General features: G+C 50.5%; 2 protein-coding genes across 2 annotated transcripts in view; both read left to right on the forward strand.

Annotated features, from left to right (window-relative positions):
- The first annotated feature begins 13,740 nt into the window (after nucleotides 1–13,740).
- CTTNBP2NL (CTTNBP2 N-terminal like) lies at nucleotides 13,741–34,830 on the forward strand. Its single transcript, XM_082296316.1, has 5 exons — nucleotides 13,741–13,839; nucleotides 18,890–18,997; nucleotides 28,026–28,256; nucleotides 29,929–30,036; nucleotides 30,816–34,830. Exons 2-5 carry the CDS (start codon nucleotides 18,899–18,901, stop codon nucleotides 32,292–32,294), a joined length of 1,917 nt encoding a protein of 638 aa, XP_082152442.1. The 5' UTR covers nucleotides 13,741–13,839; nucleotides 18,890–18,898; the 3' UTR covers nucleotides 32,295–34,830.
- Nucleotides 34,831–63,636: 28,806 nt separating this feature from the next.
- WNT2B (Wnt family member 2B) overlaps nucleotides 63,637–70,632 on the forward strand; it is a gene marked incomplete at both ends in the record, with an annotated part of 15,359 nt that continues 8,363 nt past the window's right edge. Inside the window, one exon of the mRNA XM_082296073.1 lies at nucleotides 63,637–63,800. Within this exon, the coding sequence (XP_082152199.1) occupies nucleotides 63,637–63,800 (164 nt within the window). The remainder of the gene's footprint in view (nucleotides 63,801–70,632) is intronic.

Below are 70,632 nucleotides of genomic sequence, written 5' to 3' on the forward strand. Positions count from 1 at the left end.
GCCATTGCACAGAGGGTACAGGGGAGTCTGAGCTACCAAACTGCACAGAGGGAAATGGGGAGTGTGGGGCAGAGGCAGGAACAGGTCACAGCATTCCAGAGCCTGTGCAGCTTCCCGAGGCATTGCTGCCCTCCATCCTCCCTCGGCAGCACTCAGTGCACAGTCCCCGTGCTTATAAACCCTCTGTGCACAGCACTCAGGCTTCCTTCTCCTTCCTTAAATCCATGGGGGCGTTTCAGCTGGATTGCTGGTGATTTGACTGTCAGTTTTAATAAACAGCTTAAACAAACAGCACGTGCCAACCACTCCTGCAGCCTCTCACTTGCTCAAACAGTTGGCGGATTTGAATATTGGGCGATGGATTTAAGAGAAGCATTTGTGCTCATGTACCAGGCTGGTGGAACAGCTCGGCTGGAGCAGCGTGGAGGGGGAATCCAAAGGCTCCTGCAGCCCTGGCTTGTGCTCTCAGATGCTTTCCCCTTTCCCCAAATCCAGTGGCTTTCAGGGTAAAGTTAGTTCTGTATTTCTCGTGGCCTCAGCATGGTCTGCTTATTCCTGCAGCTTGTTGGGAGAAGCAGTGGTGGGGATGGATTGTGCTGTGAAGTCATGGGCATCGATTTCCAGCTTGAGATCAGTGTTAACTTTGAAAACACTTTCCTAATTTGGCAATTTTAGGCAGAAATGTATTGAACAGTTGGGAGAAACAAAGAAAAACAGCGAATAAAATAGACAGGGACTAGGGTGGACCATTTATCCTTCCCTCCTGCTCCAAGAGGTGGTTTGCTGTTCCCAGGTAAACCCTAGCAGGCACACCCATTCCTGGAAGCCTGCATGGGCAGAGGTCTCCACACCATTATCTGTGGTTATGAAGAAACGAGAGCTGTGGGGCTGCTGGAGGTGACCCCAAGGGCCCCGTGGATGAGACCACCCATCCCCCACGTGTAAGGGTGGTGCTGCTAGTGCTCATTAACAGGGACATCATTATTCCCCTCTCCTCAGTCACCGAATTCCTGCACAAACAATACGATATATTTAAATTGCTTTGAAACCATTTGAGATTATCAATTGTCTTGCCTGTCTGCAAAGATTTCCTGGTTTGAGGAAGTTCCCTGGTTGGCCCCAGTTTCCCAGTTGGCAGAGGATGGGCAAGGGGTGATGACAATGATCACTGCTTGGCCAAAAGGACTTCCAAAGGGGAGGAAAAAAGGATGAAAACAGGGGAGGATGGAAGCTGAAGAAGAAGCTGTTGTTCTTGGTATGTTTATGAGAGGAAAAGAGGAGAGAAGTGAATTATCCAGCAGGTAGGGATAGGAGAAAAAAAAAAATTCAAATTGATCAAAAAAATTAAATATTCATAGGACATTATTCATCAAGATTCATCTTGCCAAGTGGGTGAAATGAGGCAAGGGAAGAAATTAGCTTGCTTGAGAGTGTCAAAGTGATTATGTGATTAAATTGCAATTTATAATTTCTCCTTCAAAAGTGTTACTCCTTGATTTGTATTTCTGCCCCCTCTCTATTTTCCCAGGTCTCCCATTACGTGTGTGTGACCAGTGCACAGACAGGGCTTGTCTGAAAGCAAAGCCTCAGACACCTCCTGCCCACACCTGTGTGGGGCCAGGAGATCCCTGTCCCCAGCATTTCCCATTGTTTATTTTCCTAGACGCTCCTTGCACATCTCATGATCATCCTCCCCTCATCCCCACAGATCCCCAGTTTTATTTACCCATTCCACAGGCTCGTCTCTGCTCCTCTCAGCTTCTCAGACTGTTGTACTGTATAATCCATCCTCCCGCTGCATCTGTGAGGAGATTTGGTGCAGAAAAGCCATGTTTTGGTGATTGTTTCTGTAATCCCCTAGTGCTGGGGTGGCTGCAGCTTCCACTCACACAACCTTTGCTCCAGCACATCCCAGATGTGCTCAGTACAGGCAGCAAAAGCAGAAAATACACGTTCTAATATTTTAGTCTCATTTAAGAACTCAGCCTCTCACTGTCGTTGCAGTACCTACCCTAGAAAGGGGAGCTATTTCTGTTTTGCTGCCCAATAAATATTTACTGGCACATGCTGGCTATGTGAAAAAAAACCCCACTATTAATTCCTGGCTTGTTTATGAACAGCACAAGGCTTGCACAGGTTAATTAGTTGAAGCAGGCTTTTCTTCAAGTGAATGAGCAGGCGCAGGTTTTATGGCTCTGTCACCCAGTTTATTTGTTCACTTTGTGTTTTGTTTGGGAATACACTTACACAACCATAAATAAAATCAGCCATGACAAGGCTTATGTCTGCAGCAAACATTTAAGCCCTGCCAAGGTAGTAATCCACAGAACATCAGCCTGCAGGAGCTGGGCTTGCCTCCGAAGTGGTGGGAGAGATGTCTGGGGGCACAGGGGCAGTGCCCAGCTGCAGCCAGGGGGGTGGGGGACAGGAAAACTGGTGGGGAAGATGACAGTGTTGGGTGGGCTGAAGAGACACCAACAAAACACGTTGGCTGCTGCTTGTAGGGAGAGAAACTCCCATCCTTGAGCCTCCTCCATGGGCTCTGCTGGTACAGAATCACAGAAGAGGGTTGGAAGGGACCTCTGGATATCGTCCAGCCCAACCCCTGCCCAGGCAGGGCCACCTGGAGCAGGGGACACAGGAGTGCATCCAGGTGGGTTTGGGATGTCTCCAGAGAGGAGACTCCAGGCTCTCCCTGAGCAGCTGTCCCAGGGCTCTGCACCCTCATGGACAGACCTCTGAGGCCGAGGGTACGGCCAGTGAGCAGAGGGCTGGAGGGGAGGGGTAGCTATTGAAAGCCAACAAGTAAATCTCATAAAGTGCAAGACTGGGCTGAAAGAACATTGGAATGGCACTGAACTCAAGGAAAACTCAGCCCGATTAAACTGCTTTAAATCTGTTTACTTGGTTGTTTCTGCTTCACTTGCAAGGCATCATTATAATCACTAGGCATTGGCAAGCCATTACTCAGAGGTTCTGGGCCGGGGTAGCAGAAGACATGATTGTCTCATAAACCTGATGAGCCATATTGATTAGTGGAGGATAAGGACTGGGGTTTGAACAGCCCATACATTTTATTTGTCTCGTTAGGGGTGTGTTTGCAGCCCGGACTTGGCAGTGAGTTATGGGGATGCTGGGGGTTTTTATGTCATATAACACAGCTCAGCATTTGCATCCCCTCCCCTTGTAACCAAAATCAATAAAAGACGGAAAGTGAACTTGGACCCTGCTTTGAATCTCCCTCCCTCGAAGAAGATGCTGATGGGAAGCACAGCCCAAGGTGTCCATGAGCTGATGGCAGTGGCAGTTTGGGAGTTACAGCACAGTGTGGCCACTTTGGAATGCAAATGAGCGACCTTTGATGTTGTGTTGATTAATTATTTGTGTAATGGAAACGCTTTGCTGCCCTAGATATCAACAGGAGTCCTGGGGGTGTGCAGGGTCCCTGCCCAGAGGACCCCAGAGTCCCCAGTGGAGGTGGGAGCCTTGGAGTTACATGTGGGGCAGCCCCAGTACATTGTTCTTCATAGAATCCAGGGTTTGGTGGTGCTGAGGGGAACAGCATCAGTTTGGGATGCATCAAGATATGCAGACAAGATCCTCACCTGCTCCCCAGGGTGATGCTCAGAAATGCCACTTGCATAAAACAGTAGAAATGAGGCAGTAGGAAATTAAATATGCTTATTAGAGTTAAAAATAGCAGCTCTGTTCTTTGGTGATGAAAAAAAGCCCCTTGTACCAGAAAACTACTTTGGGTTTCTGCCAGGCGACAGATGCGAGGAACCTCTCGCAGCCTCGCTGGCGGAGCTGGTGCCGCTGCCTCCGAACCTTGGGCCCCCTGTTTTTAGCAGCGGATCAATGCAGGCATTTCTGCCCACCAAGGAAGAGGCAGGCTGGGCTGTCCAGCCAGCACGGCAGGTGTGAGGAGCCTGTGTTAAATATTAATTCCTGTCAGACAAAGGGTCATTCTCTCCATCAGTTGGGCGATGTGGATGGAGGATCCCCGCGGGCTCGGGAGGATGATGGTGACAAGGGTGGGCCCCTCACTGACCTGGCAGCAGGAAGGCACTGCCAACCTGGGGGAATTCCCTCTCCTTGAGCAAGCCATGAGCCAGATGCTTCCTTGAGTCACACTGATGATGGGTCCGTGGATGCATCTGTGAGTGGAAGGGGTGAATCCTCGAGCAGGATGTTGGATATGAATCTGTCTGAGAGCTCATTTTGCAAACTGATATTAATTAACATCAGCAATGTCCTTGTTCTTGCACTGCCAACACTGCCATCCTGGTACTCGATGTGGGGAAACTGAGGCAGGCTGGGATGACACATCTTGTCTGTGCTCTCCAAAGAGCCACTGAGCCCTTGTTATCCTAGTTCCCAATCCAATAATTTAGTGTGCATCCTACAGACTTGGATTGTTCAGACTGGCTACAAAGCTGCTCCTTTCCCAACAGCTGCTTTCCTTGGGATGCAGCTGCAAACCCATCCCCGCCCGTGCGAGAGGGAGCTGCAGCACCAGCAGCAGCAACGCAGCTCCATTCCCCGGGCAGAAGGTGCAATGCTGCACCCCTGTGGGAACTGGGAGCCGTGGACACCAAACCTGGGAACTCTGGGTGGACATAGAGGAGCTTTCTGTGATCTACATCAGCCCTATTTAAGTGGCCCGGGCACTGGAAGAGGGGTAGAAAAGGGGTCCTGGACATGCAACTTCTTTCTCAAACCCCTGGAAGTGATGCCATTCCCTGAGGGATGGAGACAGCTGAGTTTCTCCAGCTTGCAGGGATCCTGGAATTGCATTTTGGAGATAAAAAGCAGTCAGCACTGTCACTTCTTGCAGGCAGGTTAATCCTTTAAACCTGAAAGACATTTCATCTGGAAGTTGGTATATTTGATCATACAAGGGGCAGAAAAATGAAACAAGAGCCCCATGCAAATAGGAAATTATGTAAATCACCTTGTACATTAGGGTGATCAAGTTTATGGTTGCTGTTTCAACTCCCATTGCCTGAATGCAAATTCTCAATTAATCTGCTAAATGTGGGCAAGCCTGACACACATGATAACACCAGGCCAGTTCCCCTCTGTGCCGTGGGGCTGAAGTGTCACTACCCACACGTGCACTTGGGTCCTTGCAGGAGCTATTGAGGTTTATTGAGCGCCCCCACATCCCCAAGAGCCAGCCTTTCCTCTTGCTGAGCACATTGTCATTTTGGAGACCCAAAGTCAAGCCTGGGAAATAACTTCACTCGTGCCATGGTGTGGGGGTGCTGGGAACGGGGCACGGCTCCATCCTGTGCCAGCTGCGCTGTGGCACGGTGCAGCTGGGGGACAGAGGGTCTGGGGCACCCCTGTCTGAGAAAACACTTCACCAGAGGAAACATAGTTAGTAAATGTGGTTGGAGTATCATGACCGAGCAGTACAGAGCAGGAATCGTGTTTATGAGCTGCCTCCAGGACTCTGCACCACGGTTTAATCGGGTATGAAATCACAGAGATCTCAGAGCCGCCTTCCAGAAGTTATTTGTAAGTGAAGTCCTAACGCAGACGGGGCTCTTATTATTCCTCCTGACTTGCCTCATTGCCCGTGGCCTTTAAAATGTTGCTTTCACATCTTCTTCCTTCTTATCTTCCATTCCCCCTCTGCCAGCTCAGAAATAATCCAAGCAGGACCCATGCTCTGGGTGACTCCTGCTCCTCACCCAGAGCTGTGTTAGCACTGGCTGATATCTCTTGGCTTTGAAGGGGAAGCTGAAAATTCTGAGGTCTTTTGCTGCCTCACTCATCTCTGTGTCTGCAGTATCTCTGCCTCCTGTGCCCAGTTCTGAGGAATTCTCATTTTGACAGCATTTTAGAGTTGAGATAAAACCATCTCATGGCACACTCATCTTTGGTTTAAGTAGGCACTGGTGAATTAACCCAAAATTTCTGGCCATAGTAGGATTTTCCCAGTTTGGAGGAGGGTGGGGGTTCAGCAGGTCCTGAGGGAGTGGATGCTGCAGAGCCCTCTCTCTGTTTTCTTTCTGGTCCATTGATCCCCATTAGGAAAGCCCTCAGTGCCACTCTGCCTGCTGAGAGAAACCCTCCTCGGCACATTAACGGAACAGCAGAGCTGGCGCACAAATAACTGGCACAAGCCAAGGAATGCAGAGTCAGAGGGAGATGCTGGAGGATTTGCCACTGCTGGCAGACTCAGTGTGGAGAGCTCAGGAGCACAGAGGCCAGGGATGCAGCAAGGGCCAAATTTCTGTGGACACAGGACACATCATAAATGTCCAAGTTGGATAATCTGGATAATGTGAATGCAGAGTTCCCCCGTGCTCCTGCAGCGAGTTAGGCACAGGGCAAGGAGCCCAGAGCCATTGCTGCAAGGTCTGCTCCTCCTCTGGAGGGGCACTCTCCTCTCCAAAGGTGCAGAGTTCCCCCTAAAGACACTGAGTTCTAGGAGAAGTCAGTATTTCTTATTTTTAAATAGTCCCCATAGAAGTTAAAGCTGTTTTCTGCTGACTTCCTCCATACCCTGTGCATATGCAGTGTAACTTCTAATTTTTGCACCCTTGGTAAGCAGCTGCTCCCTCTGTGCTGTGACAGGATGTCACAGGGTGTTTGGTGGGTGAAGCACTTCCCCTGCGCTCCCCAGATTCAGCTCTTTGCGGTCCCAATTCCACCACTGGCAGGATTGCAGCAGGTTCCTCTTCTAGAAACTCTTCTGCTCTGTAGTTCCCCATTCAGTCCTTTGAAAGGCCCAGCTGCTGTTTAAAATGCTTTGCTCAGTACAATGGGTTTGACCAAGCCACCCCATCCTGAACCTCAGAGCTGTTCAGTGAGATTGGGAGAGCCAGCCCTGCATGGGAATGTCACAGAGGGAGGGGTTTCCTCCTGTTTTAAATGCAGCAAGGCGTGCTTCAAGGCTTCACACACTAACGTAAAATAATAAATGAGTCTCCATGAGGGAGAAATAAAACAGAACAAACCAGGTTGTGAAGAAAGACAACCTAGGAGTGATGGCAAGAACAGGTGCCATGCAGAAATATATTGCTCAAAAATGAGGACTAATTTACACCGTGAGGCCATGAAGCTGTGTGAGCCCCACACAGCTCCTGGCATTCCCCCTTTTCCACTTAGAGAGATAATTGGGAAACATTAGCCAGCAAGCTCGATGCTCAATCAGTTCAGGGAGAACTTGCCCTTCCCATTTATTGTCCTGGTTTTCACACTTCTCTCCTCTCTGCTCTCACAACTCAGAGGCACAGAAATCAACCGGGGTCCCAGGGCTTTGGCAAGCATTATCCAGCACAGACAGCAATTCCCCAACACACAGAGCATAGGGTAATTCAAAGAAAGCTGTTGCAGCAGGGATTACTGCAACACGCATATATCAAATCAGGAGTCCCATGGAAATGAAGTAGATATGGGCAGATTGGTGGTAGATGTTTCAGAGGTCTTTATTTCTCCAGCCGCATGGCCGGGGCTCTGCTCAGGAACTCCCCCAGTCACGGGACCCGAGGGTCCTTGGCCACCCCGGGGAACACAAACCAACCAAGGGGGAATGAGACTGAGCAGGGGCAGGGAAACCGCGTGTCTCCCGCCCAGGGCCCATCGCCCAGGGCTCCATGGCAGGGGGGGAGACCCCAACAGAAAGCATGGCCACGGGCTGTGCTCTTAGGTGAGGGGAATTTCCAAGTATATTTCTGTTTTCTACTTCTTTTACACCTTGGTCTGGCCAGAACAGTATTAAGTGCTGCAGAGAGAGAGCCCAGCATGGTGAATGAGGTGGCAACAAACTCTTGCTTCTTATCAGAGCATTCAGTCACTGTCGGGAAAGTCATTGCCAGCCCAGCAGCTCCCAGAGTGCTTTTTCTGGGGAAATTGCTAAACAGCTTCAGGAGAGCAAAGCAACATTTCTTCTCACTGCCTGTAATTAATATTTTAGGTATGGCAAGAAGCTTCCTGCCCAGGGAGATCAGTGCCATGTGCTGGGAAGCAAAGGCTGTGGGATTCATGGAGGGCCCCTGTGTTTCCCCTCTGCTCCCACCAAAGGGACATTATGTCCATGTGAAAGCCAGCGGATGAATTATTGGATGAATAAATGGTCATGGAGAGAAGGGGAAATCATCTGAAGAGATTAGAAAGCCTGGGATGGTTCCTGGGCTGGGTCTGTGACAGGACTGCATGAGAAATTATCTGTCAGCTTCATGTGGGACAGCACGTGCAGAGCAAAGCTGGGACAAACGAGCCCTTTCTGGAGACAATTACTGGTTTGCTCAGCTCCAGAATGGCACAAATGGGGCTGGACCAGGTGACCCCAACCTTACCCATCCCGTGCTTCTGTGAATGCAGGCAGTGGCCTGAGGGGTCCTTATATCTAAATATGACACATAAATGTATATTATATGCACCTATAAAGATAAAAAGGCAAATTTCATTTCCTCTCAGAAGGCATTTCCATTTACCAAAATATCAACAAAATTTCTTCTATTTTTTTCATAGACGAAATTAGTTATTAGATTGAAGTTGCACCAAAGCAGTCATTTGAAAACAACAAAGAATCAGCTTCCCAAATGAGAAATCTCCCTCTTGTGTCATAAAAAACACTTTTCTGTATTACTTCTGGAGAAGTGATGGCTGTTAAATCTTACATAATGTAACACCAGCCTTCCTGAAGTGCTGAGAAAGCCAATTCAGATGGTGCTAGAGTGCCAAGGAATGGAAGGGAAACACTTAGCAACTGAAATTACAAATTGCCTGATTGAAAAAAAAGGATTTTCCCAAATCCTTTGAACTGGAGCTGCTTCTTGGCTGCTCAAATACTCTCACTCCAGCACTTCACAAAGTTACTGAAAGGAGCCACAGCCTGGCTTCGAGGGCTGAGAGTCGCTTCCCTGCTGAGCCCAGTGTCTTTTCCCACAAGGTGGGAACAGAGGTTGGGAGCAGGTCCAAGAGCTCCTGGGTGGGGTACAACGACATTGTGCTGATGACAGCTCCCTCAGTCTCAGTCCTTCTGGCCTGGGCAAGGGCTGGGAATCAGCAGCCACACTCTGGCAGAGCCAGACACCACCAGGGACCGGGGCTGGATCCAGGACTCCCACAGCCCTGAGCAACCAACGCCAGTGAAAGGACTTTTTGGTGCTGGGGGAGGGCTCACACTCATTTGGGTACCACTGTGTTCCCAAGAGAGGGCATTTACTCCAGGAATAATGCTGAAAGAGTTCTACCTCTTTTTGCACACTCACTTTGGAAGACTGAGGCATTTTTTGGCTTATATACCATGTATTTTTATTAAATGTTTTATTCTCATTTCCCTTTGGTATAATTGGATTTTTCTCAGTAAGCAACAAAATAAAAAAGGAATTTAGAGCATCTTTTCAGCATTTGCTAGTTTAAAAGCAAACAATATCCCAACACTTAAAAACAAGGGTACATTTTGAAAAGCAAGGCAAGGCAGTAACTTCTACTTTAAAAAAGCCCTACAAGTTTTATGAAGCTATTTTGCACAGCTCTGGAGTTTCAGGAGGGAAGGAAAAAACACTCAGTCAAACACAGAATATATTTTTATAGCCACAAATTTTCTAAAATGAGACTATAGCTCTTGCGTTAATATGGGGAGCCTTCAGAAATACACACCCACATGCCAGCACAAACAACACGCAGCTCTAGAGATGGATGTCATACAATATTTAAAAAGAAAAAATACATAATTCCCAGGGAGGCAGGGCTGGCTCTTTTCCCAGATGGATTCTCATTCCGACAGCATCAAGAACATGACAGATGTGCTTCTTCCTAATTGTTTGTGTTTGTGGTTTATCTCTCTTGCCTGTGATACTTCAGGAGAAATCTCTCTCTTACCACTTTGTCCCCTCCTGGGAGTTTTCGGCGGTTGATCCTCACCAGCAGGACGTGAGCCTGCCCAGTGCTGCTGAGGGGGCTGCACCCATCCTGGTTCCTCCTTTGGCTTCCCAAAGAGCCAAGACCTCCTGCTCTCATCCCACAGGACCTGCAGCCCCCCAGGAGTCTCTCGCTCCTACCTGGGACTTGTGTCACAGGTTATAACCAGTCACAGGGAGCAAGAACCTCCTGCACATTCCTGTGCTTGTCCCCAGGTATGTGCAGGTACTGGAGCCATCTGGACCTGCCCTCTCCTTGGCACGTCTCTGCTGTTTCCTTCCACCTGGAATCCACCCTGCACAGACTCACAGGCAGGTACCTGATTTTTCTGCCTGTATCTGACACACCTGGCAATCACAGAATCACAGAATGGCCTGGGTTGGAAGGGACCTTAAAGCTCATCCCGTTCCACCCCCTGCCATGAGCAGGGACATCTTCCACTATCCCCGGTTGCTCCAAGCCCTGTCCAACCTGGCCTTGGACACTTCCAGGGACAGGGAAGCCACAGTTTCTCTGGACAGTCTGTGCCAGTACCTCTACTGCATGTTAAAAAATGAAAAGTATAAAGTGACCAAACATCCTGGAGAGAGATGTCTTCCAGACCTGGAAAGCCTCCTCCTTCTCCTGTGGAGATGATTTATTGCCCCCTAAATGCAGACCAGTGGGCAACTGAATATATTCTTTATCTTCCAATATATTTTTTCTGTGTGGGCTCAGCTACAAAACGGTTTTTTTTTTTCCTCTCAATTGCACTAATTTTCAAGGCTGCAGTTATTTGTTTGCCATCCGTGAGACCACCTAGGACGTTTAGGACTCTCAGTCCCTTCAGGTGTTTGCTCTGGGTTCATCAAGTGTCCTCACCAAGCCCCAGAACAGAGAAGCTTTTGGTGCCAGATGTTCCCTGATGTAACTCATGCATCCATGACCTTTCTAGGCTCAATTCATCACTAGTCAATCAGCCTCACGCAAAGCTCTTTCTGCACAAAGGTCCCCTTTCTCCTGTGTTTCCAGGAGTGGGACTGGGCAGCATCAGGAATGTTTGCAGCAGGAATGACCAGCAAGCGGATGATCCCGCCGACGGTCCGTGCCAACCTGGAAATACAAGGAAATACAACCACTCCCTTGCTATTTTGAGTTGTGAATATTTCAGATGTGTTTTTTGAGTTGTGAATGTTTCAGATGCGTTTTGTGGGACTTGCAGAGACAGCTCCGGCGCAGCCGCTCCCGAGCAGCGGAGCCGTCCGTGAGCAGCGAGCGCTGCGGACGCGCGGGGGCGCGGCAGCCCCGCGCACCGGGAGCGGACCCGCGGGCCGCCAGCTCCGCTCGGGGCGCTGGGGCCGCTCACCGGGGCACGGAGCGGCCCGGGGCCGCAGAGCGCGGCTGAGCCCTCGCAGCCAACGCGGAATGCAGGTGGTGGGGACGGTCCGTGTGTTCTGGGAACGGGAATGTGCTGGGAATGGGTGCTCTCCGCAGCGATGACTGCCCCGCTGACCGTCACCGCTCGGTGTGGATCTCTGTCCCTACCCACTTTACCCCCTAAAGCCCATTTTTTTTCCAGGAAGATGAGATGCTGTGCCAGCTTACAAATCGCCGTGGCAGGCTGCACGTCCTGCGCTCGCATGATGTGGTAGTTAAGTCAGCTTTTTTTCCCCCCAAACTTCCTTCATTTGTGGCACTCCACGAGCCCCCTTCCCCTTTTCTCCGCCCGCAGACAGGGTGAGCTCAGAGTGAGCAGCCGTCCTGCAGACAGCCCATCTCCCTGTGCCAGCAACCACCTCCTCCCCTGGATATACCCAGCCTTCTGAGAGCATCCCTCTCCTCCTCCACCTTCTCCAGCCCATCCCTGCTCCGCCAAGAGCTTCACCCCCATGACCTAGTGGGGGTGAAAACGGTGTGTAGGAAGTAAAGACAAGCCTGTGATATGAGCTGCCAGCATTTTTCACGTGCGTCATTAAGGGATGTCTGCCCAAAAACTTTATTTCAAGGATTAAAGAAGAGACAACAGGTGGAAAGCAGAGACAGGAGAAGCACGGGGTAATCAAAATTAGACATCTTAATATACCAGCTGTTTGGCAATGCCACAGGGGCACGTCCAGCCTGGCACAGCTCAGGAGGAGCAATCCATGTGGTTTTTTTCCCTCCCGGCCTCTGAGTCTTCATGACCAGAGGCGCTGCAAAACTTCCAGTACTTACCAAGGCTGGGAAATAACACTCAGACAACCCTGTCTAGACAAAACCATCTTCTGAACATACTAGATGGGAGACTGTGATGGTTAGAGGTGGCATTGTCACTGTGTAAAGTGACATCGTGTCACTGTGTCACCATGTGACACCTTTTTGCAGTGGATTTGGACACTGCTGGTTTCATGCCACGTGTCACAGGCCCTGTGCTGCAGCTCCGTGTGATCCCAGCACTGCCCCGCAGTCACACGCGCGGAATCACAAAATCAGGCTGGAAAAGACCTCTGAGATCATCGAGTCCAACCTGTGACCGAACACTGTCAACTAGACCAGAGCACTGAGTGCCATGTCCAGTCTTTCCTTAAACACCTTCAGGGACAGCAACTCCACCACCTCCCCGGGCGGCCCATGTCAATGGGTAAATCACCTTTTCTGTGAAGAATCTCTTTCTAATGTTAAAACTAAACCTCCTCTGGTGCAGCTTAAGGAGCTCCCAACAGTGGGAAAAGCCATTAAAAACTTTTCAGCTCTCTAGAATCAGCGTGTTAGCAATGCTGAGTACATCTCGTGGGAAGCTCAGAGGCAGAATGATTGGCCGTGCTCTGCACAGAAAGGGTTCGTTCCCATTCCTGCTGCCCCGCCGGCTTAGCAGAGTGCTGGGTAAGCAGCTCTGACAGCAAAAAACCTGCTGCCCTCAACAGTGTCGGTGACCCCATGGCTGAGGCATCCACGGGCGACATTCCCTCCAGACACCGTCTCCAGCGTAATCAGGGCTCTTTCCTCAGCTGACAGCAGGTAAACAAATCGAAATGCTGATTTTTCCACAGCACCTCCCCGCAGAAGAGTTGCTCGGCACTTGCGAAAGCTCATCAGAGGGAAGTTGTGCCCGGCAGTGAGGGCTGTGCCCACGCCGAGGGCCTGCCCAGGTGAGTCACGCTACGAAGCAGCGCTGTTAGAAGGCTGCTGCACAAAGGAAACAGAGATATTATAAACACCCTGGGGCAAACCATCGGTCTCCAGAGGCCAAGTTCAGGTGCCACGAGGGGAGCAGGACCTGGAGGTGTCAGGGGAGAGGGACTGTCCGGGAATCATGAGGGGTCAGGGCTCAGAACCCCTGCGAGGGGCACTGTTCTGCCACAGGCACCGTGAGAGGGTTTGAGGGCACTGCTCTGCCACGGCCACCACGGCGATTCACCTGCCCCGAGCCGCCTTCAGGCCGGCCTGAGCCGGTGGGAGGCACGGCCCCTGTCCCTGTCCTGGGTTCGCACAGCCCCTCCTGCCGCTGGGCCCGGGCCCGGCCCTGGGATCGGGACCGGGACCGGGACCGGGACCCGCCCGGGACAGAAGCGCGGGCCGGGAGCGCCGGCTCGGGCGGTGCCCGCAGCCCCGCCCCCGCCGGAAGTGACGCACCAATCACGGCCGCCCTCTCGGTCCGCCGCGAACAAAAGGGATTTTCACCGGCGGCCCCGCCCCCCGCACGGCCTGATTGGCTGTGCCCACCCCCGCCCCGCCTCCCCCGTGGCGGATTGGCCCGCGACCGCGGCGGCGGCGGCGCTGATTGGCGGGCGAACCGTCGGTCAGCGGGCGGGGCGGAGGCGGGGCGGGGGCGGGGCGGCCGATGGGGAGCGGCGGCGGCGGCGGCGGCGGCGGCGGCGGCGGGGGGCAGGGCAGGTCGGTGCGGTGGGGTGGGCGCGGGTCCCGCTCACGGCTCGGTCCGGCCCGGCGCGCTCCGGCCCGTCCTGGCGTGGCGCTGCCCCTGCGGATGGGCAGAGGCAGGTGTGGGGCGGCCCGGCCCGCGGGGGCTGAGAGGGGCGGTGGCGGGGCCGAGCCCCGCTGCGGGCGGGGGCGGCCGCAGTCGGGACTAGGGCGGCCGCAGGCGGCGGGGAGGGGATGGTATCGGGGGGGAACGGGGGAGATCGGGGGGCGCGGAGGCCGGGGGGCGTTACCGGGAGTTGGGCGTCGCTGCCCGGTCCAGCCGGGCCCGGTGGACCGAGGGGCGATGGAGCCGGTTGTTGCTCCCCGCACCGCACCCGCTTTCCTCCCTCGCGGCCGGGGTCCCCGGGCAGCGGCGGCCGCGGGCTCCGGTGCGGCGTTTCTCTTTGTCCGCCGCGGTCGTACCGGGCCGGTGCAGCGCGGGAGCCTCCGAGCCCGGCCCCTGCCACCCCTTCCCCGATGCCGGCGCCTGGACGGTGCCGGTCCCCGGGCAGCGCCGGCTGCGCCGCTGGCGGCTGCAGCAGCCCGGTGTCCCGGGGTGACCCGCCGTGTCCGCCCGTCCCGGTGCCGGGGTCACGAGCGATCGTGTGGCAGGAGGGGGCGCGGCTCCCCGGGCGGGGGGGGCTGAAGGTCAGAGGAGCCAGCGATGGTTTGAATTCTCTCTCGAGGAGCTCCGGTTGCTGCACAGGGGCTGTTCAAGGACCCACACAAAAATTCATGCTCAAAATTTTGCTAATTTGCTACATTCTGAGTATTACTTCAAAAATGAATGGGGTGAGGATAGGTTTTTTTGTGGGTAGATGTCCTTTCTCCTTTAGGGCTGAGATACAGAGGTGAAGGAGATAAAAACACTTCTCATTTTAACCTATTTCCCCACAGTTCTGATGCAATGCCAGGTAGCATTGTGGGTACACAATTATTAAGTCTATTTTAGGTTTTTTTCATTACATAAACATAATGTAATTATTGGAACAGCTCAAACACTACCCGATACACACAGCAGCAGTTTTGGGAACTTGTCTATCAGGACTTCTCAAACTGGTCATTTAGGTTCTCCCATGAATGTGAATATATACGACTGCCCATGCTGGCTCCTGGAAAATACCAGTTCCTCTTCAGGAACACAGGAAGGAAAACTAAGCTGATTCAGGATTATTGACATTGTGGCATTGTTGCATTGGTGTAGGTTTAGGAAATACCCTCTTTCAGAGGAAGAAGGAACACAAGCTTTGTTCTTCATGATGTTTTTTTTATAAAGTAGAAGAATTTTGAGCCAAGGGCTCGCAGAGCATCTTGAAGCTTCCCCTTGACAAGCTGCCCTCCCAGTGCCTCGGGGCTGCACGTTCAGCTGCTCTTTGGTTCCTGCCCCCGACTCCAACCTTTGCTGAAGTTGGTGGGTGAGGTTCTCTTGTGCTGGCAACATTCTTTCAGTGCGTTCGTGCCCGTGTGTGTGTGAGACCAGTGAAATGTAACTTGGAATGGTTTCATAATCATCGCGCCGTGATTGAGGACATGGAGGAGCTGCCACCGCGGGCAGCAAGCTTATCTCTTTTGTTCCTCAAGTGGCACATGCCAAAGATAACTCCCCCTGGTTTGTTGGCTGGTGTGGTTGTACGTACACTTAAACTGCTCTTGATAGTTATTTTCAGTTAAATACTGGGAAATAACCTTCTTAGAAGAGTTTTATCTCCTTGGGGGGTGGGCATGGGTCCGCTGAGGAGACTCCAGCGGTCCATAGCTGAAAGGAAGCTCACCTTTAGGCAAGGAGAAAGTAATTATCTTTGTTTATGCTCTAAACTCTGGCTTATTGTCCAAAAATGGTGGTATATCTCAGACTCAGGGAAAATATTTATATCATCAGACTAAATAACAAGGCCTCTGTGGTTTGTGATCTGTGTGAGTGCACTCAGTGTATTTCCCCGGGTGTAAAGGTGTAATGTTCCCCTAGATCTTGTTTCTGATGCTGGGAAGCTCTGTCTTCTGGTTAAAGGTTTGGAAGTAGAGGATCAAGTTCCCCAGCTGAAGTGTCCAGATCCCTTTGGTAGAACGGGGCTGTTTGCAAGGGGGAGAACTGGATAATTGAATAGAGTTGGTGTGATCTTTTGTTAAAAAGTGGGATGAGGGAAGGCACAGGGGTGTGTAGCCTGAAAGCAGCCTTGGAAAAGTCACCTCAGGAGCCTGGAGGGCTGGGAATGGGTTTGGATTTAGGTTTGGATAGGGGAAAAGGAGCTCAAATACATGCTTATTGACTCTTTGATCCAGAGATGCTTCTTGTTTCTGTAAAATAATAACATAAAATGAATAGGGCTTTTCTTCCCCCCCTGGTTTTCAGCTCCCTAGTGCCCTTAAAGGGAATGCTTGGGATTGTAATCCGTTCAGCATAACAGACATCTGCCTGGTGCGTTCTGAAAGTTCCCTTCAGATCAGTGGAGAATACAGGTACATTTTGGTGTTTTTTTAGAGCAGTGACTTTATTTGTAATATCTGCTCCTGGTCTGTTCCCTCGGCAGTGGGGGGTAACTGATGCAAACAAAGCAGGTAGAGATCTTCTCTAGCAGCAGGTTGCACATGAGGAAGCTGAGGCTGTACCACTTATGTACCTTTAATGTTACCTCTTGTTGTTAGATAAATGATTGCTGTGCAAACTGGCTCCTGCTCTTTATTTCTCTGAAGTATTTTTACCTGTATATTTTAGGACAGGGTTTGTTTATGTTATTGAGCACATAAAAGACTACAGAGGCATGGCAAGAATAGCATGGCTTGTTGCTATAACACTGGGAAGCACAAGTCACAATAGGAGTGGTTAGAATATAGAGTAGAAATTATTGCTGCCCTGACTAATAGCTTTAAAATACCAAACTGCAGCTGGTAGCTGTCCTTGCTATAAGACTGAGCTGTTTGGTAGCTCAAGGGGAGGTGCAGCTGCACGTTTCCACGTTATCTCTTTTTAAGGGAAAAGCATGGACGCAGTCATGTTCAACACTTACTGTCCTGGGGTAACAGAATTATATGATACACTTTGTTCTAAGATCTCCAAGGAAGCTTCTCCTTTTTCAGTCTGGTTTATCATACCCCAACACTTCTGTAGCTTGGTGAGTATCTGGCAATAAAAGGTGTTTCCCATCGGTATTGATTCAGTCTTAGAACCTGTAAATTTAGTCTGAGCAAGGACTGAGATGGTTTTGAAACCAAGCCATGCATCTCCTAAGGAGATATATGGATATTCCACATCTAAAGGCTGCCCAGGGAAACGTTGCAGCTTTGACATAAGCACCAACACAAACATGGTAATTAACAAAGACTAGCACCAGGCTCTGTCTTTTCTAACTCTGTGTGGCTGCTTTATGTTTTAGCATTTCTTTGCTGTTTCTGTTGCCTTCTCCTCCCATTTTTCTAAGATGACCAAGTTGTAAGTCACACTCCTTCCACGTGGTCTCAGCTAGCCAGGCTCCCCACGGCAGCAGAACCCTCCAGCCATGTCCGGACCTGGGGGAGGTGGTCAGGCTCCCACCCTGGACATCTCTCTGTCAAGGTCCATTGGCTGATCAGAAGTGATCAGTGCTGAAGAGTGACCAGCACTGCCCTGGCCCACAAAAATGTGATTGGAGTTAATACAGTGAGTTTCCTAAATTATGCCTTTGTGTCAAGTCTTGATCAGGCTTCTTGATCAGGCTGACACGATGACGAATATGAACAGATTTCCCAAACGTTCCACTCGTGGATTTTCTTCTTGAATACGTGAATGGATCTGCAGTAGGGAACGGAAGTGCGACGCTGACACATCTGTGGAGTCCAGTTCAGTTTGGTTTTGGAACAGCCAGTCGTGGTCACTTCCACTGGCGTTTCCTTGAGCAGCCCATGCCAGTGGGAGGGTGAGCCAGGAGAGCCTGTAAGAAACGTTGCTGCTTTATGGAATTTCATGTGGAGCACTGTGTGAGGCAAGAATGTGAGTGTGTGATGAGACACTTCCCTGATTAGCAGAGGGGCACAGAGGAGATTTCTCTTGCTGTATGAAGACTACAGAATTTTCTGTTCCCAGCGACTGGAAAACTGCTCTGGCGAAAACAAGACAGAACTTGCTTTTGTGTATAACTCTCCAAGGCACAGTTATGCAAATCAGTTGTAAAGGAGCAGTGACTTCAGACAAACTAGACTTCACTTGAATGTTTTAGCTAGATAGACTTCTCCAGAAAGGGCTAATTTAACCCTTTATCACTTGCCACTGGAGTTTGATATCTCTGAGTAGCTTCCTCACGCTGTAGCATTTTCTGCTTGACACAAAGCATGGTGAAAGATGGACATGACTTGGACTCAGAAAAGTGTATTTGATGGTGGTACAAAGCACAGGACTCTATCAATGGGTATATTTGCATCAGAGACAAGGATTTAGTCTGAAATTATTTCCATTTTTAACAAAATAATGTAATAAAAAGGGTTATTACTGGACAGTGTTAAGTATATCAGCAAGGATGCAAGGGAGTATAAAGCTTCTTTCTGTGCAGCTTAGATGATGGATCTCGTATGTAGGCAGTAAAATTATATTTAATAACTGATGGTGATATTGAAACAGTTTGAAAGAATAGTAATTAAGTGTGTATTTTCTGTGGCATTGATTTTTGTAAAGTGGTTTGGGCCTGTTCTGTTAGTCTGGATAATGGCATTCCCAGGAAGCGTGTCTCAGCACTGCAACATTCCCATCACTGTTGAGTTCCTGTGGGTGGCCTGGCTTGGCCTGCGTTCATCTCAGCTCCTCGGTGATGTTTGCAGCTGTGTGATGCAGATGTGTAATCAACATGACTTTTAAATATCCGTGGTTTTCCCCTCTCCTGTTAACTTTGGCTACTTCTTGGTGAATATTGTCCAGTCCTGTTAGCCTTCACGTTCTGCCGTCACCATCTGGGCGTGCATGTGTTCGTGTCCCTTGGGAGAGGGTGACAAATGCATCTTCTACAACTGCTCTTGGAAGCTGGAGAGAAAATGATCCCCCCTCAGGGCAATTTGCAATCCAAAAAACTGGGAGCTGAAGTTAAATGCAAATTATACGTCATAGCTTTGAATACTGATTTTAATGTCCAAGGAAATACCTACTAAACTAGGTTTCATTATTTTTCAGGTTTTCAGGATGAATCTGGAAAAACTCAGCAAACCAGAACTACTGACGCTGTTTAGCATTCTTGAGGGAGAATTAGAAGCAAGAGATCTTGTCATAGAGGCTTTAAAGGTAGGTTTTAAGTATCAGGATAAGAAACAAACATGACAACAGTACTACTGTAAGTTCTGCAGAGTGCTTGTATCCAAGGTGAAGTTCAGAGGTAAAGATTTATTACTGGTTCAGAATCCCATCTTAATATCAGCAGGATTACATCATAAATGCTGTGTATAATTTTTGTCTTGGAATTCGTTATTGGAAACTGGCTGCAAGAAGCACTTTGGTATTGAAATACAGTGTTACATGTGTGTTTTCATCCTTTCTGATAAAGAACCTTGTGTTTCTGCTGTGTAAAAGGCCTATAAGAATTCCTTTGTAGGTTTTTTTCTCCCTTAGCAAGGAGGGCTGCTTAAAGCAGAAACTCTTCTCACCAAGAGGGATCACAGATTAGACTTTTAGTGACAGTAACGTCACACTAAGTAAAAAGCATCCATGGCTTTGTGTTGGCTAAGCCACCATAAGCTGGCACTGCTGAGAGCAGCAGCCCTGAGTGCTCAGCTACTTACTCTTCCCCTTTGCTGGCACGAGCATTAGTGTAACCTTCCAGTGAGGCAGATGCCAGCTAAAACTGCTTCAAAAGCCATTTTCAATCCATGTCAGTGCAGCTGAGGTCGGGGTGCTGTGAGGGCATGTGATGGGACAAGGCAGAGCTGGTGCTGGAGCCGCTTCTGGCAGGTGGAGGAAAACTGCTCATGGTGCAGGAAAACTGGCTAAGTGGTGTGGGCTCTGTGCTGCTGCTGACCTGCATCGGGTGGTGTGGGCTGTGGTGCTCTCTGCACAGTTTGCTGTGTTAATATTGAGACTGGAAATTATTTTTTAAAATACATTGTCTGTGTGTAATTCTGCTGCTCTTTGAAGGATGCCTGGTTGACACTGTGGACAAAACAGTGGTATAAATGATGGCAGGGGTCAATTTTGGAAGAAATCAGTTGTGTCGCGGTTGAATATTGAAGGCTTTTTCAAGCTGACCTGTCACTTCTCATACTGTTTAAAACTTGCAGCTATTTCAAAAGAGGAATGGCAGCTTGCAGGCCTGAGAGCTGCAGGGGCTTGCTTTTCCAGCAGAAGTTTCTCTAGCTTGATTTCAAACACCTCTTAGGGGAGTGGAGGGATATCCTTCTCCAGAACAGTCGGGATACTTATGTTTGTTGTTAGTTGCTTTTGCATTTAGATATTCCTTTTATTTGGGAGGAATATTGTTACCTTCTCAAAACTGTTGGTCAGGTGGAAGGTTTGGTTTCTGTTTTGAAACACACTTTCTCCTCTGTCCTGAGATCTGTTTTTTTTCATTGTGTGTGGTCAGAATGTGTTACCAAAACAAGCTTCACTTCAGTATTTCAGTGTAAAATGTGTATAATGGAGCACAGAGAGACTGATGGGAAGAAATGTAGCAGCTCCATTCCAGAGACTTTTTATTGCCTGCTTTCCGGTAGTGTAAAGCAATTATCTTTCCTGTTGAAATTTAACTTGCAGTTCCCTCTTGCGTGAGGAGATTAATACAGTAAGAATACCCTTTGACATAATTTGTCAAGTACTCATAACTGAGAAGAAATTAAACGAAATTGTAACCTATGCTTGATAATTATGGAGTATAAAATACTGAGCTAATCAAAGGTTAGTGCTATTTTCCCTTTCCTCTCTCAGGGATATGCTGTAGTGTTTCAGATTGTGAGGAAAGCTGAAGGTGGTGGGAAAGGGCAACGGAAGCTTCAAATCCAAGCTGGCTCTTGCTGCCTCCTGAGAGTGATCTCAGGGAAAATTTGCCACCCCTGGAATGTGGCCTCTGCCTGCAGCGCTGTGAGATGTTGTAGGTCTCCAGCTGTGCTGCTCCTCAGGTCCAAAAGCTTTTTCTGTGATGCTGCAGCCCAAGCCTGGCTTCCTGCTGGCAGCAGCACTGTTGCCCTTTTGATACATGGAAGGAAAAGTCATGTAACTGCTTAATCTGGTGGCTGGGCAAAGGTTCAGCAGCAGAGAACTTCCAGCTTTGCTTTGTCCATTTATTTGGAATATCCAGCTAGAGAAATTCTGGCTTTACACTGTTTTTCTCATTGTTTGCTGATAGTAACTGTGGTAACAGCTTTACCATGCCTCACTGGCTGGAAGACTTTGTGTGTGACTAATTAAAGGAAACCTTGCTAATCTGTTTACTCACGTTTTGATGCATGAAAGTACTGCCCTGAAGAAAAAAAGCCTTCTAAGGCTGAATTAAAGATTTACACTTGAGAGCATTTAGTTTGACTTGCATATATTGGACAAATTAAGGAATTTACACTGAGAGGAGCTGGGACATCCAGGGCTGGGGGAAGCTGGTTGTTCCACACACAGAGGAAGGAACTGTCTGACAGGGTCTCACAGCTCTCTCTGTTCCCTAAGTGTTATGGACAGTACCTGCCTTGGCAGCTGGATTTCCTTGGAAGAGTAGTAGTTTTGTGTTAAATGTGGACATATGTTGGGAGCGGGTGGAGTTCAATCCTCTGAACTTTCTTAGGGGATTGCATAATCCTAAACCACAGCAGTGATTTTCTCCAGCAGTTATGTTAAACACACAGATGTCAGTGGCTGGAAATCAGAATTTTGTCTGCCTGTTTGCTTCCCACATAACAAAAACACATTTCCCTTCATGGGCTAATTTTACTTCTGCTTCAGATTTAAATGCTTCCGAGCTCTGGTTGAGTCAAATCCTTTGGTACATGATAGAAAAGGACAAGCACTTGCAGAGGAAGAGTACCTTAATTTGTAAACACGTAATCCAATGGTAGTACAGTCTGCAATAATTGATATTCCTGCATGCTTAGAGACAAACATTTAGCATCTGGCATTTAGCAGAGAGAATCCATGCGTGCAGATGACAAAGCTTAAAATAGTTTTCTTCTGCCTCACGGTGTTAGGCACTTGTTGGCTGGCACTGGCCCCGTTCCCTCTCCGTGTCAAAATCGAGCTGCTGAGCCGGGCGTTCCAGGCACTGCTTGTTGAACTTGCTTCTTTTTTCTCCCTCTTTTCACCCCTTCTCCCCAAATCTTGACCCTTTCTTCCTTTGCTGTCTGACAAACTGACTGTATTCAGAATATTCTTTCCCAGTGCTTCAGTTTGCTTCCTCTGTTTTAAAAACTCTTCGGGAAAAAAAAAAGCTTTTTTTTTTTTTTTTGCCTGAAAGTAGCTTCCTGTCCACTACATAAATCTCAATGTTCTCCTTGGAACAGATTTTAAGCCTCATTTCTTATTGTGCTCCTTTTCCTGTAGTTATAATTATGTTTATATCATCCAGAAAACCCAGATGCTGTCAGAGACTTGCATAATCCTGAGAGTTAGACTCTCAGTCCTTATTGCTGTGTAGGAAGGATTGCATGAGCCACAGGTTTGCCTTCAGAAATAGCACACCATGACTGGAAACAATTCAATATTTAAATGGATCTCTATCACTGTGTTAGACCACTTTGTTCCCTCCTCCCTGTTCTTTTAAAGAGAGTTTTCCATACGTTAGAACTGAAGTTCTGTTTACTTTTAGAAAACAGGAAACAGCTTTCTGACTTACTCTTTTGTGTTAATAAGGCCTCAGGCAATTTACACTGGAATAGAAACTATTTTGTGTTAATGACTGGGAGCTGGTATTCATCTCTTTGCTTCTGAGTTCAGTGATTCACTATAAAGCAACATTAATGCATTGCAAAACTAAGTGCTGTTTGTTAGTGGATTTAGAAATTAGGTTTACAGTGCAGTTTCAAAAATGTAAGTCCACCTCTTGTTTAAATAAAAAGAAAAGTTCAGTAATACAAAACCTTCCTGCTGTTAAATCTTTCACAGATGGGGCAAATTGGGCTTATGCATCACTTACAAAGCAGCTTCCATGCAGCAGTGTTCCCATGGGTGCTGTCTTGCTGGAATGCAGGCATTCCTTACAGCTTTTCTTGCAACCTTGGGGAATTTTTTGTTTATTTCTTGCTTGAAGCAGCACCGTTTGCCAGTGTCTTTCAAAAACTGACTCTCCTCACCTTCACAGCACCCAGGTGTGTGCTGAGCCAGGAGCAGAGAGGTGGGAATGACTTCCATGCTGGAAGGGCTCCTGCTCTGAATTCCAGCTGTCTGGGTGTCGCTGGGTTCCCCGGTTTAGGGGGCACCAAAGTGCCATTCTTGAGCACTGTGCAGTCCCAGGACCACCATCCCAGGGTGCTGGGAGCCAGGCACAGCCCGCCTTTCACCAGAAGTTCCCAGGGAAAGAAGTTGCAGTTTTGTGCTGCTTGACATTTCCTAAGAAAATTTCTATTTTTCAAAGCTGAGAGCAGGTCTTACTTGGGTAATATGGGTAGCTCTCGTTTGTCAGGTCTGCTCACTTGATATAATGATGGCAATTAAGACAGATGCTGTGTTTGAGCAATTTACTTGGTGGCTCTGTGCCTGGCATTGCTGCAGAGCTGGAGCTAATGCAACACTGGAAATCCCACTTCAGCATTTTGACATTTATTTTTGGGCAAAGCAAGTGGTCCCCACCCCCATTTCCCTTCTCTCTGTCAGTGGTTGCTGTGACCTCAGCCTGTCTTTATTCCCGACTTCTGTCTCTGGAGAGAGAAGCTAATAAGGAAGTTCAAGGCAGTAAGGAGCTATTTAAAGCTTATTCCACTCTCTGCTACATGAAGGAGGAATTTCTGTGCAAATTATTACTGGAGAACTGCAAACTCAGTAGCTATAGTTAATTAAGAGTGTGTTTGTCTTGTACCAAGGGTTAAAACCTGAACTCTGAAATTACAGGGAAGAGAAATGCTCTACTTGATGTCCAAAAAACACTTGAAATAAGTCCTGGAAATTCCCCGTTTGATGTTCCAGTAAAACAAGTTGTAAAGATTACTGAAGAGAGAGAGAATATTCTGTCACATAAACAAGGTTTCAGTAGAAGGAAATATTTTATTTTAAAAAATAGAGAAATAGGTTATGGGAAACATTCATCCCAAATGATGAGGAAAATCCCAAGAGGATCAGTATCTAGAAATAGCCTAGAAATCCCAAGAGGAAACAGTATCTTTTTCCTAACAAAGCAAAGCCTTTGCTTTGCCTGCCTGCACAGGAAACATCTTTTCAGTTGGGTCAGATATTGCTTCTGCCCCATAAAATCAGAATTATCTCTTCCCAAACAGACTGGCAGTGGGCAATTCCCAAACTTGAGCTCAAAGCCAGCCAGCTTCATGTGGAACCCTCTCTACTTATGCCTAACTTTTCCAATCTTCTGGAATTTTATTTTTAAGGGTAGTTCACATGTATAGTTCCTTCTTGTTTTTAAAAGCACCCCAAGCTCATATGTTATCTTCTTTTCCTGTTGGGAGAGGTCAGTTTAATAGTCTTGAAAATTGCTAAATAGTCTATTTAGTTGCCTCTGGAATCTGAAAATGTTTTGGTGGGAAATTCACAGTTCTGCATGTTTGGCATGATAGAGGTGGAGGTACTAAATTCGAAGATCTAATTGCACAGAATTGCATCTTCTTTCAAAGCACCATTGCTGATGTTGGAGGTACAAATGTCATCTCTGGTGTTCAGACAAAATTTTCCACTCCTAAGCTAACACTGCATTTGTAACCTTATTTCCTCTTTATTTAAGCCTTATTTCCTGTGGATTTGCGTTTTCTATGCTGGGATCTGAGATCCAGGTTGATTTTTTTTCACTCTGGGCTCACTAACAGAGTGTTTCTCTTCCGTCATCAAGTTCCTTCTGTTCTGGAAGTTGAACAACAACTGTATTTAAGGTAGAATCCAGTTCAGACAGGACAAAATCAGAAGTGTTGAAGATGTTTGTACGTGACCTCCAGTGACAGAGAAGTTGAGCTGCAGAGTTGTCTCGGGGAGGAGCACAAGCCATGGCAGAAGTCACTCTCTGTGACACTCCCACACCTGTATAAAATAACCTCTGAGATTATGGCACTGTGAGTTAATTTTCCAAGAGCTGCCTCGATGATTTAGGTGACCCAGGTGGCTGCTCTGTAGGAGCTGTAGCACAGAGGTGTCACGGGCTGGAAAATCCCTATTTGCGTTTCCAAGTGCACAGTGGCCCAAATGCCAAAGCACTGGGTTTGTTTTTGCAAACTTGATGTGGTCAGTGTAAGATGACCTGGTTAAGACCTTTTCTAGTCTAGACAACTTTAATTAAATGTTTATGCTCTGCTGGCTACTAAAGAAGAATAGCTGGACTTGAGAAAGCTCTTGATGTTATGATAGTCTCATCTGTTTGTCATGCTGGTTCAGGAGAATACTTAATTGCTCAGAGTAGCAAGGAAGAACTTCTTGTTCTTTCCCAAACAGGAAATAAACCACCCCACTAAATTCAACAGAGTTCAGAGCCCAGTGCTGTGAGGAGCAGAGGAAAACATGGCTTTTGTTACACCTTCAGTATTGCAAAAATCACCTTAATCTCCTGTTTTGGAGCTTTTATTAGGAAGAACTTGCCCAGCAGTAAAGGCAAGGTTTGTTTACACAGTTGAAGCACTGGTGCCCTTCTGAAGGGTCTCTCCCGTGTTTCTGTGCAGAATGGCCAGCACTGGCATGAGTTGGGATTAAGCTCATCTGTCAAAGCAGTTAGGCCAGCTGGATGGAGATCCCAGTTCATATTTACAGACTTATTAATGCTTGAGTCACTTAGAAGTTCCCTCCGCACTTATATTGAGATTGCATTGAGTCATTTTTATAAATGCTTCAGAAAAACAGAAGATTCCCTGTTCCTAAAAAATTTTAAAAAACCCTGTAGTTTTTCCTGTGATTCATTAAACCAGGGCTGCCCCATTATCCAGGGCTGCTCTCGCATTTCCAGGGCTGATCTTTTCCTTCCTCTCCTTTTTATTGTTGTGTAAAGTTAGAACAATATCTGAAGCTCTGATCAAAGGTATCCACAGTTCCTGATGGATATTGCTGATAGAGAAGGAGGGGTATCTGTAAGTGTGAGCTGTTCCTCTGTGTTTGTTTGCTGGAGGGTTAAAATCCAGCTCCAAACTGGAATCACAGGACGAATGTCTCTAATTTGGTCATGGGGAAGATATTTTGGGTTGGGTTTTGTATGCCTCTTATAAGGTAATGCAAACACTTTTCCTTTTAAGAGCAAAAATCTTTTTTTTTAGTTTATTTCATGTTACTCACATGGCCACATTTCAGAATGCAGGTGGGACCAGAAAATCCCACCAGCTTTTTGAGTAAAGCCAAGTTTTATTGTTTAACTCTCACTGTTCCAGTGTAGCTCCACCAGCTGCTGTGTGGGGGTGTTCCATGATTCTGTGACTCCTGCTCTTGTGTGCTCGAGGGAAGCATTTGTGGTTTTGATACTGGGACATCAGAAAAGAGCCATTCCAAGAAGTTCTGGCTTCTGAGCTGTCTTTTCATTTGAGTCAGGCTCAGTCTTTCCTATCTAAATGATGTCCTTGTGCAGTCCCACAAGAAATGGGTGACAGTTTGCCATTCCTGCTCCCTGAAAGGGTTTCTGGGAAGTGCACAGCGAGGCTGGCACGGGCTGGCTCTGCATTCAAAGCAGGGAGCTTTGTTCAGCTGAATGCCATTCCCAGCATCAGCAGAGTTGGGGTTGTGTGGGACTCATGTTTAGAGCCTTCCACCAGCTCCAAAAAGCTGCTGTGCTTGACTCAGAATGGGTTATCTGCTTTTTGTGCTCTGCCCAGCTGGGAGCAGAAGGGTGAAGCACACCTGAGAAGGTGCAGGCAGCATTTGTTTGGGGCAGTTGCTCAAGGGAAAGACATGCTGTGTGTGTGCTCTGGCAGGAAAAGTGCATTTAGGATTAGAACTCTCCTGTAGGTCACAAATGCTAAAATACCTTCTAAATTAAATGCACTTTGATAAAGGTCCCGGGGCTCACTCTGGCATTTCAGTGGTGCAGGTGTCTCGTGCAGAGGAAAAACCCACATCTTTCTGTGTCCTCACTGAGGACATGCCAGTGCAGAACAGACCAGTGATTTATACTCTGTAGAAAAGAAAAGGTATGAATTGTCATGGTAACCAGTCCTTACAAGACAATATGAATCAAGGGGAATCAAGTTGAAGTCTCCTGTTCAGGTGCTATTTCTTGGCAGGAGCATCAGCTCTGCTGGGCTCAGGGTCGTGCTGTCAGTAACACGCAGGGGAATGAAACACGGTCACAGGTTTTCACATATGCTCAGAATTCAGCCCAGAACCATTTCACTGGAAATCAATGATTATATTTCTTAGAGCCAAGACAGCTCTGAGGGCTCTTCTCAATCTAGATCTGTTTTTCCTCCTATGTCTTTCGTTGCATAAATATTTGGTTTCATATGGTTTCTTATCATGGTGGTAAACATGCAGATAATATTTTCATATCTGTCTGTTTATGAAATTTTGTTTTTAGAACAGTCATCACTGGATAGAATAAGCCTGTTAGTATCCTAACAAACAGATTTCCAGGTGGAGTGGCTGATTCATAGAATAATTGGGGTTGGAAAAGACCTCTGAGCTCATCGAGTCCAGCGATTAAATGCTGTAAATGTAGAGCCTAGTACGTGTGAGTTGGCTTAATTCTTACAAGCACCAAAAGAAACCTCATCATTCCTGTCTTGCTTCTTGAGAAACTAAACTCTGTTTAGTCTGGATGAGAACATCACTGATTTTATTAACAATTCACAGATTTATAGACTCTTGCAAGAATGAAACTCTTTAATTTCTCAACATGAAATTCTTTGATGGTGACATAGTCAAGGAAACCACACAACTGCCTCTTTCACTGATGCGACAATAAATGATTAAATCTTTTGTTGAGCAAGAGTTGGTACTCACCTCCTTTCCTTTCACACAGCTGTGGAATGTAAATCATGGCCATGGCAGGTAGCTGTGGTATGAGGATGTTTGTAGACTGAATATATTGTGGAGATGCTGTGTTTTTAAGCAGTATTTTTCTTTATTTCCTTTATTTCTAGCAGATAACAGGATATGAATATGTGTTAAAGTCTCCTTAAATGGAAAACTGGGGAAAAGGAATATTAACTGTAAAGCCCTGTCTTCTTTAGCCAGTGTAAGTGTATTAAAATGCAAATCTGTTTTTGTGTTGCAGGCCCAGCACAGGGACACGTTCATTGAGGAACGCTATGGGAAATACAACATCAGTGATCCACTGATGGCTTTGCAGAGGGATTTTGAGACCCTGAAAGAGGGGAATCATGGTGAAAAGCAACCAGTATGCTCCAATCCTTTATCTATTTTGAAAGTGGTGATGAAACATTGCAAGAATATGCAGGAAAGAATGTTATCCCAACTAGCTGCTGCGGAAAGCAGACACAGAAAGGTAGGTTTTGCCTCAATTAAGATGTGCAGGAGTTAATAGTTGCATTTTGATAACACGTTAACTTCAGTAAAAACACTTAAATGCCCTGAGGTTTGGTAACTGAAAGGACTTCGCACCTTTGTTTAAACTTCTCACTCCAGGTGATGCAGCTGATGAGCTGATTAGTTATAATTCCAGAATTTGAAATATACACAAGATGTTTTTGTTAGGACACACCAAAAAGGAGCTAGCTTACGGCTGGGAAGTATACTGCTTCCCAAAATTCAAGAAAGGGTTTCTGGAACATGGAATTCTCAGCAGACCTATCACTGTCGTGCCTGAGACCTGTTCTCTGTGGTTATTGAAAAGCTGGTGCCAGGTGAAAGCACCTCCTTGTGCTTCCCTAAGGAAGTATGGAGTAACCAAAAGTATTTTTCATGCCATTTGGCCTTTTTAATGAAGCACATCTTATTCTTCAGACACACATTTAATGAATATTGACACCAATAAAGTACTTGGTCAGGTGTCAGACTGTACTTCCAAAAAAATTTGAAGTCACTAGAAGTAAACAAGGCTGGTTTTCACTTTTCAGCCAAATATCCAGCTAAATCATACTAGTAAAATCAGATATTTTTTCACCTTTTCCTGTCTACTTCTGTGAAAAGCTTCCTGTATACTTGATGATATTTAAGCATTATTTGGAAGCTTAAATTTCAGGAAGACTGAGGAACTCATGGTGAGCATGTATTGGGAGAGCTTAGTTTTAGTGATGAGATACAGCAGAGCCTCTTGGGAAGTTTGTATTCTGGCTTTTTTGTTGAGTTAATAGCATTTCAATTATTCATGTAATTCAGTGTTAAAGCTGAAGGAGCTCCTTCACTGGGTCCTTATGGGAAGCAGTTTCACTTCAAGAGCTCATCTTGTTCTTAAGTGGAAGAACAAATTAATGTTCTTTAATATAAACTTTACACTGGAGTCCTCACATCCCTGTAAGGCACTGGGGAGAAGCCTGCGTAGGGAGCTGCTGCTGGAGCCCCAGCAGGGACTGTCCTGTTGTTAGTGTGCCCTGGTCCTGGGCACAGCACCTCTGCTCCTGCTGGGCCTTGTGTTGATGGTCCTGCCAGGAAATTCTGAGTTTCAAGGGACAAGAGGCACAAACTGAAGTACAGGAATTTCCAGCTGAATATGAGGAAAAACTGACTTACTTTGAGGGTGACAGAACATTGGAACAGGCTGTGGAGAGGTTGTGGATTCTCCTTCCCTGCAGATATACAGAAGCCTCCTGGACTGATCTATGCAACCTGCTCCAGGTGACCCTGCCTTGGCAAGGGGGTTGGACTGGATGATCTCCAGAGATCCCTTCCAACCCCTGGGGTAAGGGCACCATTCATAACATGAACTTCTCATGGATATTGCACAGTCTGGGGGAAAAGTGAGCAATTTAGGTATTTAATAGTAAAATGAGCACAGATCCAGTGTGAGGTTTTCCTAACGTCTTCCACAAACTGACTCAATTTGACCAGATAATAACATACATTGAACTTGTCCAAAAGCTGCTTTTCTGTAGGATTTGAGTTGAACTTGGGTGTCTGAGGCTGCTCTCCCGTGTCATTCTGGATGTGTACAAAGGCACTGATCTCTTCCTGCCTGTGAGGGCACCTGGACATTGAAGTAGCTGATGTTTGTTGGGCAGGTGATCCTGGACCTGGAGGAGGAGAGGCAGCGGCACGCCCAGGACACGGCAGAGGGGGACGATGTCACCTACATGCTGGAGAAGGAGCGGGAGCGGCTCACCCAGCAGGTACCACTCGGGCTGGCCATGGCCCAGCCCACTGAAACCCCAGGCTCCTGGGCGGTGAACTCAGCAAGGATGTGATGAAAGAGTAGCAGGAACCTCCCTCTGTAAGGCACTCCTAGCTTTTATCATCTTGATATGAAAAACAACCTGAAATTTCTCAGTGTGTTTTGGTAGCTGAGCAGTGCTAAAAGGTATTAATAGGCAATCAAATGCTTTGAAATCTTACTTCAGCCCAAAATCTGATGAGTTCTGAAGAACAGGGCTGCACTTACAATTGATAGCGCTCTGCAGTACTCAAAATTCAGAGTAAGTCGTGGAAGATCTCCTGGGAGTGTTGTTCAGAGACACTAATAAATATTTAAGTCACTGTTTTCTGTTACTCAAGCACTGTAGCCTTTATTAAACATATATAACACATCAGCATTTTAAAGTCTAAATACCTTTAAAAGGCAAACTGACAAAGTAGTAAATGAGGTGGAAGGAAGCTTTGCTTGTTCAGTCAGTGCATGACAGACTGGGTGTATATCTCACTAAAGGTCAATTGAATTTCATACAGGATAAAACTACTAGTAAGTAATAATTGTTACTATGTGCAAGCTGAGTCATTCCAGACTGTCTTGCAGATTTCTGGGGCAATAACCTCTTTCTTAGCCATTGTCATCTTTTACTGTGTAATTTCTCCAAGATACACAGTAAACCTGTTCCCTGTGGGGTGTTGCTCTGCATTCACTTTCAGGAGGTTTTATGGTACCCTTACAGTCTGTTTTGTTCTTAACTTCCAGGTGGAGTTTGAAAAATCCCAAGTGAAAAAGTTTGAAAAAGAACAGAAGAAGCTGTCAAGCCAGTTGGAGGAGGAAAGGGCACGCCACAAGCAACTGTCTTCCATGCTTGTTGTGGAGTGCAAGAAAGCCACTGCCAAAGCAGCTGAAGAGGGCCAGAAGACAGCAGAACTGAGCTTGAAACTGGAAAAGGAGAAGAGTAAGGTGAGTAAACTGGAAGAGGAGCTGGCAGCCAAGAGGAAGCGGGGTTTGCAGATGGAAGCACAAGTAGAAAAGCAGCTCTCAGAGTTTGACATTGAAAGAGAACAGCTGAAAGCTAAGCTGAACAGAGAAGAAAACCGTACAAAAGCACTCAAAGAAGAGGTGGAATGCCTGAAGAAAGCCCTGAAAGAGCTGGAAGCTTCTTGCCAGGAGCACAGTCCCTCTGAGCCTGTGCAGCCCAGCCCCTCGGTGACATCCAGGGGGGTCACGACTGACAGTCCCCCAGTGAAGTCTGTGTCCTGCCAGACCGAGTGTCTGCAGGCAGAGCGAGCAAACCCTGCCAGCACCAGCAAAGTTGTTCACACAATGTTTGCCAGCCCCTCTACACCTGTTCATTCCTATGCAAAATCCAATGGGCATTGTGACACAGACGGGCAGACAGGTGGGGAGCTACTGCAGACAAATGCTGCAGAGAGCCAAGTTCAAAGGGAGAGATCTGCTGCAGCCTCAGAAAATGCGGTGGAGAATGGAAGTTCTCCTGTGAGAATGGAGTCACCAGTGCATCTGATGTCCCAGCTCCCTTCTGCTGGTGTGTCTCTGTCTCCCAGCAGCACAGCTGCCTCCTCTCTGACCCCTTCTCCCTGCTCCTCACCAGTGCTGACTAAACGCTTAGTGGGAGCCTCTGCCAGCAGCCCTGGCTACCAGTCCTCCTACCAAGTGGGCATCAACCAGCGTTTCCACGCGGCTCGGCACAAGTTCCAGTCTCAAGCAGAGCAGGACCATCAGTCAAGCGGCCTGCAGAGCCCACCCTCCCGGGACTTGTCTCCCACCCTGGCAGACAACTCTGCTGCCAAGCAGCTGGCCCGCAACACGGTCACTCAGGTGCTGTCCAGGTTCACCAGCCAGCAGGGCCCCATCAAGCCTGTCTCCCCTAACAGCTCCCCTTTTGGCACGGACTATCGAAACCTGGCAAACGCTGTCAGCCCCAAAACCGAGCCTGGTCACTCTCCAAGCCCTGTCAAGGTTTCCAGTCCACTAAGCCCATTGTCTCCTGGAATTAAGTCACCAACCATTCCTAGAGCAGAAAGAGGGAACCCTCCACCCATTCCTCCAAAGAAACCTGGCCTCGCTCAGTCACCTGCTGCCCCTGCTCCACTAACCAAAACCTCTTCCCAGGCCTCCTCCCTGGGTGCCCCCATGGACGTGGCGAGTAGCTGCTCTAACAACACTGTCGTGTCAAATGGCAAAGACCTGGAGATCCTCCTGCCAAGCAGCAGCTAGTATCCAGAAAATGGAATGTGACATTCCACAGCTTAGCTTACCCTGGAGCTAAGACACTGTTTCTCCACTCCATGTTATTTATTTCCATAGTAGCAGATTCTGTCTGTATAAAGCGTTTAGTGTATTTTTTTTTTCTTTTTAATAGGTAGGAAAATATTTTTGTTTATGAAGAAACCTTAACTACAGCTATACAGTAGCCTCCAAATGTCTCCTGGCAGCAGTCAAATCATTGGAGATGACAACCATAATCATGTGGTGGGAACCATAATCATGTGGTGGGACCTATCAACCTTAGTGGGACTGAAATGCTACTTTTAAAGTATGCAGAAATAATTTTTGCAGACTTTTTACTCCAGATGAACATTTTATAAAAGTGCCTGAACTAAGCTTGCAATATGAATGTGATTCTTGGGAAAAGGTGAGGAGGGGAACATCTAGCTGCAAAAACAAATTCTTCTGAGTCCTGAATGTTGAAACCAACACTGGTTTTCCTTCTAATTCTCTCCATTTGCTAAGATAAGTTAGCAAATGTGCATCAAATTTTGCAAGGTGACCACCAGACCAGTGCAGCCAGCCAGGCTGTGTCCTTCAGGACATAGCTCCCAGCTCTTTGAGGAAGCACACATGAGTTTCTTGGGGTAAAATTTAGTTGTGATATCATCCAGATTACTTCTCTGTCAGTATTCCTTGTCCATATAGTTCTTTCTGCTTTCCTACAAGATGCCTGTGTGCTTTAAATGGCTAAACTCTGGTTTCTGGTGTATCACCTGGAATTTTCAAGCTCTTCAAGCATTCTACTGTTGTGTGTAGAACTTCTGAGAAAAGGATCTTTCTGTTTCTTTACAAAGATCTCACTGTTACTTGAAAAAATAGCTTGTCCATACAATACAGTTTTTTTGCAACAGTAACGTGGGATCTTCAACTGCAAACAAAAGCAATAATTTTGTTCCTCCTCTGTGTCAGTTAAGTCTGACCTGGATTTTACCCACTAGCTATGGCTAGCTTTCCTTGGCTGCAAACACGGAACCAAATCATTGCTGCTGTGGAATTGAATATGTAGGTCTGTGTAAGTATGTCACACACATACACACAGTGTACAAGGGAAATACTTATTTATTTTTGATCTTCTGCCTCATAGGAAGAAAACATGGCAATTCACTGAGATTTAAAAAAATTCCTCAGTGAGGAATTGCCTAAGTTTGAGGCAGATCATGTGTGTGAAGAAGCATTTGGACCCAAGAGAAGCAGCTGGTTCCTGAGCAGAAACGTTTGCTGCAAGAAAACCAGCGGGCACAGCAGAGTGGGTTTGTGAGTCACTGCGCTGAGAAATGCACGACAAGCACCACAGATCAGTGGCAGAGGCTGAGAGCACGACCCTGAGTTAATGATCTCGGGTGTTGGATGTGAGCTGATCCTAAATTTAGAAACTGGACTTGCTGCTCGGTGTCATCCAGCGTTTAGCACTTCCCTCGGCAGCAGAGTCGTGTTTGCACAGAGCACAGCTTCCACTGCCACAGACACATTCTCCTCTGTCAATTTTCACTGTTTTCATTAGACAAAATCCCTTTGTTGTGGGGAAACCACATCCATCCCTGTGCCATGGGAGGATGCAGAACTGTCCATGACAGAGGTTCCTTTGGGCTTTGAGCCTCATTCCGTAGGACACTGGAGCTCTGTGCTGCTCTGAGGTGGCTGTTGGACTGACCCCACACAGCCATGGCAGGGGTTTGGAGGTTTGCAGAGACCTTTTAGTAGCCTGTTAGGTAGTGGTATTAGGTATTATGGGCTGTTTTTCCTAATCCTGTGGAGCAGTCTGTGTGCTGGCAGCAGGGGAACAGAGGCAGCCAGAGCTAAGTGGGCAGCGACTCTTTTGGAAGCACATTTATTACTTTTTTAACTAAGTCTCCACAGCAGATTTTTTTCCTCTTGCTGAGAATAAATGTAAAAATGGATGGGCAGATGCATTTTCGCCCATGTATCCCTTTTGATTGAAAAGTGAGGCTTTTGTATACACTGCTTTAATGAGTTTCTTTGCTTTTACATTAATCTGACTGGTATTATCCCTTTTCTTTATTGATAGCTCTAGAGAGAGAGATACTATGATGAAGTCTAATAGCAAATGCACTGAGTACTGTTTCTTCTAAAATATAATGTGGGAAGGGGGTATGCAAAAGAATGTATTTTTGCTAGTAGACTAACTTCTGAAAGAAACTAAGCACAAGGGATTAAAATGGATCCAACTAATTCAGCAAGACTTTTAGAATTAGTATTTAACTGTTGATGTAGATTCTGTGTGGAAGCAACTAAATATTCTTCTCTAACTCATGTGTTCTAAGCAGACATTGTTGCAGAGTTTGTCACTGGCTAATGGAGTATAATGAAGTGCAAAACATATAACACTAGTATTAGTTTATTAACACTTGTAAATTTGTAAAGCCAAATGTACCAAGCTGAACTCTTTAATCATTTTTATAGCTGATGGCATTAGACATGTTAAACATTCGTATTATCAATAAAGGATTTTATTTTTAAGATGTGCAAATTGCTTAAGGAAATGTTTGATGTTGGGGCTGCCCAGCAGGAAACAGTCCTGGTGCTGGTACCTGGACATCTGTGCTCACCTGGAACCTGGAGCTTTAATGGAAGCTTCAAAATGTCAGAAGAAAGCAAATTTCGTGGGAGTACAGTGGATCCTGAGCAGTCGTGGCTGCTGCAGCCTGAGCATATTGCTCCTCCATCTCCACCCACCTGCAGCTGCTGGTGCTGTAAGTTGGGAGGGGCCCTGGGGTAGTGTGTGCTTCAGGTGGCACAGCACACTCTGGATACTCCAGACAGCTCTGGCTTTTATGTATTTTTAAGTAAAAACAGTTTTCCTAGAGTACCTCTTTGCCACAGTGGCACAATACTGAATGGATAATGCTTCCTATTAATGAACTCTCTGGGGTTTGGGGGGAAGGAGATACCCCAGTCCCCTGCTGATGCTTCAGACAGGATACAGACTCACGGGAATTCCCTCTGCCGCTGAGGAGTGTAGCTCAGTTATGTCACAGGATACAGCTGGGAACAGACCCTGGCTGCAGGAAAAGCCGCTTGGTCTGGCGTGCAGCATGTCCATGCACAGAACCATCAGCCGTCTGCCCTGGAGAGCTGGGGGTGCTCCGGGTGCCTCCCTGCCCTCCTGCCGGGCAGAGCCCACAGCTCCTGAGTCTCCCTAATGTACCTCAACAGTGACCTGATTTCCTTATCTTTACATCAGTTCAGTTGAACAGGTTTTGCAGCAGCCTGGGAAGAAGCTCTTTGTTCACCTCTCCAGGCGTGATGACATCCCCGAGGCCGTGCCAGTGCTGGTACCAGCCGAAAGCCACCGAACTGGTGCTGCTTCCTGCCCGGGACAGCCGGAGGTGAGGAGCGCTGCCCGGACAGGAACGGGAGCTGGTGTGGCTCAGCCGCAGCCCTGATGGCTTTTTATAGCAGCGGTGGTGGCGGGTCCTTGCCCAAGCATGGAATGCTGACAAACCTTTGGGTAAACACCTCCGTGCTGCTTCCTCGTGCCTCCGACACGCCGCGGTGTGCGCTGAGCACGGGCGGTATCCCAGTCCCGGATGGGGCGAGGCTGGCGCCGGCTTTAGTGGGATGACCCGAAGCCAGTCCTGATCCTTGTCCTGGTGCCCGCTCGCAGCCGGTTTCTGTGCAGGGGAGAGGGAGTCAGTTCCTTGGGCGCGAGGCATTCCTTCATCCCCTAAAACGCATCCGTGCCAGTTCGGTTTCTGCGTGTGCGGGGCGAGGAGAGGAGCCCGGGGTTTGAGCAGGGCGAGGAGGGGAAATGGGGGTTTTGTGTGGGGTACGGAGAGGGGCCAAGGGTCTATGGAAGGCGAGGAGGGAGCCCAGGGATTTGTGTGGGACAAAGACGGGGCCTGGGGATTGGCCACCCTCTGCACATGGGCTGCGGGCACTGCCGGGAGCGCTGTCCCGAGCCACCTCTGCCCCCGGGCGGAGCCGGGGCTGCACCTCCTGATCCCCACCCTGCCTCCAACGCTCCCGGGCAGGGCAGGAGAGCTCAAGGCAGCCTAGGAGAATGACGAGGAGCTCAGGGACGGGCAGGGATGCTCAGCAGCGGGCACCTCACTGCAGCCCGGGAAGGGCTCGTCCCGCGCCCGGTGCGCGGCGCAGCGGGGCCGCTGGAGGGCGACCGGCACCCGGGAACGGGAACGGGAAGGGGAACGGGAAGGGGAACGGGCCGGGGCCGCTCACCCGCCCGCTGCCCCCGCCCGGACCCGCTCCGCGGCCGCTTCGCGCAGACCGCGCTGGGCAGCGGCAGCCCCGCACCCGGGACGGGCCCCGCCGCTGCGCTCCCCCATCGCAGGGAAGGGCACCGAAGGGCAGGTCCATCACAGCGCATCCCTGTTGCAGGACACCCCTATCACCGGGCACCCCTATCACAGGGAATCATCCGGGAAGCGTGGTTGCCCCCAAATGCTGCGACCTACTTTCTGTCAGAAAAAGCTCTTTTGCTTTGGCCTGCATTCAGCCTGAGCACCAGCTCGGGGCCATCCGACCCGCGGTGCCCGTGGACGCGGCTCGCTTGCACAACCCAGCCCTGGCTCTCGCCCTCCGCCGCGGTGCACGCGGCCAAGGAAGGCTTCAAGCGCTGAGTGTTGTTGTGAAAAGTTTTCATGCTGCAGGTTTAGCACAAGCAAACATGCCAAGAAGCTGAGCTCTGCTTACCCCACTTCCCTGCCCCGCTAATTCCGCCTCGGCCACTTCTGCTGATAACCCCTGGGCGCCGGCGCGGCGCCGCACTCAGCGCCACGGCCCCATCACCCGGCAGCTGCCAGCCCGGGAACAACCCAGCACGGCAGCCGGAGCAGCAGGTTAAAGGATCTGGGAAAATCACTTTCAGGGCAATCATCTCTTTCGGTATGAAGACAGGGAAAGTAGCACACACAGGGGTAGATTTGGATATTGAAACACCACGTGCTTCTGTTGCAGTTCTCTGCTTCCAGTTTGTACATCCTTCTGCCGTGTTTTTCCTGGTGCTGCTCCATGCTGGATCCCCTGCTCGTCCCTAAGGCTCTGTACCTGCTCGGGGCAGGTAGGATTTCATAAAATCCACGTGCATGGCTGCAACGGTGTTTGTAGATGTACCTGAAACACCAACCAATTGTGGTTCAGCTAATTAGGAATCAGTGAGGGTCCAGATGAAAACATTCCCCCACGGCTGCACAATTTCAGCTTCACTGGGCCGCTGATCCCACGTGCTGCATGCCTGGAGTCAGCCCTGGCTGAGGGGTGGCTCTGAGGGGTGGTGAGGGCCAGCTCTGCTCTGAGCAAGCCCGCAGGGTGGGCTGGGCAGTTGCTGATCTCCGTGGAGAGCCACCCTGCATCGGGGATGCTTTGGAAGCTGAAGCCAGTGCAGGATCCAAGGCAGCTGCTCAGGTCCCAGCTCGCTGCTGGTCCCAGGTCAGGAAGGGATCTGCAGAGCTCCCCACCTCAGGCACTGGTCCCCTGCACTGCCCTCCCACAGGGTGAGCAGCTCTTGAGTGCCTTACAGACAAGGGTATCGAGCTGAAGAGCTGATTCTGATTGCCTTCATCCTGCTCTGCAAGCAGTAGGGGAATTTTTTCGTGTGGAGTCCAAAGAGCTGTTTACACATCGATGCCACAGCTCCATGTGCTGCTCGCGAAGAGCTGGAGGAGCAGCAGGTTCACTGGGCCTGGGCACAAACTCACCTGGTGCCCACATGCCATGGGCAGAGACCCCTCTGGAGTCCCTGTGCTGCCCAGCAGTGCCCAGTGCTCCCTGCTTGCCTCCCATCCCATCCCAGGATGGATCTGCTGCTGCCAGCACCTACAGCCCGGTGCCAGAAATGGGAAGACGGTGTCTGATGGTGGCGAGCTGGTAGAGCTGCAAACCCTAAGTAAACCCTGGTGAGTGGAGGGCGAAGGGCAGTGTCTGTAGGGTGTCCTGGAGGAACAGCTGCCCACGGGCACATTTTGAGCCAGGCACAGTACTAAGGGTGTTTAATGCAAGGTCACACAGTGACAAAATAGACCAAGACAGGGACACGGCCTGGCCATGAGGGAGCAGGGGATAGGACCTGTCCCACTGTCTCCCCTACAGCCCACAGCAGCTTCTTGGGTGGATTTCTGGGAATCTCTTGGTGTGCAACCTGTCCAGATCACGATGGCACCAGGCTGGGGTAGCCCGTCCTTCCTGGGCACAGCAAAGGGACGCAGCTGCCTCTCGTCTGGAGGAGCCTCACAGGCAGCGCGGCCTCGACCGGGTGATTCATCTTTTGTCACAGAGGAGTAAGGAGAACCGGCAATTAATAAAGCCATGGCTTAGGCAGGAACACGGCTCTGCCGTCCCCCCCGTAAACATCGCCCTTCCCTGCCGGCGACTCGGGATGTGCCGGCGGCCGGGCACGGGCGCAGTGCAGATGTTCCCGAGGGAAGCAGGGTCAGGACTGTTTGACGAGGAGGAATCACCAGCGGGAGGATGTTTGTTTTTGTAGCAGCTGGATGTGTCTCAGGGAGGGATGGGAACGTCTTCTGTCACTCGTGGGCCGGGAGGAGGCTGGCAGGGCAGGGATAAAGCTCCTGACAAGTTTGGACTAGCAAGCGAGTTGATTAGCTGAGAGATGAAAATTCACAGCTCGGCTCTTGCAGGGGCCGTGAGCTGCTGGAGAGGTGTTTATGTGAGGGGAGAGCACCCCGTGGCTGCTGCCCCACAGCCTGGCCGCTGGTGGGGCTGAGCCGGCGGTCCCTGTGAGTCACGGCAGCTCTGGGCTGGGCAGAGCACCTCGGGACAGCACTGGGTCCCCAAGGCAAGGACATCCATGGATCTGCAGCCACGCACCCCTGCTTGAAGCTGGGGTTGTGTGGGGGCAGGCGGGGACAGCAGGGAGGAGGGGACCCAGGGCCAACCTTGTGGGGAGGTTGGTACCCCGACTTCTCCATGGCTGTGGCACGTGCCACAGGCACAGGTCACCGTGGCCACCCCAACACCACCGCGGTAGCCTGGACGTGCCCCATGTCCCACCGTGGCTGTGGGCACTGGGCTCTGGACACCAGGCACTGCCTCGGGCGTTAGTTTGAGGTGAGGGTGTCAAAGAAACCCGGCCTGGCAAGTGCAAGCACTTGTCAGCTGAGAGCCCGGGCTGGGCTGTGTCTGATGGTACCGATTACCGGATGATAGACAGAGATAAATGTGTACAGCTGGAGGCAGAATAAATCGATGCTATATGTTGTATAATTGTCTTGAAAATAAGGTAATGCCTGGCTCTTGGAATGCTTTGATCTTATCAGAAAGACAAGGAATACACTAATGGCTTTAATTAGACTTTGGGGATGAAATGAATTCAGCCTCCTGGGTCAGCTGGTTTCTGGAATTGACCACTGGTGGGGATAGAAAGGCTTTAATCAGATTTAGGCTCTTTAATACCCACAATAGTGTGTGTCTGCATGTGTGATACAGACCTGCTGCTCAGGGTATTTTGGTGGGGGCTCTGAAGGCTGCATGTGCTTGGGCTTCCAGTGCCACTGAGAGCCGTTTTTCAATGTTCTTTTCCAGCTAAGCTCGGCAGAAGCTACTAGTTTGTTTATTGACTTCTAAGTTGAAAACAACTTGTCAAGAAGCAGTGGAAAGCAAGAATCGTTTAGTTTCCCAACAGCAGGATCATGGCAGCTCCTCCGGCAGCAAAGCAGCAAGCTGGTCATGTATTTAATTGTTAATTATTGCATGTACTGGCTACAGTTGAAGCAGGGGAAAAGCTTCTTGTCTCTCTAGGAACACATCTTTGTCTTGTCCCTGAGAACACATCGAATAAGCAGCACTTAGTGCACAGAGGATGTGCAAGGTCTGACTCAGTGCCGTGACTCACCGGGTGAAGCCGTTGCTCATCCACCGGTTGATGTGAAGAGGGGTGGAGATGTCCCGGCTCTCAGGGGGCTCTGCCTCTGCTCCCCCCACGCCTGCGTCGGGGCCATGTCCCTGAGTATCCCCTGAGCAGCCTCACATCAGCATCCCTGAGTGCCTGAGGGCTTGGCTAGGGCTGGGATTTTTCAGAGGCTGCACCTGACCTTCCCTCGCTTATTTCCCAGCAGAACTAGAGTGCTTGCTAAGCAGCAGCAGCCCAGATGCTGACGCTAAACATGCAGAAGTTATTCCTCCCGGGCTGTGTTTATGTCTTCCCTGTTGTAACTACACATTTGGATTATTTTGGTTGGTTGACATTATCTGTCGTGCTTCCCTTATGTTAATTAGTTGGGCTTAGATGAGCTCCTGAAAAGGATTTAATAACAAGAGCCGCTGCCAATGAAAGCACAACCTTGTTCAACACTGTGCAGCCAAACCCTCGGAACGCCAAGCCTCCAGGCGTGGTATCAACTCCCTGCAAGTAGCTGAGGTTTCGTGTGAGCACGGGCAAGAGCACAGCGAGGTCAAAGCTTGCTCCACAGGCAAAGGACGTGGGTCCCAGCTCTGCCAGGCCATGGGCCCCCCAGGAGCACCCTCATGGTGCTGGGGACAGGGAAAGCCGCAACTCAGCCTCATGCAGGAGCACCCAATATTTGGCGATTCTGGCTCAAGTGGCAGGGCCATGGCAGTGGCCCCCAAAACGGGGAGCAATGATGAGGCTCCTCCTTTCCCAGGTCCCCAGGGATGCCCATTCTGTACCCCTCATCCTAGAGGGGTGACCACAGGGGGCACCCTCGTGGGTGTCCCACCAGCAGCACCACTCTGACGGGAGAGGAGGATGTGGGAATGCAAGGGGAGGAAGGGCATGAGCTGCCAGGGACAGGCAGCACCCAGGGACCTGTCCCCTGCCACCCCACTTGCTACATTGCCCCAGGATGTAGATTGCCCGTGTGTGTGGGAAAGCTCCTCGCTTTGGCGCAAACATACACATGCTTAGTAACTTAATCTCTTAAAAGCAAAATCCCAGAAATTCCTTTTTCTTCGTGGAAAGTGTTGCCTGGGGGAGAAGCTCATAATGAAGGATGAAAGCTTAATCCTTGAAGCAGAGTAGGACTGGGGGGTAAGAGTATAAACATGACAGTTGTTGCTCAGTGAGTTGGAAATAAAAGGTGAAGGGATAAAAGTTGTGGTGGGGCAGGAGGGTGAGGGCTGTGGGGATGGGCTGCGGGAGCCCCAGCAGCTCTTCCTCCCTGACCGGGTCATATCCATCATTCCAGTGTTGGCCATAACAAATGCACAGGTTATCCTGGAAACTTCAGGAACAGAAAAATGCTCTGTGCTCTGGTGAGTAACGGTGGGAGAGTAAATGATGCTCTGTACCTGTGTAATTCACCACTGGGGACAGCCCGGGCTTACCAGGTATCAGCATTAGCAACACTGGGAAGGAGCTTTAATCAAGATCAGGCATTCAGCATTATAAAATAAAGCACCAGTGTCTCTCAGATTGATTTTTGTGCTTTTTCTGAGCCATCAGCATGGATGCTGGCAGGTGATGTGACCATGCTCAGAAGCAGCTTCACAGCACCTCACTGCCATCCCCCAGCAACCACCGCTCTAACCTGCCTTCTTCAAATCCAGAGAAAACATGTTTAAATCAAAGTTAAACCCTCTGCAGTGCTGCTTAATTTAAGCTGAACCTCCCTGCCAGCAGGCAGCGGGAGAGGCAGGGCAGTGGCAGGGCAGGTGGCAGGAGGAGAACATAGCTCACAGCTGGGGACAAGGACAGGGTCGTGCACTGGTGGCCACACTCATGGTAGTGGAAGGAGTTGGGCTGACGGTTTGGGGCAGAAATGGGTATTGTCCATGCTTCCTCGTGGCTCTTGGCAGGTCCCAGCCAGCCAGGCCAGGTCGGAGCCACTGCATGTCCCAGAAGGTTCCCAGGACAAAAGTTCCGCAGTCTGTGAGAGGGGTTTTCCTTGCACAGTGTCCCCAGTCCAAGAGGGAAAAACAAACAAGCTCCACTTCTCTTCTGTATTTTTAATTGGCAGTGGAGCAGCAGAGGTGGAGTTACACTCTCCAGAGCCCAACCTGCTCTGTCTTTGCTCACTGCACAGCAACACTGTTTATGGACTCGGATTCCAACCTTCTCCTCTCTCGAGGCTGTGAAGATGTATTTCCTCTTGTGCCATTTCTCCTTCTGGCAAGCAGGCTCCCAGGTGGGTCTGGAAAATGTCAAAGTGGGAAATAAAGTTGTTCGCTAAAAAAAAAAAAAAGAATAAAAAAGAGAGAGAGGAAAAAGGGAAATACAAAAAGGAACAAGCCCCAGAGGTGCAGTGCGAAGTCTGCTGGGAGCCGGCCTCTCAGGTAGAGTGTGATGACTCAGACATGAAGCATCGTGAAATTCCCACTCTGTACCATCGCTGCCACGTGCCTAGCACTGGGTACCACGGCTCCATTAGCACGGCTGAAGGCTCTGGATTTTTCATCCCTGGAGCAGGCTAAAAACATAGGGCAAGACAAAAAAAAAAAAAAAATAACCCAAACCTGATGTCTCTGGCTGGTCAAGGACAGCAAACAGTGGGCAGACACCTGGGTTGTGGTGAGTCGCCCTGATGATGGGGTGCCCTGCATCACTTCAGCCTGAGGGACTGTGGCCTTGCCCAGGTGGTGGGAGCCCCATGCACGCAGGTGACAGCTGACACCATTACAGCGTGGCCAGGCTGGTGGGGCCAGTGCTCCGCCAGCTGAGCTGCCTGGCAAGAGAGGCTCAACCTGCACGTGCTTGTGAGTGTGAGCTGGGGGAAGACCGGGCCGTGGCCGCCCGCAGGAGCATCGGGGCTGGGCACAGATGCTGCAGATTAGAGAATGAAAAGCTGGGAGGTTTCTGCTGAAGACATTTTTCCATTCGTGAGGCCATGGGGTGGAGTGGGCGAGCGGGGGGGGCAGCGCCTGCAGCAACAACAAAAGGCAGAACAAGGGGGAGGGGAGCACGAGGGAGAGATTTTTGATTCATATTCAAATATTACCCAAAGTTTATTGCCAGAATGTCTACATTTTTATGTGCTTAAGCACTGTGAGTTATGGAAATCTTAGAACAATGGAATGATCTCCTTCATTGCCCTCGATGCGTTCAAAGTCACCACCCCTCCTCACCAAGAGGAATCTCTTTTTCCGTTTTACTGAATTACAAAAATGCCTCTGCTATCAACACCCTCCATGTGCATCTCATAAATACCAGGGTGGGACACGGGGCTATTGGTGGGTGTTTTTTATAAACCCATCTCTGCCCCAACCCTTACTCAAGAAAGTTTTTATGGCATTTGGTTGATTTGGCAAATTTTCTGCTAGAACCTGCCTGAACAAGAGGGGCTGTGAATTCCTTGATTCAGGTCCAAGCTCAGAGCTTTGTGGTTCCCCTGCTCTTGTCTTTGCTCTGTGGGAGTCCCTTATCTGTCAGTCACGTACTGATCTTATAAATCCTCTGCCGCTCCATGTGAGAGCATTGCAGGGTGTGCCTTACACGCTCCATCTGTCAGGTAAGGAACCGCAGCGCCAGCAATCCAGCTCCAGCACGTGTTTTGCAGCCCTGAATATGCAGAACAAAGTAGATTTGGGGGGCGTATAGCATTGTAGAGCAGGCATGGAGCAGACCCATTCATTTCTGAGAACACAGAAGGAGCGGAGATGGTGGATGCCCTCCCAGGCACCTCCGGCAGGAGAGGCGCATCCGTCCTCGGGCATCGCACGCCAGGCTCTGAGCCGGCAACGCCCGGAGCGGGGATGTTCTGCTGCAGGGAAAAATCCTTCACACAGCAGCTGTGCCTGTGTAGGGGAGTGTAACAGAGTGTGCAGCAAGGGCCAGCAGAGAACACACGCGGGTTGGTTTCCTTTGCTGCCGAGATAATTCCTCCCCACCCCTCCAAAACAGCGTCTCCCTCGGCTGCGCTGGCTGTGCAAAGCCCGGCCACACAAGCCTGGGCTCTGATTTACAGCCTGCCAGCTGACGGAGCTGCAGGCAGAGAAAGTGCTGAGGTGGGAGAAAATGAGGACCAGACCGGGAAGAGTGGGGGGGGGGGGGTGTTGCCGGGGAGGTTTCAGGACTCAGAATCATCCCACCTTGGCTGCATGCACCGGCCAGGGCAAGCGATGCCTGTGGCTGAGGAGGGAACAGGGAGCAACCCATCTCCTCAGCTGCTAGAAGGAGCTGGGGCATAGATGGGAATCCCCAATGTCTGCACAAACCCTTCTGATTATCCCTCATTTCCCAGGCTCATCCTGGCCATCCTGCCCTGCTTCCAGCTCACCGAGGAGAGGGAAGCTGTGCAAGCCACCAGAAAACGTCTCCAGCCTTATAAACTGACACCATCGTTTATAATATTCCTAAGTGCCATTGCATGATGATAGCAGCACTCTGACAGAGAAAACTGACTTTTTTCCCTCTTTTAAAAATAAAGTTAGGAAGTTGCAAACCCCCCAGAAAATGTTTTGGCCATTATCCTGGGTTGGTTTGTTTTTCTGCTTCCCCTAAGTGACACAGGGAGGGCCATGTTCTGCTGCTGATGTTCTGGCACTGACACAGCACCCACAGCCCCCACAGCCTCCACAGCACTGTGCTGTGCTCAGCCCGAGCCAGGCAATCCAAATCCCTTCTGGTACCAGGCCAGCAGCCAAAATCCCAGGACAGAAGCTTTTACCAGCCTCTCTCCAGCCAGCCACTTCCACTGCCTTGCCTTTCCTTTCCTTTCCTTTCCTTTCCTTTCCTTTCCTTTCCTTTCCTTTCCTTTCCTTTCCTTTCCTTTCCTTTCCTTTCCTTTCCTTTCCTTTCCTTTCCTTTCCTTTCCTTTCCTTTCCTTTCCTTTCCTTTCCTTTCCTTTCCTTTCCTTTCCTTTCCTTTCCTTTCCTTTCCTTTCCTTTCCTTTCCTTTCCTTTCCTTTCCTTTCCTTTCCTTTCCTTTCCTTTCCTTTCCTTTCCTTTCCCTACAGTGGAGGAACAGGGAGCATGGCATAATGAAGGATGGAAGATGGAGCAGGGAGCAATGGAGAACAGAGCAGGGAGCAATGGAACAGCAGGACGTGGAGCAGGGAGCAGGCAGCTTAGAGCAGACTCTTACAGCTCCTTGTCCAAAGCGCCCGCAGCCTCCGGAGCCACCCACAGCTGAACTTCCTGGGAAAGAGGCTTGGATCTGAGGGATGAAAATTAATAGCTGTTCATCTACTGGATAAAATTTATCTGTGCACATTTTGCATCCCAGGGGATGAAACCATTACTTCGTCGTTACTATTTGTGTGGAAACACTCCTCCATAGGAGTCAGGCACTTTGCTGAGGGCACCGCAATTTCCTGCAATCTCCAGTTTGCTTATATTGTGCTAAAACCAAACAAACAATCCCTGAAAGGCAGCAAGAGCTGCAGGAATCTTCTAAAAATAAAAAAAAAAAAAGGAGCAGGGACTTATCAGGGCTTCAGTGCAGGACACAGCAGGGATTCTGTGAAGACACTGAACCTACTGACGGGCACCCTCCAGAGCACCTGAGCCTCTGGGTGCCAGCAGATGTGGTTGTTTCCCATGGTCAGGGATGGGGCTGGCACTTCACTGAACTGTCCTTCCATCAGCTGAGGCATGACAAATCTAAGAATTATGGAATTACAGAGTATGCTGAGATGGAAGGAACCCACAAGGACCATCAAGTCCAAGTCCTGGCCATGCACAGCACAGCCCCAAAAGAGGAAAGAGGGGATAGGAAGTTTCTAAACACACTGAGGGTGATTTAGGGAAAGAGGTTATGAAATGCAGCTAAAGGTTTTATAAAGCATCCTGATCAGAATCCTTGGTCACTGTATGATTTTGATCATAAATCAGAAAATGAGCTGGAAAACTGAAGGGAAGGGAGTGGCCAGGAGGGCAGGGGATTGGTGTAGAATCAGCATGGACATAAAAGTGAGTTTGTAACACTGACCAAGTCAGACTGATGCACAGTCCAGCACCTCAAAACTTGGAAAAACTAATTAACAAACCCCTAAACACTGAATGCAGTACAAGCATCATGAGCCCGACATTTGGCTTCTCATTGCTGAGCTGCTGGCCCAACAGCTCACAAGCCAGAGGTCAAGCTTCCCTGTTCCTCTTTTTGATATGCATCATTCTCATTTTTCTATGTTGTTGGACACAAGAAGGAAAAAAATCCCTCTGAATTAGCAGGCAGGGCGAGACTCTAATTGCTTTCCCAGCTCCTCCCTGAGTCGGGTCCGGATGGCTGCCCAGGCACCCGCACACACCCGCTCAGCCCTGGAGGAAAATAGGACAGAGAAGAAAAAGTGCTGCAGTTTGGGGTGGATAAACAGACTGTGGAAAGGCGCTAAATGTGAGTCCACAGCTGAGAGCTGCCCAAGCTCTGTCGCCATCCCCATGCCCGTGGCCAGAACTCCCAGCCCCTTGTGGCTCCACATGCATGGGCTGACTTGGCAGACATCTCTCTATCCATTACCAGTTAATGCAATGGAACTGGCTGACAATGGGCTCAGAGGCTGCCAAAATCCAACATGAGGGCTGCAGATGTCCCTGGGACCGGCAAACCCTGCTGGAAGATCCCTGCAGAATGAAAGGTTACCCTCAATTTGCTTCAGATGCTGCTCCCACCTTCCGACAGCCATCACTGGAGGAGGGGCCTCCATCGGAGAGAAAAGATAAATCCAGCATTGCCTCCAGACTGTTATTGTCTCCTCTGGTTCAAATTAAGTGACTCGGATCATTTTTTATATTTTGCCATTTGTCTTTTACCTGAGGGCACTGCAGAAAGAAAGAAGAAAAGGTGAATTTAGCATGAAAGCAGGGAAGGAGCAGAGTCTTTAGTAGACAATTAACTGAACTGACATTGGATTCTCGCTAAAAAATCAAACTGGAGATTAAATGTAGGCAGACACAGCTAATTCCTTGCCAGTGGGTCCAGTGATAAATCAGCACCAGTGGCCACGGCTGCACAGCAGCATCCAGCCCGGGATGTTCCAGAGAAGGGGTGGGGTGGAAGACATCCCAGCTCCCACCAGCACTGTCAGCACCCCCGCTTTGATGTCTAAGAGCCAGGAGGGAGGCTGATGCAAAGATCCAGCCCATCAACCAGACAGGCACAGGGTGATACCAGTGCCACCACCAAAGGCCACCAAGCACTTCTTGTTCCAGGCAAATAAAATGCAATTGAGAAAACAATGTCTTCTCACAGCATCTGCTCCGTATTTCCACAGCCAGTGCCAGAGGGCTCTGCGTGTGCTGTTGATCTACTGGAAACATGGACTGACTTTGTTCAACAAGCATTTAAAGAAACTGGGTATTTTATCAGCTGCTGTATTAGAGACAAATGAACTGCAGGAAGCCTCAGGTTAGTGAATGTCAGCACCCTGGGATGTGGGGAGCCCTGGCAGGTGGACCTTGTCCACTTCTGATGCTCACATCAGCCTGGCTCACCTGCATGGAGAAACTGCTTGGCAGAGGGGCAAGAAAGGGGATCTGGTACTTACAGCAGCCTGATAATGCCGCACAAAACCACCCATTTTTTGCCCTTCCTGAGAGTTTTATAGAAACATAGGATCATTAAGGTTGCAAAAGACCTCTAAGACCATTGAGTCCAACCATTATGAGCCTGTAGAAGTAAGCAGACTTGGATTAATCCCAAGTTCCACTTCCAGAAGTCAGGAGAGGCCAGAAAAGAGGCTGGGAGACTGTCCTGCCCACACAGGGGCGGCAGCCCTGGCCATGGCTGGGATTGAGGATGCTCCACGCAGCTCCGCTGCTCCCCAGGGTCACATCCCTCTGTCCAGGGAATCAGCTGGGACTGGAAGCAATCCCTGTGGAACCGCTGGTGTTAGTCAGTGCTTTCCTCCCAAAGCCAACCCCAGCCCAGGACACAGCCAAGGAGATTTATTTCTCCTGACAGGCTCCACACACTCCGCTGTTTTTATTCATTGCTCTTGACATGTCTTCTGCCACACTGGGCAAACTTTGGGGTCTGTCCAGAGCCAGTGTTGGGGGGTAAGATGTGAGCTATTTTCAGATGGTTTATAAAATTAACATCCCCAAGGTATCCTGATGTTTGCCAAGGTGAAATCTGTGTCCGTTCTGGATGATTCCATTACCCAGTGACCCTGAACGTAGATTTTCCTTTTCTTTTAAAGCAGGGAGTTCCCAATTCCAGCCCAGCCGGGCATCCCACAGCCCCCCTGCAGCACCAAGACCCATGGCAGCTTTGTGTAGGAAGGGACACCTTGCTTCCAGCACCTCAGAACCCATCCAAGCTCCCAAAACACCTGCACTGTCTTCCTGCAAGTGCATCAGGGCAGCTGAGCTCCCCACAGAGACCCATGGTGCCACAGCCCTGGCAATGCCCTGGCACAGGGAGAAAAAGCATTACCTTGCCCTGAATTTTCCATACTAAAACCAAACCAAAACAACTCCTCCAGTGGAAATATAGAATGAAATTTAGACCTAAAGCCTGTGATCTCTGGTACTTTTATCAGAACACAAGCAGCTCCAACCCAAAGCAGTCTCTTCCCAATGTATTTGGTGATTGAATGAAAAAAATGATTTGCTCTTTGTCAAAAGCAGATGCATCTCATGTTTCCACTGAAGGAAAATGTAAGATTTTAGAAAACAACAATTTGATGAAAATCTTTTACTCCTGCCCTGTTTGGAGCACTCAGGGAGAGCTCCATCCCCACACCCGGCACTCGACCTGGCTAACCACAAACCACACGCCTGCCTTGGGTCAGGCTCCTTTTTTCCAGCACTCTGATTATTTTTTCTCCTGGGGATAGGGCTGGGAAGGACTCAGCCTTGAGCTCAATACAAATCCTGCCCTTTCAGTAAAGTGTAATAAACTTCTTCCCCTGACACATAGGAAAATGTTTTAAGGCGAGACTTTATAGAGAGCATCAATCACTTTGGAGGTGATGGAATTGCTGCAGAATTATAAGCAAGTCTGAAGTGTCTACAGAGGACTCTAAACACTGTCTTCTATTTATTCTCTGTGTCCTTTGTAAATGTAAACTTCAGTGGAGTCCAGAGGCCCTTCCGTCTCCATGGCTTGTCAATCCAGCACCTTTCACCACTGCTAAAATCGCAATTAAAAAAAAAGAGGGATTACAAAAACAAACACAGAGCTCACGCGCGCGAGTGATGGCTGCGGACTGTTGTGGGAGCGGTGCTGGGATCCTGCCCTGTGCCCACATCTTCCCACCATCAGCGTGCAGGAATAGGACCCCTGGAGCCACCTCCTTCCAGCCCCCCTTAATCAGGGACCGCTGTCACAGCAGGCAGGAGGCAAGGGAAGAGCAAGAGTGAGGATGGAGGAGGGCTTATGAGCTGGCCACAGCACCCACTTCTGAGTGCTCACTGTGAACCCATTCCCACCTCTCAGAGGAGCAGCAGCAGGGAGAAAAAGACCAGGACTAAATCCTGGAGAAGACACGGCTGGAGACCCAGCTGGATGCAGGGCATCCACTTGCTGTGCCTGGGTAGGTTTTTATCTCCCCCAGACATGACCAGCGAGGAATGGTTACGGTGCCCTCCTGCATAAACACCCGCCAAGGCTCTGAAAGGCTCAGAGAAGATCATGCAGAGGACACTGCACCGACAGTGGGATGGAGCCGGGTGTGGGAGAGCCATCCCAGCTGGAATGCTGCTCAGGGGAGCGAGTGGGAAGTTACTTTTTTTCCCCACAGGATGAAAAAAGAGATAAAAGCTCTATAAAGTTAGAAGATAATCTATATTAAAAACTCCTCTTTGACAAAATAGCTAGAAAAATTACTTTATACATTGAAATATTCCACAGCTGCTCCAGGGGGGGAAAAAAAGTCTTTTGAGAAATACCTTACATGAGAGACTTCCTCTGACTGTGGAGCATCCTGATCCCAGCACAGTGGACACAGAGCCTACAAGGGGACAAATTGCAGTGTTTTGTCCCTGCCATGAAGGGTCAGGAAATAAACAACTGGGAGCCTTTTGGTTATTTGCATTAGCAGAGATTTTGGTAGGTACAAACAGCTGTACACACAACCACACATCCACAAGCATCACTCTTAACATCAAGTTAAAGAGGGAAACTCCTGCAAGGGTCAGTCCATGACCCACCTTACCTGTGCCTGAGGGACAGTCCTAGGTCCCTCTCCTGCCACCTTACTTGGAACTTGCTTTATCAGTCGATGTGGCACTGGTTCTTGCCAGCATCTCTAGTCCTCTCAAAAGCCCTTTGCCTCAAAACCCAATTCAAAACACAGTTATTTCAGCAGAAAAGCAGCATTTTGGATGTCCCTGTAGCACCCTCACTAAGTCATGCTGACAGGCCAGAGTTCAGAATGGCAAAATGGAGCACAATCGTGGAGAGGTCCCCACGCAGCTCCTGATGCTCACTGTGATCCCCCAAATCACATGCGAGATTGGGGCCCTCCCAGGCAAGGCTGGGGTCCCCTTACACCTCCTGATGGTCTCTGCGATCCCGTTTCTCCCATGCAAGGCTGGGGTCCCCCGGCATCTCCCACTCAGAGTTGTCACCCCGCGCATCTCCCACAGGTGCGTGTCCCCCCGGCGCGGTGGCCCCCGGGCCGGTACCAGCCGGGCCAGAAGCCAGCAGGCAGCGCTGCGGGTCCGTCCCTGGTCCCACGGCTCCGCGAGTCCTGGTCCCCGCGACTGCCCGAGCTCCGGCCCCTCCGGGGTCCGTCTGTCCGTCCTACCCCTCCACGAGTGACATCGAGCGTGGGGACCCGTCCGGCACGGCCGCCGCCCGCGGGGACACCGAGCAGGCGGTGCTGTGGGACTCGTGTCAGGATGCCCAGCGTGGGACCCATCCATCGGGATTCCCGGTGTGAGGGGCACTGCTGCTGCCAGACTTGTGCGCACAGGGAAGGGGAATACGGTCGCATTGGCAACAGGTCTTTTTCCTGGCATGCTCCAGAATGCTATGACATTCCAGTGGCCCCGGCATTCCGCTGCCTCCTGCTGCACTGCAAACAGCTGATCCCTGTAGGATCGCACCCGCAGCCTTTCCCAGGGCTGACCTGGAGCATCCCTGCCTCCCCAGCCCACCCCGTGGCCTCCCGCCCTGTCTTCAGCTGGTTTGTTTGCACTGAAGTGTTGCTGGAGCAGAAGTGCAATTCCAGCAAAAGCTGGCAGGGAATCCAGGGGCCAAGTCCGGAGTAAATTCTGATAATGCTGTGTTTACAACAGGAATTTCTTTGGCAGATTAATCACATGAATGAAGTAACAGATGGGAACTCACTGGGAACACGGCAATGGGAATTCCAGTGCAGGGCCAGGCTGGCAGCTCACCCCTGGAAGCACCACTACTGGGGCCACCTCTGCAGGGAAGCAGGGACGAGGTCAAACAGGAATCAGCGCTAGAGAAAAGCAGCACCCAGAGGGGAACTCTCCTCCAAGAGCCAGTCAAGAGCAGACAGGACAGCTGTGGTACACGCCAGCCTGAACTTCCAGGCCTGTGGCATCCAAGAAATGATGGGTATTGAAGGCATCACATCCAGGAAATGATGGGTATCGAGGGCATCGTTGCAGGAAAGGTCTCAGGCTCCTGCTGCCAGCCTCACCCTCACCACCCGCTGGTTTTGCCAGCTCTAGACTCAGGTTGCACCTGGAGTTTAAAAGTACACAAGGTCAGAATTGCCCAGGGAGCAGGTGACCAGCCTGGGCACAGCCGCCAGGCGCTGGTGTGTCAGTCAGTGCAGGACAGATACAGCCACCACATGGCTGGGTTTTATTTCCCAGTGGTTGGGATGCCAAACTTCTCCCAGACTGGGGAATTAGTTCCAGAGTCAGCCACTCAGGGACATGCCACGTACCTGTTTAAACAGCCATTTGCATCAGCCCATAGCTGTGCCTGTGTGCCGGACTTCCCAGGTGCTGCCCCGAGGAGTGACAGGCTGCCAAGTCTGGTAAAGGGCAGGGGAGGGAGCAGATGTGCTGGCAGCAAGACCTCAGAGTAAAGTGTGGGGAGCACTTCACAGGCCCCAGACAGCTGTTTGGAGAGGCAATGGTCTTCCTACTACTCACTCCTTCACTCAGAATGTGTGATCACCTTACAGTGCCTCTGCTCCTCCAGAGAGCTCCTGCGCTGCTCCAAAGCCAGGCACCCGGGTGGGCAGCACCCATGGGCACATGTGGGAATGTGCAACCAGGAGCACGGACTTACCTGCCCAGGGAGGATGTGGCCTACATGTGCTTCACGCGGGCTTTAACTGCACCCCAGGATCTCATAATCTCTCTTGCAATAAAGCTGCACACAGATTTATTGAGCATGATTTGTGAGAGCCAACGGGTTGTTTTAATGACACAGCAGCTTGCTGAGGAAACACCACTTCCCCTGCTGCTGGGTCCTCCCAACATGCTCTGAGAGACAGCTCCAAGTGAAGGGCATCAATTAGATCACGATGGTCTCTTGCAGAGTAGCAGATCCAGGTTGCCTGGGGTAGACTGGAGACTCTTTGATCTCTTCATAAATCTTCCCAATCTGGCTGAGTGCTGCCCACAAAGCTCACCAGCAGCACCAGCCCTGGAGCTGCCAATACACACATTCCCAATATTCCTCCCAAGGTCTGGGCTGCACCAACACACCACAGCACGGCTCTGGCTGCCACAGCAGGAAGGACGTGTGCTCAGGTGTGAGGGGCAGAGCCAGCATCTCCTGGTCCCGGCCCTGCCCCCTGCCCCGGCTCCGTAGCCAGTTCCTGGGAGCCTTGGAGCCAACGAGGCTTCCTGCCCTGGGGCCAAACGAGCCGCACTCCCTTCGGGTTGCAGAGGGGAACATATGGGACCCGTTAGCTGGGAGCATATAAAACTCAACGCTGTATTAGTCATCAGCTCCCTCATGTTCCTTCCACTGCTGGGGGACACAACTCTTGCAGAAGCAACTGACAACTGCTTGTGTTTCTGTCAGCTCTAATAAACAACCGTGTTTAACGCCACGAGGGGAGAGGGGGCTTGGAAACTCCATCCAAAAATAACAAGTTTTAAGCACGATATTCTTGCCAGCTCAATGGCTCTGTCTCTTCCCCTGGTTTGCCAAGCAGCCCTAGCGGGAAGCAGGGTCTGAGGGCCAGGATGACCCACCATTAACAAATCCCTGTCCCCCTGCCTGCTGTCCCAGCGCCCACCCGCATCCGCCTGCTGCATGGCCGCACATGTTCCAGCTCGCCGGACCCGCTGAATCATGCGCCATTAACATTCTCGCAGTGACATCTCCAAAATACTTCAGGGATAAATTGGTTGCTGGCTGATTTGCAAAGCATTTAGGCAAAATTATTAGGAGGAAGGTTGGTGGAGAGCCAAGAGCTGGACCCCGAGGGAGGCCGCATGCTTGTGGGTCACTTGGATGCTCACCCCACGGCCTTGGGGAGCTCAGCCTGGGCCCCACAGGCTGACAACATCACACACCAGCCAGTAAACATGGTATAACTCACCCTCATAAAGGGCTTGAGTGCCCTGGCGCTGTTGGATAAACAGGACCATGCCAAATGCACACAGTGACCTGGCAGAGTCCTGGAGGCATCTCAGCATCTTCACAAGATCCCCTGTGACTGTGAGTGGCATCAGAAGGGACGTGGAGCCCAGTGCCCACTGCCATCCCATTGCCTGCCTGATGCCCTGTGTCATAGACAGCGGTTGGGAGGCAGGATTCCGACAGCCAAGGGGGAATAGGACATCAAAAAAGCCAGGCAGGAAAGCAAAAGGTCCTTGCCATGTTTTGCACAGCCACAGCTCGACATCCCCCTGCTCTGCCCACAGACCAAAGCTGTGGCCAACGGCACCCATCAATCTCCTCCTGCCTGGCCTGTCTGGAGGTGACACGGAGTTCTAGGCTGTTAGAGAGCTGGAAAGCTGTTGCTGGAAAACCTGAGATAGGAAGAGAAATGTCGCCCCAAATTTATTGTATTTACTTTCTCCAGTGTTTTCAGAATTTTTTAGTCTTCAATAGTTTATATTACACACATTTATCAGCTTTCCTTCAGGCTTTTAACCCCAGATTCACTGTCTCACGTTATAGCAGAAAGTGATGAAATGGGCATTCCTGGAGCATCTGCTCAAGGGGAGGGTTGTGGCCAAATTTAACCAAATGGCCAAAATGAACCCAAGGCTGCTGCACAGTGAAACCTTCAGTATCCCTGGCACTGTGGATTTCCCGTGGATCTCCACACCTCCACAGTTGCCAGAAGCACCCACCCATTTTATTACCAGCTCTATCCACATATTTCTTATTCATCAACACCAGATTTGTTTTTTATTTTTTCAGTGGAGAAACAGGCAACCCCACATATTATCAAAATATATTTGCAACTGAAGTGGCCTTTTCTGTAGCAATCTTATTTTTAAAGAGCATTTTCAACCCTCCAAGAAGCCAAGGTAGCCAGCAGTGACACCAACTCCACCAGAACACGTCCTGCCTGCAAGACCCAGCATGGCAGGAGGGCAATAGCCCCCGAAATAAGGGGGAAATCACACAAATGAAGGAAGGATATGAGCAAAAATGGCACTTAAAGCCTGGCAAATTATAGATAATGAGTCAGTTAACTCCCTGGCTGTGATCTATTGAACAGCACAGCCCCAAAAGCGGACAATGGGATCAAAGCCGGATTTTCCCCATGCTCTGGCCGGGGTGCTGGGCTGCGTGCCCGCCGTGCCCGGGGCCCTAAGCTGCTCAGCAGAGTTCAAAGGAGCCCACACAGCCTTGCACAGCTCCCCGGCGTGGGACGCAATTCCCAGGTTTTCTGGAGGCTTGCTTCCCAAAGGGTGGAGAGCGGGGCTGGCAGCGGGGCCCGAGCCGCCCGCAGTGCCCGCAGTGCCCGGAGGGGCCGCAGAGCCGCCCCCGCAGCGCGATAATGCTCGCTCCCGCTGGCAGGATTAGCCGTGCAGCAGGACAGCTGAATCAGACGCTCAGCCCTTAACAGGATTACGCTCCCGGGAGCTCCAATGAAAATACAGACACCCTGCCCACGGGCAGCCCCCACCCCGCTCACAGCGGCCCCCGGGGCGTGAGTCCCCAGGGGTTTTTAAAGTCATAATGAAATGTGGGGCTGAGCTCCTCATGGATACACAGGGAATGGGCTCAGCTTTCTGCCAGCTACAGGGGGTTTACACAGGCAGATAGGGACAGGAGGAAGCAGATTCAAACTGAAAGAGAGAGATGTAGATTAGATGTTAGGAAGAAATTATTTATGAAAAAATGCCCTGGCAAAGGTTTCCCAGAGAAACTGTGGACACCCCATCCCTGGAAGCGTCCAAGGCCCAGCTGGACAGGGCTTAGAGCAAACTGGTCTAGTGGAAGGTGTCCCTGCCCATGGCAGGGTTCGGAAGTAGGTGAGCTTTAAATTCCCTTCCAACACAAATCATTTGAAGATTTCTATGATTCGGGTTCCTCAGTGTTCAAGCTGACCTCAGCTTTCCAGCTGCCCCCAGAGCATCTCACTGGGCAGGAGCAGGATGCTGCAGCCACTGGAACAGCTGGAGAGAATCCAGGACCCCATGTCACCCAGCAGCACGTGATGCCATCACCTTCACCATGACACCCAGACTTGCTGAAACCTCGGTGAGCCACAGCCAAGGGGTCCCCCTTGCCACAGGGACAGCACGTGGCAGTGCTGATGGAGCTGGGATCCCATCCCAGCATCACCAGGAGTGGGTTGGAGACCACTGGGAGCACAGACACTGATCCTTTGTGCATACACACTGCAGGGCACTAGACAGGGAAGGGGCATCCATCATGACAGGTACCACAGCAGATGGGCAGGAGAGGAGCTGGAGAGGCTTCTCCACTGCCAGGGTTAAGGGCCCTGCTATAGAGTGGGGGTCTTTCAATATTCTTTAGTAACTTTGCATCAAACCTTCCATTTCCATGGAAACACAAACCTTTAGGTGTCCAACCTCAGGGTCTTTGCAGTCCTCCAGAGAGGCTGGATGCTTCTCAAGTCACACTCCTCACCCACCAGGATTAACTGAATAACCAGGTCAAAAGCAGCGCCTGAATTCATCCCAGCAAGAGGCCGCTCTCATTACATCTCTATTTCCTTGAAAAGTGGATTTGCACCAGACCAGACATTTTTAAGGTATGAGGAAGCACCAAGCCAAAGAGAGATGTACATTTTCCAGGTTAACAATGACTTTCACCTGCTCCAGCCTGGAATCACCACAATAGCTCTTGACAGCAGCACACAGGTTATCAGAGCAAAGGCTGAAAGCACAGCTTGCTGCCCTGACTCCTTGTTGGATTTCTGAGAGGCTGCAACTGAAAAGCTGATCCAATTTATCCACAGTTCATTATCCGACATAGCATGACATTGGGACACTTGCAGACATAATCCAGCTTCCTCCTGCCTTGCAAGATGTATTGACCAAAGGCAAGAAAACAGAGCATTAATAGCTCTCTGCTGTGCAGCTGAATATGGGCAGCAGCAATGAGATTCTTTGGGCTATTTCTATCCAATCTCACACAAGAGTAAATCAGAAGCTTCTACAGACTTTCATTAAATTTCTCCCCATTAATGCCAACATAGCAGAGATCAGAATTTGTCCTTCTTTTCATGTTTTTCTGATATTTTAAAAAATGCTAAAACTCTTCAGCTTCTAGCTGAGCTTAAGATAAAAGTTAACCTCTGAACCACAGCAGCATCTTTCATGTAAGGCACAATACAGAGAGGGCTTTTTACAGCGGGTTTTGCTCAGTAATGTGTGTTCAGACTGTATTTCCCCCATCCTCACCTGACTCTGGGAGCCAGGGTACAAGGGAGCCACTAAACTTCACAAGAAATTTCTGAAGGTGGCAAGAGGAACCAAAAGTGCCCATGGAACGAGACCAGCCAGGACTGAGCATAAACCTTGCTCCCTCCCTTCTCAGCCAGTCTGGACATGCCAGAGAACCCTGGTCTAGTGGAAAGTGCCCCTGCCCATGGCACGGGATTGGAACAAGATAATTTTCAAGATCTGTTCCAACCCCAACCATCTTGTGATTCTATGATAAATAAGAGGACAAAGAGGCCCTGTTCTCTACCCCCTGCTCACCTGAATCACACTTGAGAGACCATATTTTGTGCCTCCCCAGCGCTTACCAGCCCTGGCTGTTGCCCTGGCAGATGCCCCACAAAGCATGAGGGCTTTGTAATAACCTGTTATCTGATCTGAACTCTCTGGCCTTTCCTCTCCGGCAGACAGTCCTTCAAACCCATTCAGGGGCAATGAGTCACTGAAGAAGCACTTAAAATCCATCCTGGATGATAAGGTTAGAGCTATGTGTGGTGCATTTCCTGCCCTAGTTTGGAGTTATGCTTGGGCTCTCTGCACTTCCTCACTTATTCCACCTTCTTTCTCCTTCCAAATTCTCCACCATGTTGAGCTGCAAAGCCTCAAGCTGTTCAGTGGAGATTCACCAGGACTCAGTGACCGCCCTGAGCTTCAACAGGGAGCAGGCAGCAAGGATGGATCCGGTTTGGGGAGGCACAGCGTTACCCGCTTCAAAGGGCAGAAAAAAAACCTGTGGGAACCTTAATCAGGAAAGCTGCTGCAATGATGCCACCAGCCCAGGAACAGCTCCTTGCTTGGCTGAACAAAGCAAGTAATCTCAACCACTCCTTTTAGACCTTTCACCATCCTCGTGTCCCTCATTTGGACATTCTCTAACAGCTTTATAACCTTCTTATATTGTGGTGCCCAGGACGTGAGGTGAGGCTGCATAAGCAGGCCACGTCCACCCAGGAGAAGGTGACCCCTGTGTCCAGGAGCTGAGCGTGGGTTCACGACAACAGCGTTAAATCCTCATCAGGCACTCATCCCACCCGTACCTGTGGCTCACAGCGTCCCCCTCACTATCAGTAGTGTAGGATAAGAAATTTGCCTTGCATTAGTGAAATGATTATTCTTAATACTCAGGCACTGATTGTATTCCTGAGGAAAAGGAAACATAAATCCCTCCTTGCACTGACAGCAACAACCCTCATCCCTAGATAGGAGAGAGCTAATTAAACCTGGTCATTCCAGCCAAAGCCCAACCAGCATGTTTGTACAAGCTTTGCGGTCAAAGCATGTGCAGGATTTGGCCCTATTTCCCCATTTTCATTAATCACAGGAACAATTCTCCACTTAGAAACAATGCTAGAGATATACCTGATAGGGGTTTTTTTCCCCCTGGCCACTTCCCACTTGGCAACAGGGATGAAGTTCTGCCTTTGCAAAACATTTTGAAACCTGTTTCTGTTCCAATTCAGAATCACCCACTCCAAAGTTTCCAGGTTATCTGTAAAAGAAAACCTAGAGAAATGGATGGCTTGAAATGCTTCAAACTGATAAACTCAAAATATGTTATTTTAACTGTAATTTTGGTTTGCATTATAAAGCAGAGTGAAAATGTTAAAAACCACAGAACAAACAGCCACCAGAAATAGGAAATGTTGTTTTGAAATTGAAGAAACAGAATGTTTTTGCCCTGGGACCACCTTCCTTTTCCTCCAAAGCTTGACAAGGTTTCACAAACCATTTCAAGTTTGATGTGCTGTGTTTTGGGGGGAGCTGAGGTGTTTCTGCTGGGGAGGGTAAGGAGAAACTCCAGGAGCAAGGAAAACAGCTGCAATCCAGACAAGGCGCACCAGTGCCATGCAGGGACCAGTCGCTCCAGCTGGGCTCCAGTGCTGGTTTAGGCTTGATTTTGGTGCTCCTGAGCCATTTCAGCTGCTCCGGTGGTGTCCAGAGGAGGCAGAGGTGTCCCCACCAGCATGGGAAGGCGGCTGCTCCGGGGATAAGGAAAAGGCAGCCCATGCTGCTCCACTCCTGTAAAAACCCACCTCAAACCCTTCCCCGGTAATAAATAAAGCAGCCACTGACCTCGGAGATTAATCAGTGGGCTGGTGTCTCTGCGTGATGTCACCCCGTGTTTTTCCACAGGCCTGTCAAATTTCAGCCCCGTCTGATCTCTCGATGACAGCCGGGGCTCGCGCCTGCCAGACAGCACCAGGCCGGTGGCGGGCGGGAGAGGCCGAGAGTGAGGCCGGCAGGATTTATGGCCGGTTTCTCCCCAGCTCTCCCGCACGCACAATACACAGATGCCTCTGGACGATGACGGAAACCGGGGCTGCTCAGCGCAGTGTGGGTATTTTTAGGTGTTATTGCACCATTTCTGGCCTTCAGTGACTTCTGTGACTAACACAGCTGGATTTGCGGCGATCCATCTGAACCTGGGTGCTCGAGCACACTGAGCTGCTCCAAGAGAAGCCTGTTGATCTGGTGGGCAAGGAAGGGAGGGCTTGGAGCCAGGCTAAGCTGATGCCACGGTGTGAGATGGATCTCGTGATGGGAAACCAGTTCTCTCCAGTGCATTGCAGCTGGCAAAGGCCTCCAGGTAGGCACAAAAGCTCCTGGTTGGAAACATCAGGGTTTTAATTTAACTTTTTGACCTTTACTCCTGCTTGCAGCTGAACCTGCAGCCTGATCACTTTCCCATGTTTTCCAGGCAGGAGCTGTTCACATCCAGCTGGGCACCAGTGGGCACACGAGAGGGGAGGATGTCCCCACACTGTCTGTGCCCAGATAGCAGCAGAGGCCAAAGGCTTACACGCGCCAGTGGCTGCAAGGTGAGGCACTGCACGTCCACACAGCAATTAATACTGGAAGCAGGGCATAGACTAACTAAGCACATGCTGTCACTCTGCTAACAGGGCTGGCTTGTGCCTGTTTGTTTGGCTTCTGTTTCTGTGGAGGTGGGGACCATATCAAAGAGTCAATTCATTGTTCTGGTTATTTGTATCTATCCAAAATGCATTCTTAACATCTCAGAGCCTGGGGAGATAGCCAGGGGTTAACTGGGGACTGCTTGGCCTTTGGGAGCTCTGTTCTTTTGGGGGATTAGAAGATCTTCCTACCACAGCCAAGTGCTGGAGTCACCAGGACTCAACATTAACCACACACTCGCCTTTGCTGGACCAGGTGCAGCTTGCAGAGGGCCCTGGGCTCCAATGGCCCTCATGTCCTAGTGCAGTCCCTTAGCAAGGAACCCCTTACCCGCCCCAGAAAGGAACCCCTAACCTGTCTGCAGAGATGGAACTCCTCCTTGGCACCATCTGGGGAATGTGGGGGCCAGCTCAGCCAGCAGCAGATGCCCCAGCATGGAGCAGGACTGTCTGCCTCAAGCCCAGCTCTCTCCTGGGGCTCCACTGGTGCCACTGTACTGGGCAGTGACAATGTCCAGCACTGTGTCCCCTGCTGTGCTGTGGCTGGAGGGGAAATGAGCTTGATGGAGGCTGTGGTCCCAGCAGCACACAGCCCTTCACTGGTGCCTTCTCCACAAGTTCAGGAGCTTGATCGAGCTGCACTATCCATCCCAAAATAAGTTCCCAATAAATATGTCTATAATAGGTCTTTGTTCCCTCAGAAAAAGGGTTTCCCATGAGGCAAGGAGCCTGGCACTGAGGGTTATCCCAGGACAGTGATGTTTTCCCTTGGGTTTCAGGCAGCTGTGATTATGCAAGGCTCCGAGTTATTCCTGGGGCTGCCACATGAAAGGTGAGTTCCCTGGCAGTGCCCAGCATGGGCATTTGGAGGCATGGCTGCAATCCCCCTGCCACCTCCACTCGCTCCATGGGCTGGGCGCAGCCTCAGCACCTGTGCCTGCACAGTCAAAGCAGGAATCCAGTGCTGCAGCACGACAGACAGCTGGAGAGGGCGGGGCAGACGAGGTCACACTGCCTTCATCTCCATGGAAAAATGGGGAGACCTCTGCACAGCAGGGGTGGATCTGATACCCATCCCAGGCTTGCAAACCCCGTCTGATGGTGCCTTGAGTGCACTGCAGGCTGGATGCCACTTATGGAGCAGCTCTTTGGGGCAGGGAATGCTACAGCCCAGTCTTGCCCATGCATTTACTTACCCTGTTCTCCTCAGGCATAACACTGACCATGGACCGTCCCTCTGCCCTCACCACAGCTCTGTGTGTGACACCAGGCCCTGCAGCAGCTGCCCCAGCTTCCTGGCATGACCAGTCACCACCTTCAGCACCAGAGCAAGTCTGTGGAGTGACCGACCTGCTAAGAAAATAGAGAACCCGTTCCTTTGAAGTTAATGAATTGTGAAAGCCTTTGAAAGCAGAGCCTTGTTTATTTACTCACCACAGCTCATGTGGACGAAGCACCCAGACACCCTGATTGCTGCTAATTTGAATCAAAGATCAAACATGAGGCTCTGCCCAGATGAGCTGCAGTTGGAGGAGTGAGAGCTGCCCTGGCCTCTTCACTGCCCAACACAGGGAGAGCCTGGTACAAACCTGGGGACAGTCCATGGGCTGTCGGTTGGGTTTTATGGAGAAGAGCATCAAATAAGCCACCAGGCTGACAGAGAAATTCAGCATCCTGGGTGCACGGCTCTGACGCCCAGCCTGAGCATTTCACTTCAACCCAAAATTCATCTGTGATCCCCCCTGCAGACAACCATCACCCTCCCCTCCCAGGGCTGGCACTGCTGCCTCTTGCCCTCATCCTGAGTTTCATCCCGAGCCAGAGGTCTCCTGCCCGGCACCACATCACAGCCAAGACCTGCACATTCACATGAGCATCGTGCTTGTCACCTCCTCCCTTTCCCTCCCCATGAGAGCAGGATACAGAGTACTCAGGCTCCTGCCTTTATGTAAAAACAAGCCAGTAACAGAGAAAAGCCCACAAAACGGCCACAGCAGAGCCTCCATGCATGCTGCCCACTATGATGGGTCTTCTAAACAAATTCACAACTTTTCACAGTCTATAAATATCAACCTTTTTGGTGCCACCACTTTGGGGATAAGCTGTAATGCAATAGTCTGTATGGGCTCTCTGACAAAAGGACAGCACCCCACCAGCACCAGCTTTCTGTCACTGCAGTTTTCCAAAAGTGTAATTGGATTATAACCATGTGTGAGCTTCTAGTCCTCATTTCTCCCAGGCTGGGGAAGTCGCTCTCTGATCTGAACAACAGGAATAGGAAAGAAAGAGCAGAATGAGCTGAGCTGGGTGGAGGGGAGGGGGTGGCTGAGGGCTCCGGCAATGTGGAAGGGACTTTGGTGGATAACGGGGTTTACAATCCCAGTAAATAATTAGGTATATAATTAAAGTGCTGAAAATGAAAGGTTACCAAAATGCCTGCTCACCTCCATGGTGTGGAAGGACCAGCCAGGCAGGGACCACATGGGGAAGAGGGAATTGCCAGTTAAGGTTGGTCTTCACCAGCTGTCAGTCAACAGTTTTAGGGTGATGAAGGAAGGCAAGGTGAGAGTCCAGGGCAGCTCATCCACTAGCTGTCCCTGTCCCTGTCCCTGTCCCACAACCACAGGTGACAGAGACACGTAGAGGAGGGAAAGCCCTTGCCAAATTAGTGCAAAGGGCTGCGCCTGGGCTTGGACACTGATACCAGAGGTGGCTCTTGCTGTGGCCATCACCGTGCCAGGGAGTGTATGCCCACTGTGTCCCTGTCCCCCAGACCGCTGCCTGCAGGTCCCCGGGCACCTGTGGGGTCTTCACCGCCTCCGTTCCATGGCTGGGACCTTCTCGGCCGCCCCGCACCGGAGCCGCCAGCTCTCGGCGAGCCGATCCCCGTGCGCTGCCCGCTCCTGCCCACACCGGGGCCGCGGGCGCTGCGACGGGAGGACACAGCCGCTGGCGGGGCGCGGAGCCCGGCGGGGCCCCTCGGAGCGCGGCTCACCCTGCGGTTTCCCCACCCAGCAGTGACACCTGGCGGGGGCGAGCTCGGGCGGAGCCGGCCCCGCATCCCGCATCCCGCATCCCGCATCCCGCATCCCGCATCCCGCATCCCGTCGCGCCGCTGAGCCCCTTCCCCGGGCGGGGCCCGACGGGGCGGTCGCGACCGGCAGCTCCGCGCAGCATCCCCACGGGTGCGGGCGCGGCGGTGGGAGCGGCCCCGGTGCGGGGCGGCGGCGGGGGCAGGAGCCCGGAGGGGGCTGTCCGACGTGCCCCCAGGGAGGAGGGGGTCGGTCCGGCCGGAGCGGCGGCTCCGCGTCTCTGACTCTGCCCAATGAGAGCCCGCAGCACGGCGGGCGCCGGCAATATTTGGCCGCGGCCCCCGCGCTCCCATCCCCAGAGCGCCCTCGCCCTCCGCGCAAGGACCTCCATGGCCCGGCCCGGCCTCGCCGCCCGCCCCGCGCCGCTCGGGGGGTGCCGACCCCGCTGAGCGCCCCGCAGCCCCGCGGGGAGGGCCCCCTCGCCGCCCCCGGCCCGGCCCGGCCCGGCCCGGCCCGGCCCCGCCGCCCCTCGCAGCAGCATGAGCCTGGGCGCGGGGGCCCAGCCAGGGCTCGCTCAGCAGCGCGGAGCCGGCGGACGCGCCGCGGGGCCGTGACGGGCAGTGCCCCGAGGGGAGCGCGGGCAGGACCCCCTTCCCCGGTCATTTCTCCGTCTGGACCCCGCCCCGGAGAGATATGCTCAGCCCAAACCGCCTGGAAGCGTCTCCAGGGATTGCCGTGGCCCCCGGGCGTGCGGAGTGCGGAGCCTTCCCTCGGACGGCGGGCGCGGCCCCCCGGCTTTGCCTTCCCCTCGTCCTCCTCCTGCTTGCCCTGACGCCCCGCGCCGACTCCTCGTGGTGGTGAGTTCCCGCGACGGCCCCGCCGCCCCGACGGTCCCCGGGCCACCGCCGGCGGGAGCTGCGTGGGGCGCGGTCGAGGGACGGGGATGGAGATGGAGACGGGGATGGAGATAGGGATGAGAACGGGAACACGCGCGGGAACGGGGACAGGGTGAGGACGTGAATGGGGATGGGGACGGAGAAGACCGACTAGGAGTCGGGGCAGCGCTGGCGGGAGCGCAGCGAGCCCCGCAGTGTCGGAGCCGGCGCCCCGTGCCCGACGTGCGGCCATGGGAGCCGGCGGGGACCGGCCGGGGCTGTGCGGGCTCCCCGCGGCTCTACCTGCGCGGCTCCGGTGGCGCCCCGGGCTCCCAGAGCGGAGCGGCAGGCGGCGGCCGGAGTGGAGCGGCGGAGACGGAGCCGCCCCGGGGCCGGTACCGAGTCTTTCCCCGAGGCGCCGTCACCGCAGTGGTCACGGGCACCCCGCGCCCCGAAAATGACGCCGGCTCCTTCCTTGGGGATGGGACTTGCCGCGGGGACCTCCGGTTCTGTCGGGGAGCCCCCCGTGCGCTGTGACACCTCTGGAAGTCATCCCTCCCCGGGCACGGCAAGGAGCAGGCTGAGCCCATCGGTACGGTTTAGACAGGGGAAGCGACAGCAGCTCCCCTGATCCCGCCGGAGCTCCCATCCCAACGGGCTGCACAGTTGCCTGCGCAGTTATGTTACTTTGCTCCTGGGAAGCGAAGAAGTTGATGTCCCCCCTCCTTTAGATAAGATGAGGCTTTGTAACAGATAGAAATGACGCCATACCAAAAACCTTCTGGAAATTAGTCTCCTCCTGCCGCGGTTTGTGTAACAATGAAAATTCATCTCTGCAGAATGACAGTAATTAGGAAAGCAAGGATTTCAAAGTTTTCCAGTCGACCCTGTGCTGCTTCAGTAGTTCAGCAACACTGGAGAAAAAAAATAGTTGGCTGCAGGAAAGTTCTCAGTGTCACCCACCCTATAAAAGTCCCCTCTAATCTTGTGGAAAACAGTGTTTTCCATGCCAGTCTCATCATCATTAGCAGATCACAGTGGGTTCGGCGTAACTTGATCAAATTCAACCCATCTGCCACTGAAAGAAAACGGTAGTTTCTGGAAATTCTCAGCTACCGTGGAGCACTGTGTAAGGGCCAGGGAGCACTTAATAGTCATGCAGATAGCACAAGTATTCCCGGTGTTTGAGAGCACGTCTGGGCGTGTGGCAGCCCTGGCCGGGCTGGCATCCCTAGAAGAGCGATTCCAGGGTGAGAAAGGCGATGGGAAGGCCGTGGGGCTGGGAGGGAGCGGGGAGCCCGGGGGACATGCTGCTCGGGCAGCTGGTGGCAACCAAGCACAAAAGCAACTTCTTCAAGAGACCAGAAAATGCCCGGGGGGTGTGGGGGGGTGGCAAATGGAAAGTAGAAAGAGCAAGGCTGTTCACAGCCATGCCCAGAGGAGGTTTCCTGCAGCCTGGTCAGCCATGGGGAACTGGAATCACTGGGAGAGTCACTGTTGAGGAGTGTCAGGTTGATACAAGCACTGACCTGGCTTCCCTAGCCGGCTCTGCCCCAACCCAGCAGGGCAGGTGAAGGCAGGATGGCTTCTGTGGGCAAGGTGAGGAAGGAAGGAGGGGACAGTGGAGAAGTTGGATTATTTCCATTATCGCGGAGGCTGGAGAAAGAGAGGTTTGTTAGAGCTGAGGAGTGAGTGCAGGGGGATGACATGGCTGGGAAAAAAAGAGGAATGTAGTAGTCCCAGCATCATCTGCCCGGAGATGGGCAGTTCCGGTAACACACGTGGATGCTGAAGGGTGAAAATTCCTTCCTTAGGAAGAGTGTTAAAATCACCTATTTCCCTTACTGTCATACCCCACTTCTCCCCACAACGGCTGCGCCGCGGTCCGCCCTCATTCCAAGTGCGTGTCGCTTCCCAGCAAGCGGGAGGAAAAACAGCCACGTTTTAAGCCTCGGTAGCTATGGCTTGTTTGGAGGAAGCTCGATTTAGCTCCCACAGCAGTTTGTGTTCTCAGCTTGCAGACCGATCCCCGGCTGGCAGCTCGAGGGGAGAGGAGAGCAGGGCAGCCCTGGGGAGCTGCGCTTGTCTGGGGCTGGGCAGGTCCCCCCGCGCAGCCCCACGGCCACGGTGCAGCCAGGCACAATGCCTTTGGACATTTTTGCCAAGTAGTATTGGTTCCAAGGACCTTAAATACGTGACTTTTAAACCAAAAACAATTAGAAATTGAATATATTAAACTCTTAAGGTTCACACTTTCAGTTGAACTTTCTCTTCTGGAAAGCTGAACATTCCTAAGAAAAGCCTAAATTGAACTGAGCGCTGTTGTGCTGGACGTGTCAGTCCAGCACAATAGCGTGTTTAGTTGAAATTGTGTTTTACTGAAAATGGTTTCAACCAGCTGTGGTTTGGGAAAAAGTTATTCAGTGATTTGCATAGGTTTCCAAGCACATCTTTAGCACCACTGATGTTACAGTAAATACATTTAGTGGTGCATCATCATTCCTTATTTTAATTATTATTGCCAAATTCTTCTAGGGATTCACACACAATAAACTTGTGGAACTAGAGGAAATGCTTCTCATTTTCAGAGTCAACTTTTTAAGTAGTTTAATAGGAAAAACTGGGTCCCCTCTGATCACAGTACATGGAAAGGAAATATCAACCAAATGTTTCTTCTAAACAACTGCAAATTATTAATTTTCAGTGACGTCAGGCATGGCTCAGCTGCCTCACAGAAACGCCAGGAATGGGTGAACTTTGGCGTCCAAAAGAGTGGTTGTGGGTGTGTGTGTGTGTGCATGTGCACGTGCTCAGAGCACGGGCAGAGGGGACAGGTTGGGGACAGTGTGGTTTTGGCCTGTGTGGTTGTGGCCGGGCTCCGAGGCCACCGTGACTAACAGCGACGGCGGGATGGCTGTGGCTGTGGGGAGCAGCACCCTTGCATAAATGCTTCCAAACTCTAAAGTGTTACTTAGCAACAAAATACCAGCTGAAACACAGACAGAAATTAAGAAGGAATGCAACGGGAAAATCCCTAAATCCCGTTTACACTTGCGTGCACTCGAGTATGGAGAGCAGCATCGTCTGGGGGATGGCGGCTGGCAGGGCTGTGCCCTGCGCTGTGAGAGGCCGTCAGGCCCCAAAAGCGGCCTCCAAAATTCCTTTGGAAAGATTTTGGAGATTAGACAAATGTTGCTTATAAACATAAACTGTGCAATAAACAAACTTGGTGTAAATAACTAAGTAGAGTTTACTCGCTATTGAGAGGCTAGTGAGCTGTTCTGGTGTGGAAAGCCATTCTGAAATTAAAGGTTTGGTTAAAGAAAAATGTACACAAAGCCCTGCATACCCCCCTACATCCCACCCTCACACACACCCACTCTCCTGCAACCCACACGGACCCCCCCCATCTCCCCAGCACACCAAATCCTTGTTAGCTAACTTGTTTATTGCTAACCACAGCCCTTGGAAACTACAAATATTTAATTTCATCTGGCATTGGAACAGATGGGAGGCATCAGGCTCCCAAAGAGATAAAACAAATCTGTGAAAGAAAGAGGATCACAAGTTTGGGTGTGGGTTGGAGAGCATGTGGGAGCCTGGCAACCACATGGGGCTACCCATGGTGCTGGCAGGATACGGGGGCTCCAAGAGAGCTGCTGCATCCTGGGGTGTGATGTCCGTATGAGGATTTTGAGGGATGACCAGTCCAGAGTCAGGCAGCCATCATGGTCCAGCTCCCTTCCTTGGCCAGGGAAGGAGGAGTGTGTTCATGGGCATGGAAAACATACCAAGGGCAAATCATGAAGCAGGAGTGCTCATCGCTCCCTCTGTGTCAGAGCAACCCCTGGACATGGTAGGCTCTGGCCAAGGGTTTGGCAAGGACACCCCCACTGCAGATGGAGAAGGGGATATTCTCACCATGATGGGTTGTTGGCAGGAGCTGTGCTCCCACTAGTGTTCTCCAGGATTTGCGATGTATTTCCATTGTGACACCAGTGCTGTTAATGGTCCAGGTACAGTGAATGGGCACAAGGAGTGATGGAAAAATGGAGCCACACATATGTGGATACAGGATATAGGAGAGAGAAGCTCATTTAAGCAGGCATCATGCTAAGGTGTGTGGGAGAGGAAATAGCATAAATAGGAATGTTTGAAATTAAGCCAAGGGAAAGACAGCTGCATGGAGGAGCTCCACAGCCCACTATGTAACCCTCTGGGGCGCAGGCGTGCCGCTCCTCCCCTCCGTGCCAGTCTCAGCAGGGCAGACCCACAGCAGCCCCCGGAGGGCTTTGCTAGTAGAGGGTCTGGCAGGCTGTGTGGGGGCTGCGACGCCTGTGTGTCCATGGCTGTGATCCCATCCTGTGCCTTGAACCATTCCCTCCACCACCAGCACCTCGGCTGCAGAGCAGCTCATCACCCATTCAGTCTTGGCACTCTTGGAGGCAAGATACAGAATCACAGAATAGATTGGAAGGGACATTAAAGCATCTCGTTCCAACCCCTCTGCCACGGGCAGGGACAGGGGACAAAGTACTGGGAGCAGAACTTGCCACCTCAAAGGGGAGAGGACGTGAGCACTCGGGACACTGAGATCCTGGGGTGTTCGCCCCGGCTGTCAGTTTGTTGTTGCAGAGCACTTTGCATGGCAATAAAAGCAGGAGGTCAGTGACCAGGAAGTCTTTATCCTGAGGCGCTCTGCAGCTCCGGCTGTCCAGGCGGCCGTGCTGTGAAAAATAAGTTTTAAAGTAAAGTCAGACTGATGGAGAATGAACCCCGTGGCCTTTGCAGCAGCCCTGGTGTTCTTGGTTAGGGTGGATGGAACAGATGGGTTCTCTCAGTCACTCTGCGCCATTATAATAATCCTAACTGTGCTGCTTAGTCCATTTTTCATTAGGGTCACTTTCACCTATAGGAAATCTTTCTTAGAAAGAAATGCAGACGAAAAAAATCCTTCTGCTCTTCAAAACTCATTAGCTTTTACTATTACCAAAAGTGACTTCAGCAGTGCCATGAGGAGATCTGTGCTGGGCCAGGTCCCATGGAAACACACAACTTCTTTCTGGAGCAGCTCACACCCGACACACAGGACGGAAAAGAGAATTGTACATCTAGCTTTACTAACAGAAATTGTCTTACCTCCCCACCTCTTAGCAAAGGACTTTAAGATTTGGGGAGAAAAAAAATTGATTCTTAAGGGTAAAGGATATTTTTAATGAGCAATTATTTTGTATTCATGCACCACCAACAATGTCCCTGAGGAACAGCTTTCACCCAGCACTGACCAAAGTTTTCAGACCTCAATTATCAGGTCACTGTTATGCAAGATGCCAACAGCAAAGCCTCCCACATCTGCCCAGGGGACAACAGAGTACAGTACCCACCTGCTCCATCCCCCCAGGACCACAGTGTTTCAGTCCTCACAGAAACTACATCCCAATGACCGCACTGGGGTGCAGGAAAACCACAGAGAGCGGACAGAGGCCAGGATCTGAAGGCAGACAACTGTTAAAAGAGGAATGCACAAGAAAGAGAAAGATAACAGTGCAGAAAATGAAAAACATGTCCCTTGAGTGGCACGGGTAGTGGCTCAGCATTATGATATTAAAAATTATTGGAGTGAGACTAACGCTCTCAACATGCAGAGTAGTGGGTCTAAGTGAGGAAATTAGGACTATTAATTGTTCCAAGGCATTAAGAATTCCAGCAGGCCAGGATGGCCCTGTTCCCAGTGGGGCTTAATAAAATACTCAGGGTTTGTAATACTAAAATAATATCTCAGATGTCTATAGCACCTTGCAACCCAAAGTGTTTGGCAGTTGGCTATAAATTGTCTCCCATAGCAGGGAGAGCGGAGGAAGGAAGGTGCAGCATCCTTGGGAAGTATGCAAAGAACTTGAGGAGGTGAAATGCTGCCAGGCATGATGGAATTTGCTCTTTAGCAGGCAAAGAGGCAGGGATGTTGGATTTGATCCTATCTGCATGAGGTGTCTCCAACAGCTGCCTAGGGCTTTCCAGCCTCCCACCAAAATACAGATTTCATGAGGACTCAGTGGGATGGGAAGAGACCCGAAGCCAGGGTAGTTCGGCTCCCAAGTTGATTGTCAGGACTGTCAAAACTCTTACAGAGCAACAGGGAGCTGAATCACCTTTCCCAGGGGTTGGACTCCCACAGCCTCTGATGCCACCAAGAAGTCAGACCATGTTCTGGTCTCAGCCTCAGAGCTCTTTTCAGACCTCAGGAGCAGAGACTGTCCAGAACCCCCAGGAGCAGCCGACATGGCTGGGGGTCCAGGGATTCCAGGTTGCCTTACCTGCCCTGAACACACCCTGCACATGGTAGGGAGTCGCTGTGCCAGGAAAGGCAAATTCTCCATCTGAAAACCCATTACCTGGGATGTCAGAGCCAAGCCTGATGCCATCGCTAAGACCCTTTGAGTGGAAGGAGCATCCCTTCACCTCAAAGCCATCTCTGTGTGTCAGGGACCAGTCGTGGGCTCCCTGAGCTTCCTTACACCAGGATCCTGGCCCACTGCATCACAGAGCTGCTTGCACAGACATCCTTCTCCCACATAAAGCTGTGACAGTGATTTTAGTTAAGCTTAGCTTCTATTAATCTAATTTAAAGCTGTGCCTTTAATGGTGCTCGTGCAACCACAATTTGCCCACAGTAGGAACTTAGGAGGTTTCAAGCAGCTGTTTTAATTCAGAGCATTAAAATTTTGATTTGCCTGAGAATGGCAATTCCAAAAATTTCCCTTTTAGAATCTAGTCATGTTCAAATAGGTTTTCCAATGCCTTATGACATGGTGAA

The sequence above is a fragment of the Coloeus monedula genome (assembly GCF_965178545.1).
Source record: "Coloeus monedula genome assembly, chromosome: 23".
NCBI classification, from domain to species: Eukaryota; Metazoa; Chordata; class Aves; order Passeriformes; family Corvidae; genus Coloeus; species Coloeus monedula.

Excerpts from the sequence above, each read along its gene's own strand:
- CTTNBP2NL (XM_082296316.1), top strand. The coding sequence starts at position 18,899 with ATGAATCTGGAAAAACTCAGCAAACCAGAACTACTGACGCTGTTTAGC. Across the intron at positions 18,998-28,025 it reads TTGTCATAGAGGCTTTAAAG|GCCCAGCACAGGGACACGTT; the intron begins GTAGGTTTTAAG and ends TTTGTGTTGCAG. Across the intron at positions 30,037-30,815 it reads GGGAGCGGCTCACCCAGCAG|GTGGAGTTTGAAAAATCCCA; the intron begins GTACCACTCGGG and ends CTTAACTTCCAG.